General features: G+C 40.5%; 1 long non-coding RNA gene across 1 annotated transcript; it reads right to left on the bottom strand.

Moving 5' to 3' along the window:
* Nucleotides 1-18,522: 18,522 nt before the first annotated feature.
* LOC135984121 (uncharacterized) lies at nt 18,523-40,086 on the bottom strand. Its single transcript, XR_010602030.1, has 3 exons — nt 39,459-40,086; nt 21,153-21,203; nt 18,523-19,249 (listed from the first exon to the last, which is right to left on the bottom strand). It is a non-coding gene; the product is annotated as an uncharacterized LOC135984121 (long non-coding RNA).
* Nucleotides 40,087-72,089: the final 32,003 nt, after the last annotated feature.

The raw sequence follows: 72,089 nt of genomic DNA, 5'->3' as shown, positions 1-72,089 counted from the left end.
TTTGCTTATCTTTAGGACTGTCTTTGTTAACTGTAAAAATAACAAGGAGTCTGCTGGCACCTTAAAGACTAACAGTTTTATTTAGGCATAAGCTTATGCACAAATAAATCTGTTAGTCTTTAAGGTGCCAGCAGACTCCTTGTTATTTTTGTAGATACAGACTAACATGGCTACCCCCTGATATTTGTTAACTGTGGGTTTTTTCTTAACATGAGCCCAGAAACATCAAGTAATTATCCTGTCAATGGGCAAACACAGTGGAAAACAAAGAGCTGGATTTGATTTGTGGCAATTGTTGGCAACAATTGCACAGATTTATTTCTGTATTGCACCTGAATATCACAAAGATGGATGCAATACAACTAAAATGAGAGACAGAAAAGAACTTTTTTTGCCCCAGGGCTAGAAACTCATGCAATAAAATTAGAAGTAGGGAATCAAGAGACGAGCCTTCAAGGGTGTGTGTACACACAACATATGTGCACAAATGGCTCAAAGCTTACGTGGGTTGGTACATCAGAGTATTTTTGCCCTTAGGTTGTGCACACACCTATTTGAAGAGTTTCAGACACAATGTTTTAACTGCACGTACTTATGGTACTGGGAGCCTGACAACCTATGTTTCTTTTGTGGAGCAAAAAATATCATATTCTCCTGTCCAATAGCATTATCTAGCAAGTGAATATTATTTCCAAACATTGTTTCAGATTTTTTATCTGATGCTTCAATTTAAGCCATACAGATATGCTTTGTTCAAAATACCAAAGGCATTAATTGCATTAGCTATAATTGGATTACTTACCAAAGACTGAGGAAGATTCACTGCAATGATAGCCAGATTATTAAATGTTTGTTTTGTGATAAGTAAACAGGAGGGATTATTGTAACTCTCTCTCTTTTCTTTGCTAAACTCTTAGGTTCCCTAATGGATAATGAAGATGTAATGGAAAATATTTAGGAAATTACCTTAGAAGATATGAGTTTTCTATATTTATTTACAGATTCTTATTTTCCCCCAGATATTTTCCCCTACAGAAATTATATTATTTGTTTCCTAAAAGCTGAGAAGTAGAAGAACTGGAAATGTGCCAAGTTTATATGCAATCTGAGCTACAATGATCATTTGTACTGACTTTTCAGTAACCTGAATCAATCAGAAAGCAGCAAGTGGGCTCCATTTTTCTTATCTTAACTTCTAATTATGTTAGAATTGTATTTTCATTGAGTTGATATCACACATATTTTATTCTCAAGGACTTTTTCACCAGGATTCTATTTAATAGGCACAGATTAGAATAAAGATGAAAAGCAATATGGATTCAAGGAGAGAATCCCTAATCTTGTCCAGTTAAAATTTTGTCCCCACTTGTAAAATAGGTGATGGAGAGAGGTGACTCTTTGGGGATACTTACACTTTGAGCGGGGGGGGGGGGGGGGGGGGAGAGGGTGATTCCCATCCTGAGGAGATACACCCACATTAGTTCTCATTGAGCTAGCACATTCAAAATGGAATGTAGCCAAAACAGCATGAGCTGTGGGAAGAGCTAACGACCTTGCGTACATGCTCATCTAAGACCCTAGGCATATATTGTGGGTGACTAGTCTCTCCTGCGGCTTGTGCTGCTGTAGCTACATTCTGTTTTTAGTGCACTGGCTCGTGTGAGTATGGCCCCTTGATCTGGGAAACACATTTCCAGCTCGAAGTGTAGAAATACCCTTTGTGGGACAATTCCAATTTGGACTAATCCTGTGGGGCAGTTTCCAACCGTTCCTTACTCTAGGGGCTGGTCCTAATAGCTCATTCCGTAATCCTATATATGAGTATTGTAAAAAAGATGGCAGAACTCTTCCGGTTACCTTTTCCTGTGAGCAGATGATAGAAGAGTCTATAACGCTGGTAAAATTCTGCTGCGTCACTGAGGTAGGTGTTGCTCATTAACTCCACCCAGGCTGCAGTGGAAGTGGAAGTGACTTTTAAGAAAAGGGCTTGAAGGGAAACTTTAGCATTAGCCCAGCTAAGGAGATACCTTAGGCTGAGGTTTATGTTGTATTGGTTTCAGTTATGCATATAGCATCCGAAGAACTGGGCTGTAGTCCACGAAAGCTTATGCTCTAATAAATTTGTTAGTCTCTAAGGTGCCACAAGTCCTCCGGTTCCATTCTATATGCATCCGAAGAAGTGGGCTGTAGTCCACGAAAGCTTATGCTCTAATAAATTTGTTAGTCTCTAAGGTGCCACAAGTCCTCCTGCTACTCTGAAACCTGCAAATATACAGTTTCATTAAGAAAAATGAAGTGTGGAATTTATGTATATACATACATTCACACACAAACTTCATCTCTCCTTCTCTACTCATAACTGAAACCAATACAACATAAACCTCAGCCTAAGGTATCTCCTTAGCTGGGCTAATGCTAAAGTGATGCTATATGCATCCGAAGAAGTGGGCTGTAGTCCACGAAAGCTTATGCTCTAATAAATTTGTTAGTCTCTAAGGTGCCACAAGTCCTCCTGTTCTTCTTTTTGTATATTTGCAATTTCTCTATTGGCTTTCCACATAAGAACATCTTACTAAAATTTCAATTAATTATATCGGCTAAAATAGTTTCATCCACCAAAACCTGTAACCACATCAAATTTTTCTATCCTGTACAGCAAAAATGATGTTTCTAGATTTCTTAGTGAAAAAGTAAGATTGAAAAATGGCCTAAGGCACTCTTATGCCTGATAGGCCCCCCCAGGTGTTCTGTAAACAAGGAGGCAGAACAATCTTGGCTTACAAACAGGTTCCTGCTTGGAGCTATCAGCAATAATAAAGTCAGACAGTTGAAGTAAAAAGATATACTGAATTCACATCACTCCATGTAGCACCTCTTTGTAATCCATGGGACAAATGTAGATTTCAAATAGAGCTGTTGAAGGCTAGCATGATGCATTTCAAAAAAGAAAAACTAAACCTTAGCATTTGCTATGTGTCTTATTAATGTCAGGTATATGTTATTAAGTTCCTCCTTGCACCCTTTCCTTTTTCAGTTTTTTTTAAAATACATATTACTATTCATTTTGCGGAACTTGCATTTCTTTTTATGTTTCACTTCTAGTGAAGGAAAACAGCTTGTTTTGTCTGTAATGTTTCTGATCGATTTACATGCACTTTACTGTTTTTATTAGTAACATATATGCACTGATATGTGTTGAGATGAAAGAATGATTAAAGGAATACTATAGATTCTGTTTTGAAGCTTGGCAAGACTGCCTTTTTTGTCACAGACAGCTATCATAGTATTCTGCAGTAATGAGCCAAAGCATCAAAACTTGCATCAATGACACTGAAGTGGGTTTTTGCTATTACTATAGAATGCCATCCGTTTTTTTTCTTTCAGTGAGGGCTGCTGTTAAAACTCAAGTGATTTTTGAGCTTACTTTATGAATTATTTTACTATTTATTTCTTTTTCTGAACATTCCTTACTGGTGGGGAAATTCTCTGTAAAATATACCTTAAGCCAGCTTCAGTATACTGTGTGGGAAGTGTACTTGCTCTAATTATCAAGTGTAAACATTCACTCTTGTAAAAACAGTAATAAAGCTTATGCTGACCTCAAATAGACCAGTATAAATCCAGACTAACTTTACTGAGTAGAATTACTCTGGATTTACACTAGCCTTCTATATTTTATCCTATTTTCTCATTCAGGTTGGCTATATGAGAATTGAATTACTATGACCTGAGTGAAATCATTTTATTTGGTATTTGGGAAATGTTTTTTCAGTGTTTGGTTGAAATCTAATGTAAACAGTTCCTCTCTTCTGATTTTCGTTTTACAAATTTTGTGATAACACAGTTGTTCATCATGTATGGGCTGGAAAGGAAAAGGTAAAAATACAGGGAAAATTTCAAAAGCACCTAAGGCATAATCCTACAAATGTGACTAAGGTGCTGTGATGTTCAGCCTCACAACTCCTAACCTTTAGGTGTCTAGAAAAATCCCGAGTAAGAACGCTGCAGTCCACAAAGCCTGAGTTAGGCTCCTGTACAATAAGTGGGGATACATAGGTAGGTACCTTAGGATGCTGGGTGATGAGATGAGGTGTACCTGCTGGAGACCCTGACCCAAAGAAAGTGCTCTTTTGAAGGAAAAGAGCAGCAAGTTTAAAACTCCCAAAAGACCTAGAGAAGTCACCTAGGGTCAGCTGCTGGCAGAACTAATGAGAATTGGTCCTCCAGTAGCTAAGGGCTGAGAATGGGCAGAAGACAATCAGGGCCCAGAAAACAATATCTGAGTGCTTCCTCTGGGGGGGAGCCAGGAAGGAAAGTGAGCTGTTGTGGGCAAAGATGTAGCAGGAGGAAGGACTTCCCTATCTTAACACAAAATACAGGCCTAGCTCTGACTGCATCTTATGATTGAGCCAGCAAAAGATTGTTTTGTTTTATGGTGCAGAATGTAAAGCCTAGGTGTCCATCACATGTTGGACATCGATTGACTGCAGTAAAATTTAAGGGAGATTGCTTTGAAAGATGCTCCACTGGTTCAGGCCAACTCATGACAGGCTTGGTTCAGTGCTGTCAATGACTCAGAAACATTGTTCATGCAAACAGGGCAAAAATATAAATAATTGGCTGGATTCTAACTCAGTAATCCAAATGTAAATCTGCAGTAATTCCATTTATATCTATGTAACGGAGATTCAAATCTCACCAACATTCTTTGCTTACTCAGTACACTGCAAAAAGCCTTCAAACTTCCTCAGTACACTTTATGGGTTGCTTGTTTATTATACGTGCAAATGCATTACCACTTAATTTTTTAATATAGAAATGATCATCGTTTCAGCAGTAATAAATCAAAGTGTTGCCATTTAAGTTGCCTTTAACAGTTACTACACAAAGATATAAAAAGTCTGTGCTGGAAAAATCATGGAACTTGGAGAAGTCAAATTAACAGGTAAAATGTTTTTTTTTCTAAAAAAATGGATTCTGTTGGAGCCTTACAACTGGCCCTGAATTACATCTCTGGTACCAGCTGTTGAGTTAGCTGTTGTTTTGGTACTATTTATAAGTAATGTGGGAAAAATAATAGTGCAAAGAGTCTATTTTTTTTCTTTTTCAATTTGATTTTCTTTTTTCTTTTACTGCTAATTTAGGATACAATTAGTCCTGCTTTGTCTTTCTTACCAATTTTAGCTCCACTGTCCTGAATAGATTTTTTCTTGACTTATACCAGTATAAGTGTAAAATTAAGTCTATTGATCTTCAGCAGAGTCAGTGATGAAATCTTGCCCTTTGCTGCTGTAAAGAAGTTCTTCTTTTTCCTCCAGTGACATCTCTGTACAGTACATTAAGAGAAATCCTGTTGCTCATCCTCATCTTTCCTTCAGTGAGAAGGATCTTACAGCAGAATCAGTGGTGTTAATGTAAATGGTGCATGGTAGGACTTTGGAAGTGTGCTCAAGGAACTGTGTGCCCTGCAGTAAACAGCTCAATGTTGGCTCGCTGAATGCTCCTGGGCTGTGGATTCTGTGGAGGGATAAATTTGGGCTGGATGGATCACCATTACCACAGAGAACAGATTCACTGTGAAGACGGGGCACAAAAGCATCAGAGCTTTGGTAGGTGTTCTGCTGCTGCTCTCCATCTTGTAGTGAAGGGAAAAGTTCTTCTTCCTAATCCCATAGATCTCCCCAATGCATAGTCTAGAAACCCAAGCTCTAGGCTGGGCTGTTAAGGGGATGGGTGGCCCCTCTTTGTTGGCACCCCTCACTACTACATTTGACCTTCCTAAACATTCTTTTGCTTTGAAGGACACTGCTATTTTATTCCTCGTCCCTGCTGGATTGAAAAACAGATAATGGTTGGGTTCTATATCTTACCCACCTGAAATAGACATTGATGTCTCCTTGCTTTAAGATTATGTGTAAAAATGTCATTAGCAAAATGGTTCCCAATTTAAAGAAATTACAGCCTATGAGTTAAGCCTAAGCAAAAGTCTGCAGTGCATTTCTCTTGAGCCAGGGTAGTGAGACAGAAGCTTCTCCCAGCTCTTGCTTCACACCACTTTGCTCCAAAGGCTTTGCTTAGCTAGCAGACCTTATTGCTATAGGTATATATCCAATTCCTTCTCACAGGAAGTAGGTAGGATACTTCTGGAATTCCACTTCTTCATAGAACAAGCATAAGAGTAAGTTGCCAAAGCCACAATTTTTTTCATATAGGTAAAGCTTCCAATTGTTATCCTTTGGGACAGGAGAAACAACGTTACAGCACATTCACACAAAAATTTCAAAGGCTGCAGCTTTCCTTCTGTACAGCACCTTTTTGTGAAAAAATCAGTACAAAAAAAGTCACTTTGGAAGGTTATATATCATCCTCAGTGTGTTAAACCTAATTACCACTTCCTTTCCCCCACCCCCCCAAAATGGTAGTGTTGATAAGCATTTGATGAATTCTCATTTGTGAAGCCACGAGCAAATTACACTCAACTTCCAATCATTTTCTTTCTTGATTTCAGAAGGATAACATACAGTTTTGATACAATTCCAGTACCACAACATTGAACTTAAAATTCAAGAGCCATCTGGAATTTTAATCACTGTGCTGCTATAACAAGAGAGGAGCCTGAGCCATAAAGTTCCAACTTCCCCAGTGTTTCGGTGGATGTCAATGTCATGGGGTACTCACTCACTGTAGGTGGCACCATCTTGTGGATGCTTTGGGGATCAGCTCTTGCCTGGTCTGGAGCCATTTTCCATCAATTACTCAGGAGGTGATCCCTCTCTCTCGCTGTTCACAAGTTGGGGTGCTCTGTCTTTGTGACTTGGCCTTCCAGCAAGGTCACTACATAGTCCTGCCCTTCCTGGGTTACAAAGTATTTCTGGACCCAGCTGTACAGTTGGCATCTCCAACACTCCTGTGCCACTTGACGGTGACTAGTAGGTGCACCCAGGCCTGCCCCTACTCTAGGTTCCAGTCCAGGAGGCCAATGTCCAGCAACTGTGGCCTGCTTTCCCTCAGCCTCTGTTGCTCTTTCCCTGGACTCCTACCTACAGCTTCTGGCTCTCCCCACTCCATCTGAGTGTACCAGCTCAAGATCCCTCCTCCCAGGTAGTAAGTGCAGATTACTTAATTCTTCAGCTTCAAACACACCTCTCTACTCCCAGGAAGTGACTACAGACTATTTCTTCTGCAGCCCCTTTTTGTTGTCAACTTTCTGGCTTTATATCAGCCTGGTCTATTCCTCCTCAGATAGGCTCCATCTTCAATCAGCCTTTCAATCTCCCTCAGTTGCAGCCTATCAGATTAATTAACTTAACTTAACCTCCTCTGTCTTGTATAGGGTGGACACCCCATCACAGTCAAGCTATAGGGAATCAAAAACTTCCTTGAGTATTTATTAAAGAAAACAGCTCCAATTATAGACACAAACAAATGCTTCTAGATTGAGTTCCAGCTTTGTCTCCCTTGTTTACCAGGGACCAAACGCTGTTGAAAATGCTGTATGCCCCCACATTCAGTAGCTGAAAAATATGATGCAAGACAATACAGGATATTGAGATCCAGAGTCCTTTTCAAAACCCATCTACTATAACATGATGATGGAGCACCAAATTAACATGGCTACGACTTATAATTACTAAGTAAATATGATCCAGTATTAGTGATATATATTTAAAAAAAATTCTCATTGTCTTGTAAGTGTGCCTAAAGACTCAAGAGATTATCATGCAATTCTGCCTGTCAATATCGCATGTATTTCACATGTTTAGTTTCCTCACCAGATATTTCTGCTGGAGATTTTCATTGGCCTTATCTTAGAATTCATCCTCTATTCATATTAGTGGATCACAGATCTCCTGTGTGATTCCATTGTTAATTTTCTTAATTAATTCACTGGCCCCAGTTTGGACCCAATACACTTAGGGGAAAAAATTCTTAAATGACTTCTAATTTTGAGTAACTTGTTTTCTGAGTATGCAGAAGGAGTTTATTAATGGTGATTTAGGCATGGGTCAATGGGTACTAAACAATATTACAATAAAACTTAAATTAAAACCAAAAGTATAAAATACTTATAAATACAGAATTAAAAAGACATACACCATTAATCCATATATGATTACTGTGCCATTTGCCTTTTCCTTATTTTAGTAGCTGACCTTGCAAATAGGGCCACTGCTTGATAGATACATTCTATTTTCTGAAAGATCATAGAAAAAGGCATCTGGGACAAAAAAATGGAAAGCCAGTTTGACCTCAAATGGCAATACAAATTACAATGTAATAAATAATGGGGTAGATCTTCCACCAGATCTAAACTGCACGGACAGAGGCAATTACATTTCTCAGTCCTAGTATATCATTTTTCTAAGTAAGCTGTCTGCATAGATTTGAAATAGAGCACTGTAAAGGCCCATGTTAGAATGTTATTACATAGACTATGTAAATATTTGGCATATCTATGGGTCATTTTAACAAGGGAAAAACCAAGGTGACATATTTGGAATAGAAATAACTGCCATAACCAGTTGCTTATTAATACTCTGTAGTATTGACTTGATTAGGGATTTCACATTTTTAAACTTAAATCTAATCATTTCCGATTCAGAGACATCTAGTGAATACAAATAATTTTGAATATGCTCTAATGGAGGAAATTTATATATGAGACAGTCCTGCTGAGCTGTTCCACTAGCAGAACCTTGGCAAATGCTGTGGGTGCATATTATGAATATGCAGCCAAAATTTAATACTATGATGTTGCACTTTGGACGGAATTGAATTCATACCTGTTGCAGCATTAAGAAGAGGTATTATTTGGGAGGCCAACAATCTTCCTAAGAAATTTGTTTCAAATCACCTTTGGTCCCATGGGATCATCCCCATATTTCTGCACTGTACAAAATTTGAGTGCATACCTTAGCCTCAAGCTCTCTAAAGACTGATTCAATTAAGATTCTGAGTCCAGATAAAATGTAACATAGCTTGTGTTGAATTTAAGGCCTTCTCTTTTGTTACTTGAATATGCTCATCCCACAATCCATTCTGTGACAACTAGATACTCAGGTAAGGGAAAGAGATAACTTGTTCAATATTTTGCCCATGCAGCTTCTATCTCTGACAAAGACAATTACTTTCAGTTTTTGAATAATTTATTGAGAGATCCTCCCATAAACAGTATAAACCAAATACACTTAGTAAATGCTTCAGTCCCAAAGGTGTTTGTGACAGTAAAACCATATTGTCTGTATATAATGAGACAGACACCGGGTTATTCATCATTTTAAGGGGAAAATACTGAACCTCTTTTAATGGTAAAACATCACTGATATAAAAATTAAAAAGAAAAGGAGTCCTGTCCAACTCTCTTTGTAATTGGGATGGAATCAGTTAATTCCCCACCCAGGCGTATTCTAACCTTGGCCACTGTTCATCTGTGAAGAGTCGTTAGAAGAATAAGTAACAGGGGATCTGTTCCAGAAATCTCCAGTTTGCTCCACAGACAGTCTCTATCAGTGGAATCAAAGGCTGATTTTTAGATCAACAAAAGATGTATACAATTTTCCCCCATGAGGAGCCATGTATTTGTGGATCAAATAAGAATGAATAAAACAATTAGTTGTAGTGGAGCAAGCATTTCAGAAACCAGCTCCTTGCTCAGTAAATAAATTACTTTTCCCTGTCAGTCCTGCCCTGCCCTGTCCTGCCCAAAATATATCTAGCATACATTTTTAAAGCAACATCCAATAAAGTAATTGGGCAGTAATTCCCGAAGTCTTTCCTCTCCTCTTTTTTGTAAAGTGGAATGATAATACTGGTAGCCCAACCTGAGGTGAGAATCCCCGTATTATTTATATTAGAAAAAAAGTATAGCCAAAACAGGTGCCACCAGTCACTGTTCTCCTTAAATACTTCTGCAGGGATATGCAGCTTTAGACACTTTTGGCCTAATTTTCAGAAAGGTGTCACGCACCTGCAGGTCTCATTGACTGCAGTTTGCATTGTGAGTGGTCATCTCTGAAAATCAGGCCCAAGGTGTCTAAGATTGGAAACCCAGACGTTAAGGCACCCAACGTTAGAGCTTACTTCTGGAAATTTCATCCTAACCCTTTTATAGCAACAAATATTTTACATGATGTATGTATTATCAACATGCTCTAATGGAGCTAAATCCAGCAACAACCAAAGGGAAGGAAAAAATGGTAATTATATAAGATTACTACAATATCTATTAATAATTTTGATTTCTCTAATTCAGAGCTGCATATTCTACTGCTCATGATCAAATTGTAACACAGTAGCCAAAGAGTAGTCTTTCCTTCTGCCTTTTATCATTTTTTCCAAATATCCTTAGGCCAGATACTATAATGTTGTTTCTCTTATTGAAACTCAGGAGTCCAACAACATAAAACAATACCCCCAAACAATTCATGTTACAAGCTGTGTTTACAGAAATCTGATTCTCATGGTGAGACTGGTGCCTCTATTACATAGTGCTGGGCCTGAATGCTGTCACTCAGTCTCTTTCCACCACAGAACATCTGCTAATCTTATCAGCTATATGAAGGAGCCAGGGCCGGCTCCAGGCACCAGCCCAGCAAGCAGGTGCTTGGGTCGGCCAACGGAGAGGGGCGGCATGTCCGACTGTTCTGCGGCAATTGGGCGGCAGGTCCCTCACTCCCTCTGGGAGCGAAGGACCTGCCGCCGGATTGCCACCGAAGACTGAAGCGGCGGCGGTAGAGCAGATCGCGATCGCGGCTTTCCCCCCCACACACTTTTTTTCTTTTTGCTGCTTGGGGCGGCAAAAATCCTGGAGCCGGCCCTGGAAGGAGCACAGCAGATCTCCTGTTGCTTCTCCCTGTGTCTTCCACAGAGCAACGGGGGAGCTTTTTCAAAATGTGTCTACTCACAGGGCTGGAAGAGTGAGCAACTTTCTTCTCCCCAACTGCTCTGATTCAAGGGAGGTGGCTACATCACCCACCTATGACTATTCTCATTGGGCAAAAGCACCACTCACTCTGCTTCAAGTGTCAAGATTGAAATAAAAGGGATGACCCTATCTTCCTCCTTCCAGTTGTGTCTAGTCTCAGAGAGAAAAATTTCCCCCTGCATAATATGAAAAGCCTGTCTACTGTAGTTTTGCTCCATCGTGTTATTACCCAGGTAATTCCTGCTTCTATTAAGAGCCTCCAGGCACAAGTGGGTATAGACCCTCCAATTATTAGCTACACTACTCCATAATACTCCTCCTCCTCTAGACTTTCATTTCTTTAAAAAGCTATTACACTCATCAGTAAACTGCTGGAATAATTTATGTTCCATATTCCCTATATTTTGCATGCTATCTGTTTCTGGAGTCCATTTATCAAGCTCATTCACATATGATTTCAGAAACAGCAGATGGCCAAAGTTCAAACTCTCTGGGAACTTACATTTGGTGCCAAGAGAACTCTTCTTACAAGCACTGTAAAATGTACTTTTTTTTAAAAAAAGCATTTAAAACTGATTTTCATTACTTCCTGAGCTCATTTCTCCAGTGGAAGCTTGTCAAGTGGAAATTTGTCAAACACTTTATAAAAAGTCCAAATGCATAGGTCATTTGTCTTTCAATATTGACCTTCACTGCAACTTCTTGAAAAGAAAAGCTGGGGTGGTTGGCTTGGTAGGAGGGAAGGTTGTCTTGAAGAACAGCAGCCAGTACCCAAGGAGTCTCAGCTATATAAAACAGCTTAGGAAATGTATGCTGCTAAGGTGGAGGTTGGAAAAGCTGTGTGTGCTTTGGAGTGGTTTTTGTTTTGGGGGAGGGTAGGGGATAGAGTACATTAAATCATTAGAAAACAGAAGGTCAGAATTTAGGAACCAGAAGTTTTCAGAAAATAAGAACAATTTTCAGTTTGCTCATTACAAATTGCCCCATTTTCATAGGTGTCAAAAGCTTTTCACAAAACAAATGTGCAACAAATTTCTTGGAAAAGTTGCCATGTGTTTTATCCCTGTTGGCAATTCGTTAGCAACAATTCCCCAACTGAAAATACTTTGCACGAGTGGCCATTTATTTTTGCACCACAGTGGTGTATAATATACTGTCTTGTGGGAAGTATCTCCAGGCAAACACACAAGCAGAAGCAACAATGTGTTACTGAACGAATGCCAACAACCTGCTTCATACCCAACAGCTAACACTCCATTGATGGATCCCACTAGTATCTTGGCATTCCCTGCTTAATTTGATTTTTGGGATTTTTGCACTTGTAGCTACACCAGTGCAAACTCCTAGAGAGAAATCCTGACCTCCCTGAAATCAATGGATGTTATGACACTGATTTCAACAGAGCCAGGATTTCACTTATAGTGTAGATGCACTTGTGCAGACTACCTGGGATTAAAACAGTGGAATAAACTTGTGTACAAGCTACACAAGTGCAAAACTTGTGTACAAGCTACACAAGTGCAAAACAACCCAATGTAGACAAATCCTCTGCTTACAACTGTATGATGGCTTTTCATTCCAACTTAATTGGGGTCCAAAACGATGTAGCACTCTGATAATTTATCTGAAAAACACACTGAAAGTAAATACAAATTCTTTATAAAAAGTAAAGATTTAGCTGCAAACCCATGGAGAAAATCTTTATGCAATAAAGGCCCTAAGCCAATGTCCACTGAATTCATCTTTCCAATAGGTTTGGGATCAGGACCTATGAATCTTCATTTGTTTGCTCAGCTATTCTGTAAAGACAAGTGCAATTACATCTGGCACATTACATGAGGGGGCTGATTCTCCTCACAGAATGGTTTAAGCCCCCTTAATTTAGTGGAGTTGCCCCTATCATATACCAGTGCAAATGAGAAGAGAATTAGGTCCTCTGCCCTTCAGCAAAAACTTAGTTCATAAAATAGACACATGCTGATATGCAAAGTGAACTTCCACACAGCTCTTTAGTGCTTCTAGCGAGTAACATCTGTTAGAATTAAACAGATTCTTCCCAGTTAGGAAGCACAAATAGCTAGCCAATTGTTGCATTATACTCAAACTTTTCAAGTTTCAACATTAACTTTTTTATTTAAAGAATATTTTCTTGTAAAAATAAGAAAAGAGAGACAAGGTCAGAAAATGTGGGTAGAAGAACAGATGGAGTGTACTGGTATGTTTGTGATGTGGCTGGCAGCTGACGTCTGTGCCACCATTTTTACATAGAATTACTCAGGGCACTGAACAACAGAATTGCCTCCAATTCTGTGAATGAGATCTTGTATATATATAAAAAGAACAGGAGTACTTGTGGCACACTAGAGACTAACACATTTATTAGAGCATAAGCTTTCGTGGACTACAGCCCACTTCTTCAGATGCATATAGAGGGGAATAAATATTGAGGAGATATATATACACACACTCTAATAAATGTGTTAGTCTCTAAGGTGCCACAAGTACTCCTGTTCTTTCTGCAGATACAGACTAACATGGCTGCTACTCTGAAACCTGTATATATATTCAACAATAATATTAATAACGCCAGAATGAACATGATCTACCTACTTCACACTGTCCAAATCAAAATGAACATTTCGAAAAGCCCACTGCATAAGAGACTGGCTGATTTAAAGACTACAGAAACATAATGCTTTGCTACTAATACATATGTACCTAGGCCGTGATCCTGAACACAGTAATGCCTGAGAGTAATGTTACTTCTGTTGGACTACTCATCTGAGTAAAGCGATTCATTTGTAAGTTTAATTTTATTACAGTTGGTGCTGGCAGCAACCCCTAAAATCGAGGTTGCAAAACAGTTTATATTATAGTTCACTATTTTCATATGCTCCTAATAGTTTCCACCTTTGGGGATGAAACTTTATATGCTTGGTCTTTTTCATAAGGTGGTGATTTTGGGATGGGCAATCAGGAAGGATGAAGAGGATTTTGAGGGGAAATCGGAGTTAAAAATAGAAAAAAAAAAATCCGACAGCAAAAAATGATAACCCCTACCTTGAACAGGGGTACAGCATGGAAATATTATAATTTGTAGCTTATGGGCAAAGTTTTTAAGTAGCGCTCTGCACTGCACTTGCCATTCATGATGTTTAACTCACAAAATGTGAGCAGGTAAGTGGAATCATAGAAAAGTAAGGCTGGATGACTTCTCAAGGTCCCTTCAAGACAGGCCTCCTTTGCTGTGTCTGGAACAAGTACACTTAGACCATCCCTGACAGGTGTTTGTCCAACCTGTTTTTAAAAACTTCCAATGATAGGGGATTCCACAACCTACCTTGGATGCCTATTACAGGTAATTAGGTAAATACTTTTTCCTAATATCTAACCTAAATCTCCACTGCTGCTGATAAAGCCTGTTACTTCTTGTCCTATCTCAGTGGACATGGAAAACAATTGATTGTTGTTCTCTTTATAACAGTTCAGTATTTGAAGATTGTTATCAGGTGCCCCATCAGACTTCTTTTCTCAAGACTAAATATGTCCAGTTTTTTAAACCTTTCCTCATAGGTCAGATTTTCTAAACCTTTTATCATTTTTTGATCTCCACTGAAATCTTTCTAATTTGTTGACATCTGTCCTAAAGTATGACTCCAGCTGAGGCCTCACCAGTGCTGAGTAGAGTGGGACAATTACCTCCCATGTCTTATATATGACACTCCTGTTAATACACCTCAAAATATTACCTTTTTTCCCCCCAGCTGCATCACATTGTGGACTTGTATTCAATTTGTGATACATTAGAATCCCGAGACCCTTTTCAGCAGGTCTACCACCTAGCCAGTTATTCCATATTTTGTAGTTGTACATTTGATTTTCCTTCCTAAGTGAAGTACTTTGCACTTGTCTTTATTAATTTTATCTTGTTGAATTTAGACCAATTCTCCAATTTGGCAAAGTCATTTTGAATTCTAATCCTGTCCTCCCAAGTGCTACCAACCCCTTCCAGCTTGGTGTCATCTGCCAATTTTATAAAAACATCCTCTCCACTCCATTCTCCAAGTCATTAATGAAAATATTGAACAATACTGTTCCCAGAACTGAACTCTGCAGGACCCCATGAGATTTGCCCTCCCATTCTGACAGCAAACCATTGATATCTATTCTTTGAATATGGTCTTTCAACCAGTGCTGCACCCACCTTCTAGCAATTTCATCTACACCATGCTTGCTTATGAGAATGTCACATGTCAAAAGACTTACTAAAATCAAGATATCACATCTACTGCTTTTCCCCATCCACTAGGCCAGTAACCTTCTCAAAGAGGGAAATTAGGTTGATTAGGCATGATTTATTCTTGACAAATCCATACTGGCTATTCCTTGCAACCCTATTATCCCCCAGGTGCTTACACATTGATTGTTTAATAATTTGTTCCAATATCTTTCCAGGTACCTAAGTTAGGATGACTGGTCTATAATTCCCTGAATCTTTTTTTGTTCCCCCTTTTAAAGATATTTAGGTACTACCCTTCTCCAGTCCTGTGGGTCTTCACCCATCCTCTTAGGAATTCTCAAAGATAATTGTGAATGGTTCCAAGATTGCTTCAGCTAGTTCCCTAAATTACCCTAGAATGAATTTCATCTGGACTTGTCAACCTGAATCCATCTAACTTATCTAAATATTGTTTAGTCTGTTCTTTCTCTATTTGGGTTTGCTTTCTTTCTCTTTTGTTATAAACTTCTCAAGAGATGTTTCTACCCAATAGAACTTTATCCAAGAGAAGGACTTTGTCACATTCACTACCATGGTATTGTCTGCTAATGTGACTATTCCTTATTCCAGGAAGCAGACTTTTATAATATTCATTTTGATGCGTGTATTATTACTCCATTCTAACTTGCTACTGCTATTGGCAATTGCCTTCCTTTTTTCATATGTCCTAAATTAATTCAACCTGCATTTGTCTCCCTATCATATTCGGCAGTAAAAAGCACCAGTGGGCCAGGTACTCCCATTTTTTTTGTAATAGCACATTACTCACATGCAAATGTGTCTAGGAATGGAGGGATAAAGTCAAATTTTGTATTTAATTCAGAAGTACTCCTAAAGTGTGTCCAAAAGGAAGAAGACCTGCATCCTCTCTTATGTGTTTCTTTAGATATCCAGTGCGCCACCCTCCCATTCTAGGTAGGCTGGACCCAATAACCTCTTTGTTAGGGTCTGCTTTGCACCTGAAAGCACTGTGGAGGTTGAGATGCACAAGAAATACACTAAAGGACTGTTTGAGTTATTGTAGTCTGAGTTTTATTACTGTGTGCACCTCAAGTTAAAGTGCTCTATTATAAGACAATATTTTAGGTTAAGTCAATCATCAGACAAAGTTATGTTACCAGGTAAACAGTAAAGCTAAAAAAATCAGACCCTGAGTAATTTTCATACTTCTGGAGAAAGCAGAGACATTTGTTAGTGACAACAAAAGAGAGGCTGACAAACTGGGAAAATTCTATATAGGCAAAACAATTACCATATTGTACATAAATACAGTACTGTCATGCAGTATCAGAAGGATAAAATAATTTGAATTTCTTGTATTATTTTTCCATTTAAAGGAAGAATTCACATTTAACCAAACTGATCCTTCAACTCAGTCTTTTATAAACCTTTATCTAGACACCAGATTCTGAGACTTTTGCTCGACTGGTAAAACAGTCCTTGCTCAAGCCAACTCCCATTGAAGTCAATTGGAATTCTGACTTGAGTAACAGCTGAATTAAAGGGAAAAATAATGTGAGTATGTACCTGGGGACCTGTCCATAGATTTGAAGCTAATCTTGACTCATTACTCCATTGATGCAGGCAGTATCCAATCCCTTTCCCCATGGGTTAAGTACTGCAAGTCTTGTTTGCCGTGAACTCAGTTTCCTTTAGCTTGGGATTTTTGATGCCATTCTTAAACCTGTGCTCTCCTTCACAGCAGCTCAATGAATTGTCATTATGCCAGTAGGAGAGTTAATTTCTTAATTCTTTTATGGTACTGAGAAAAAGCCCCTGCTGGGTCTAAGGGACTTTCACATGCCTTGCAGTCAAAAAATGACAAATTAATGACAGCACACACAGGAGAATTTTATCACTAACACTTCACAGCAGGCAAGCTGATTTGCCTGTCAAATATAAGAAAAAAGAAGAAGTCTAGCTAATCCCTTAACCACATAAGTAGTAGCTCCTCACATTTTTTACAGCTGTAATGCTCTAAAAATAAGGGAATTGGTATAAACAGAACTTAAAAAAATGTTTCTCTCTTCTCGATTCCCTTTGTTAATTTGGAAATGTCCTACATCACAGTTAATAACAAATTAATGTATGTAGTGCCTAAGATAAGTCCAATATAACAATTGGAGGGAAATCTACACTTATAATTGCTTTGTGAAGGAAACATATTATACAGACAGACTAAAAATGGACCATAGCATATTGAACCACATGTGCAACACACATTGTCATCACAGGGAGTTCGGTGCGCGCAGCAAGGATACTATGTGACCCTAGGTGACCTTGAATTGGCATTGCAATAGCTCTCATGTGTCCATGGTTAACAGGTACAGATTCTCTTTGTCCTTCCTGTTCTCCTGTTACAGTGCTATCCTATCATTTTAGACCACGGGCCTGCTCCTGCTCCCATGGAAGCCAGTGGGAGTTTAAGAAAATTAGTCAGTTTCTCAATTTTTTTACTGTATTCTTTATAATTAAAACTACTTATTGAATAGTAACAGATTGACAGTGACGTAGGATGTGACTTTGTATTTCTGAAAAGTTTTGTGCAAAGACAGAGTGATGGAAGAAGGAGGTCGGCCAGATATGTTGTTCCATCAGAACGCGTCAAATAGCCTCTTAAGATTGTGGGTAAATACTGAATCTGAAGTTTGAAACCCCCCCTAGCATTCACTAGAGAAGAGTCTGATTCTTCTGTGACTTATACGGTAGACCCTTGCTATAGCGCCCTTCACAGTAGCAAACCTTGGGCTATAGTGAACATGGTCCCTAGATCCCACCTCCAGCTCCACACACGGTGATAGGGAACTGAGAGCTCTTTCAGCCCTGGGCTGTAGTGGGAGGCAGAGTGCCCTTCCGGCCCCAGGACATTGGCTGGGACAGAGTGCTCCTCATACATACATTCTAATCTTTTAAATGTAGGTAATAAAGGAGGAAAACAGGCATGTTCCCATCAACTCTTGCCTCCAAATTCTTCTGCAGGAGAACCACACTAGTTTTATTGCTAACTGTTCCTCTCCATCAGTGGCAGAAGGGATTGTATTGGCCCCTTACTTAGAAAAAAGCATTAATGGGAGAAAGGAGAACACAAATAACTTAAGATGAAATTCACTCTTATGCAGGGACCTCGCAACTCTCAAAATGGGGGTTAGGTGGTGTACAAGGTTTTTGCATAGAGGGAGTTTCAGCCTTTATATCTACACATAAACACATCATGTTCCTGGGCAGTTTTTTAATGTGCTAATTGTTGAAAGCATTATATACAAGGCGAGAGAACAGAATCTTTGACAAAATATAGAAACATTGATTACTGTTTGCAGCTCCACTGAGCAGGCATACCACTGCTGTTAGATATATTAAGGTTAAGTTGCTAGAAACCTGTTTAGTTAAAGGTTAAGCACAAAACCTGAAAACAAAGCAAAAAATCAAAAGTATTTGTTTTTATCTGTTTATTTGTTTTATGGTGGTTCAGGAATATTTAAATTTTGTTTAAATTCATTAGAAAATGTTTGAATCTGATTCTGGATGTTTTCTCCCTATTTCCCATTTGGTCAGGTACAACAACAAAAAGAACAAAAGTCAAACCCAAACCAAACTATAAACCATCATGCACTTTTCTCTTGTCCATGCTCCAGAGGTGAAATTCTGGCCCTCTGGAATTCAATGGCAAAATTCACGTAGCCTTCATTGGAGTCAAGATTTTGCTCGAGGAGTATATGTAATATGTTGCTTTCTTTGTCATCTTTATACAACCAGTGTTCCTTTGCTGTGCTTTCATTCTTATATCTTCCTTGGTACAGGCAATGGTGATTTAATACTGCATGTTCAAAGAATTCGTGATCAGGTCATTTCTGATAGTTATAGTCCAGCTTAGACTCAAGTTTGATGCAGGAAGGTCTGTAACTTTAACTAGCATGGAAACACACTGAGTTATTATTTAACTGATATCACACAGAGAGACTTCCATTCTTTGTGGATACCCTGGGAATTACAGCTAGGCAGAAATCTGATTTTGCAAGAAAATCTGCAATTTTGATTTTTTTTTCATTCTGAAATAGAGCAAAAAAAAACAATAAAATTGTTAGTTCCCAGGAAGGTAAATATTAAATAGAAAATTATATCGGGTCGATCAAAAGGTTTTTTTCCTGTTTTGACTTTTATTTTAAGTAGCTTCTGTTCAGCTGCAGTTACGCTTCTGACATAAAATCAGGCAGAACTGGAAAAATCATTTGTAGTCTGTGTGAAGTTTTCTATGGTGAAACCAGTTAGAGTTTACATATAAAGTAGAATGAAGAACTGAATTATTTTGGTACATACTTGTTGTTGGAGGGGTGGTGGGGGGTTAAAGGTGATGTAGGATTAGGATATACTCACAAATTGTGTGGAAAGCATCTCCCCTCTTTTTTAGCATAGGAAAGGGCTTGTCTTGTGGCCAACAGTTGGGATTGTGGAATTTATATTTATGGATAATAGCAGAAATATCTCTTGTCGCTTTCCTCTACAGGTCAGAAAATGAAGCCCTAGGGTCATATTTTGTGCTTACTTAAAAAACTGAAGGTAATGATTCTTCTCTGTCACATTGGTGCCCCTGCCCTGAAGAGTGTCTGATTGAGATCGCTTGTGAAACCCCAATGGGCTAAATTCTTTTCTCAGCAACATGGATGCAGCTTCAGTGAAATCAGTGGAGTTGGTCAATGAGATTAGACAGGGTGTAACTCATTAAAGAAGTTGGTCTCTGAAGTTCCCATATCACATATTTGAGCTGACCGTTGAACAACTCACCTTCTCCCCACATCTGTTTGTTATGTGAAACAGATCAAAATAAAGCCCAAACCAGCGAGATATATACTTGATGCATTAAAATGGCCAATTTCACAATGCTGAAAACAATTATGGGCCAACTCAGCTGAAGAAAAGAATTTATACAGAAAAGTTTGAATCATAATTGTTAACTGTTTAAGGACACTTTATTACATGCCTCTAAAGCCACAATCCTGGTTATCAATAAAGAAGATTACACTGATTAAATCTATGGTCAGCAGACAACAATAATCAGTTGACATATACATATATTTTAAAGTTTACAAAGTATATAAAGCAAACAACCAAAGGAATCCTAACAATGGTTACTAGATGAAAATGGTAAAATTGTCCATAATAATGCACAAATGGCAGAAGTGTTCCATCAATATTTCTGTTCTATATTTGGGGGAAAAGTCAGATGGTATATTCATCTCGGATAATGATGGTGATGAAATACTTTCTATTCCAACAGTAACTCTGGGGGATGTTAAACAGCAGCAGCTAAAGTTTTTTTTAATGAAATTGGGGCCCCTACATCCTAGCTGAGTGCCTTAAGCAGTCGACTATTGGGTATTCTGGAACACATGTGCACATGAGATCTGGTTGGCCCTGGCTGAGTTTTGTGTAGGTGAGGTGTGCTCTGAGCATGTCTACCAGATCTGGCCCCATAGGCTAGATAGACAGGGGAATGCCTATTGGGAGAATCCTGCCAGGGCTTAGGTGTAAGTGAGGGTGCCAAGCAGCTTGGCGGTATCAGATTTAGGTGGTTTTGTGCATGCTCATTGTGGAAACTTAGGTGCCTACAAGGTTACGGGTCACCTGAGTAGGGGTTTTGAGGCTCTCAGTGGCATCTAAATGTGGTATTAAGGCACCTAACTGCCACTTTAAGTGTCCAGTCCTTTTGTGGATCTAGCCCATAGTAATTACGCCTTGTGGCCCCAACTCTGCAATCAGATTGGCTAGTGGAAGTGCTTGTCGGAGCATTGTTCCATGCAGGCACAAGTGTCCACTTGGATGGATCCAATTGCAGGATCGGAGCTTTACTGAGCAATAGAATAAACAGTTAAGTAAACAATCATGTGATGAAACTATTTCAGACAAGCTTTTTCTGATAAGTAAAGTAAACAGTAAGTATACTGCTATCCTTACCTAAGCCATATTCCCTCATTGGCACTTAGGGTGGATCCATGTGGCTCTGCTCTGCGTAAAGTGTATGAAATCAGATTCTGTTAGTGGCTGTAATCTTTAACTAATGGAATATACACAAGACTCATAGCACTGCTCTACAGCCAAAATGCTTCTGAAATAAATGTAGTCAAACTTTACTAATTCTGGGTCACTGAGAACGAAAATGATGCTTAAAATTGTTGATTGGCTCTAGTTTTCAAGATATGCTATTGGGTCAGTATATATGACCCTTGACTTGGGAATGGCGGAGGATAAGTGAGTTATAAAGGGAAGGGATCTCAATTTAAACCAGAAATGACTAAAATACATCTTTGACTGGATCTATGACTGGGTTTGGACAGTACTTGCTTTTTAGGCAAAACAATGAATGATGCAATCTGAAGCTGGTATTGCATCATACATGATAAGAATTGCATCATGTTATTCCTAGAAGTCATGGATGATGCAATCATAATAAAGCTTACATCACTCTGCTGAACAAATTGCCCTCTATCAGCTCTAGAAATCATACAGAGTTGTGCTCTCTTATTTGTCAGTGTTTGATTTTGCAAAGGGACACATTTCTGTTTAGCCAAAGTGAGCAGAGATGCCTCGTACTTGTGTGAACAGTGCAGATAACTTCTGCTATGTTTGTGGTGAAGTGACTTTTGCATCACAAAAGCGCAGTATAACCACTATGGTTAAGAAAGCCTATCACCTTTATTTTGGCTGCAAAATTGGAGATCAGGACAAGAGGTGGGCCCCACACATATGCTGCAACACTTGTGCAACAAATCTTCGCCAGTGGTTGAACGGGAAAAGGAAATCTATGCCTTTTGCAGTGCCAATGATTTGGAGAGAGCCAACAGATCATACCAGCAATTGTTACTTCTGCATGGTGCCTCCAGTTGGGAAAGGTGTGTCAAAGAAGAAAAAGTGGACTGTGCATTATCCAAACATTCCATCAGCTATACGCCCAGTACCCCACGGAGAAGGACTGCCGGTTCCTGATGCACCAGAATCATTCTCACTTGAGTTAGACGAGGAAGAGGAAGAGGATGAAACTTCTAGTCCTGAACCATCAATGTCACAGGACCCACATTTTCTCCCATCCTCCTCCTCTGAACCACACCTCATAACACAAGGTGAACTGAATGACCTTGTCAGGGATTTGGAACTACCCAAGAGTAAGGCAGAGCTGTTGGGCTCCAGATTACAGCAGTGGAATCTCCTGGCAGGTGATGTTAGGGTTTCCATGTTCCGTGACCGTCAAAAGGATCTTGTCCCATTCTTCTTCATGGAAAGTGATCTTGTAGCCTGCAACAACATCGATGGTGTGATGGCAGCTCTCAACGTCGTTCACGATCCAGATAAGTGGAGACTGTTCATTGATTCATCGAAGACGAGTCTTAAAGCTGTTTTACTGCATAATGGCAATGTTTTGCCATCAATTCCAGTTGGTCATGCAGCCCATATGAAGGAAACCTATGACACCATGAAACAACTTTTGAGGTGCATAAACTATGACCAACATCAGTGGCAGCTTTGTGGCGATTTGAAGGTTGTTGCTTTCTTGCTTGGGCTGCAGACTGTATACACAAAGTACTGCTGTTTTCTCTGCGACTGGGATAGTCGTGCAAGAGATTCCCACTACATCAAGAAAGATTGGCCACTCCGACAGTCATTGGAGCCTGGGAGGAAAAGTGTTCAGCATCCACCACTTGTTGAATCAAGGAAGATTTTGTTACCACCCTTACACATCAAGCTGGGTCTGATGAAGAACTTTGTCAAGGCCATTGACAAAACACAAGCAGCTTTCAAGTACCTCCATGGAAAATTTCCAAGGTTAAGTGAAGCTAAGATAAAGGAAGGTGTCTTTGTTGGTCCTCAGATTCGTGAACTTCTTCGATCTGATGCATTTGGCCATGCACTGCGTGGCAAGGAAAAGACAGCATGGAAAGCCTTCCAGTTAGTGGCAATAAATTTTCTCGGAAACAACAAGGAAGACAACTACAGGTTGTTGGTGGAAAACCTCCTCAAGGCAAACAAAAATGTCAATAAAGATACATTTTTTGTACTCTCATCTAGATTTTTTCCCACCGAACTGCAGAGCAGTGAGTGACGAGCACGGCGAGCGATTTCACCAGGACATTGCAACAATGGAGAAACGCTATCAGGGCAAATGGAGCCCATCAATGCTTGCAGCCTATTGCTGGACAGTGACAAGAGATGCTCCATTTAATGAATACAAGAGACAAGCCCAAGAAGCGCCGAGTAGACACTGAATAGGACTAAACTATGTACAGAATAGTTTTTTGCCTTTTGTTTCATAATACATTTTATTTATATAACCCTTCTGCTGATTTTTAAAGTGTTACATAATCAGGACAGATGAAATATTATCATGTAAAGCAACCATAAACACATGAAAAGACCTAGGTTTACAATTTATGATTAAAACTCTACTATCTACACAATATACATACACATAAAATGTAAAAACTTAAATATCTTAGAAACAGTAGCCAATCAGTTGTTTTAATTGTCATATTTGAATTCAGCACATCAAAATACATAATAAATAGCACATTTTATCTCTGAAGCAGACGACTTCTCAAAAATTGTAGACCAGTGTAGTCAATGTCCCTTGGAATGTCCTTTTGCTAGTGACTAAACCCCTTTGGGGTTGTAACTGGTAACTGAACAGCATTCAGTGGAAAAAGGGAAGGTTTGGGTTAACAGAGATTGTGGCTGGCCTGTATGTATATATGGGACTTCAAGGGGTGGGGAACCAGAAACCTCCCCCTTGCACAGCACACATAAAAGCAAATCACAACTGCAGCCAGACCCAGAGTATGGGGGATTTCAAAGACACTGCTGTGTATCCCCTGGAGAAAAGGGAAAAAGGTGGGGTGATAGCTCCACCTCTTCCCTCCACAGCCCATAGGGATGTGCAAGTGCACATGGGAGTGCAAACTTCACTATCTAACCTCTGGACCTGTAGAGCTTTGGGAGTGATTGTGCCTTCCTTAGGCACATCTCTTCTGATGCTCCCCTGGTGCTCCCTCTACTCAAGCCAGTGCTTATTGGGCACAGTTAGCCCTACATTCAGAATAAATATGGTATAGGAGCAGGTAGAGAAAAAAATGAGCTTGGACAGGACATTTGACTGTGAGTAATGTAAGTAAACTGAGATAAATCACCATACAAATATATAGTCAAGTGGCATGGATCACTGTTTCATAAAATGTCAGTGTATTTGTAGAACAGCAGAGAAAGTGGCACAGAGAACTGAGACATGCATTTTCTTATCTCTGTTTTGGGATAAAGACATTCATGTGTTTTTAAGAAAATCTCTTTGCTTTGAACCATATTAGTTGTTAGTGATTTTTAAAAATTCATTCCAATCTGAGGAAAATTTGTGGCTGTTATAAACGTTTTAAACTTTGCAGAATCACATTCAGTGCATGATTATGAAAGAGACTGATTGTAATTTGATAGAGACTTTTTTTTATACTATTAATGAAGTCAAAAACTGAGCGGGCAGAATCGAACAACTGGGAAAGAAAGAAGCAAATAAGGAATTGAGGCAGAACTACTTAAAGCACAGATAATGAACATATGAAAAAGGTTAGCAGAGAAGACAATTACAGTGGACAGTTTAAGTGAATTCAAAAGACAAGTAGAATATTTTCTGGAGAAGTGGGGTTTCTGAAGAATCTGGTTCAAGAACGAGGGTTGGATTAAAGATAAACTGAAAAAAGAACAGGCATTTTCAATCAGATGGCTTTTTGTTAAAATAACTTGCAATGTGTTCTTTTTTCTTCCTCTTAGGAATTCTGTAAGTACATCAGTACTAAATACTTTCTGGGACAGGAGGAAAGAGAAAATTCTTTGTAATTTTTTCTAATTTGGGTTGGAGTTATAATATATGTGCCTGTGAAACTTTAACTGTAGAACCACCTGTCTGCTGTAGGCTCTATTCTGGTGCAGCTTTAGTTCTCTACTGAAGTCAGCTTACCTTCCTTCAGCTATATGAGGCATATATTGGGGGTGCATTTTATCACCTGCCCTGGAATTTATTTATTTACAAACAAACCCAGATTTTATTTATGTTGCTGGCTTAAGGAAGGATGGTGCCTGAATGTCAAACCACGGAGTTTCCTGCTTCAGTTTTGACATCACATGGCTGTTTCTACACAGGAATTGAAAGACAGGAGAATGAGAGGAAGTCTGATATTTCTCAAAATGTTTAGAACTTTCAGAAAATATTTAATGCCATGTAGTGCTTAAGACAGTCACAAAGTAGCTGCACTCCTATCGAAGGATATGGTCTAGATATAGACCTGCAGCATCAGGGTCTGATCATCCATGGACCTCCAAGGTTCTAACCAACCTCAGCCTCCCCTTAGCTCAAATGGCAGTTCAGAGTGCTCTGCACCTCATTAGATTTGTCTCTTAACAGCTGAAATCTTCCACCTCCCAACCATCCAGCCCTCTGATAAAACATTTACTTTTACTTACCTGTCTATAGCTCTGTGATCCATTGCTATAGCTACTAAAGTGATCACAACCTCAGAAAATAACAAGGGGAGAGTACCCTTATTCAGAATACAGTAGAGATTGGAACTCAAACCTTTAAAAACATGTTTGTCTAGAGCTTTAGATGTATAATATTCAAGTCGGTTCTAAATTTTCTAAAATATGTCCCTGTCATTCTATGTAATATGAAGTCAGGCTACTATGAGGAATGCAGAGTATTGCTGGGAGGGTATTTACTTAGAAAAAGTTGCAAATTTACTTTGAAGTAAGTGTGCTTCTGTATATATTTCTTACCAAAGCTATTTTCTATGCTTTCAAAGTGAATATAATGAGTATATGGCCTTATTGTCTTTTTCCAGACTTGCTTTCAATTGTTGTGTGTTGATAAGAACTGTGCTAATGCATGTGATTGGCTATGTGAAATCAGTTTGCAGGTACAGATATCAAAAGCCAACTGGTATGGGTGCAGAAAAAAATATTACAGAAAACAGAACATTCAGTGACCTACAAAAGTTACTAATATGATTTCTGTAGATCCATGTGTTCAAACAGATTCTGTTATTTTATTCCCCAAAGTCCATTTGGGTGAATAAACATGTCTGTGGCTAATGCTAAATCAAAGGAATTGGAATGAGCTCCATCTGTGTGTTGTGTGTCTTTTAAAAAGGAAATAAACAGTATCTCTGTAGTTTTGTTTACCAGGCATTGCAGGAGGAGTTATAGTTTGTATGCATTTTTTATGTTAATAGCAAAGAAAAGCAGGTGTGTAAACACTGTGCATCTTGGTAGTGTCACTTTTGTAGCCATAGGACTGAAATAATATACACATTCTCTTTTATTATGTTATTAAAATGTTTTTGTTATAGCATTTTTATAGTGTAATGTTTGCAACTGGGTAAAAAGTGTATATAGATGGCTCAAAACCTTGTAAGTTATAATGCTAAACAATGGATAGCACTAAGTGTGCTAAGCAATGTATATAAAGAAAAATGACCATATTGTATTGTCAGAAGCTCAAATGAGCTCTACAGCAACAAAACCCCCTGAATTAGTGATAGAATCAAAAGACCAGGTTTGGGCACCTCTAGTCACAATGAATATCACCTGTTCTACTTATTCTGAGAAAGGTGGCAAAATCTATTCCATAGGAATTAAGAGATGTCTAAGACCCATTAGAGCTAATCTGTATCCCCCATAAATGCAGGATTTTTTCCAGTAGTACATTTTTTGTTTGTATTCAGTCCATCTGTCCCAAATCGTGGAGATTTCATCACTTCCTTTGGGATAATATTCCATGGTTTACTACAGATCACTTTTATAACTTTTATTTCTGCTATTCAGAAAAATTAAGAATAATGAGATGAAGTAATAAAAGGGAAAATAATTATACCTCCTTGCCTTGGTCTAAATTATTCCTTTCTCTCCTTGGGTTTTATACCTTTCAAATATTTATCGTTTTATCATGCCTCTCACTCCCTGTTTGTAATTAAGCCAAGTAAACATAGTAAACTCTCTTAATCTTTCCACACAAATCATTCCCAACACCATATTGATCATTTTAGTCACTCTTCTCTGAACTCCTTCCAATTTGTCAATATTTTTCTGATAAAAACATGTCCAGAAATAAACACAATATTCCGGGCACTGTTGCACCTGAACCATGGGTTATTACTTCCCTACTCTGTGATGTAATGCCTTTGCATCTTTACCTAAAATTGCATTTGCCTTTTGTACTGACACACTGGAGTGCAAACTCATGTTTAATTGCCTGTTCACCATCTCCAGGTGTCTTTCAGCATTACTGCTTTTGCGTGTATGTTCCTCCCTCTGAATATGTTTTGGATTATTTTTCTGCAGATATATTAACCTGAAGTTTTCAAAGTTTTATTATTTATTATTGCTAATGTTTCATTTCTTGAAGTATCTTTCCTTTTTTTCTGTCCTCACTTGGTTTTCTATATCTCCCAGTTTGATTTAATCTACATATTCTGTTAAATACTGTTTACACCCTAATTGTAATTATGAAAGAAGATAGTGAATGACATTATCCCTAATATTGATTCCTGTAAAGCAAAAGTTTAAAGGAAGTTTTCCCTTTCTCCCCTTCCTAAATAGTTTAAACTCCTGGTGATATAGCCATTAGCAGGTATAATCTGAGTGTTTAAATGAAACCCATTTGATACAAAGTCAATCCTTGTCTCTTGTCTTTATTTTACTATAGAATTAGAGTAGTTAGAGATGGGTGGGGGGTGGAATGTCCACTGGAATTTCCACGAGTGCAGGCTAATCCCCCATGGTTTATTCCTAAGTATTTTGTCCCATGTAGCTGAAAATGTCCCAAATAGTGGGGCTTCCACTATTAGCTGTTGGAGAAAAAATGTTGGACTATGGCTAACAGTTAATGTTTTGACAAATTAAAACATGTTGAAACCCTGAGTAGAAGGCCATGAGGGAAGGAGGGCTTAGGTTTTCCTCTGCTATAAACAAATGATTGATAATTAACTTTATTTCCTTACCCACATATCAGACTAATTTCTCTCCAGGTCCACCACCCAAACCTGTCTATAAATTTGCCAGTCTTAGATTCCTATACTCATCTGTATGGTAGCTGAGTGTTTCATAATGCCTCTGTGAAGTGGGGAAATATTTCCCCCATTTTGTAGGTGAAGAACTGTGGCACAGAGAAGGACTTGCCCAAGGTCACATGATGTTTGTGGAAAAGTGGGAATCAAACCTAGGTCTTCAAGCTTCCAGATCACAAGGCCATCCTTCCTTCTTTAGAAAGTAGTTTAAGGCCATCATCAGTTGTGTGGCACTCTATCAAGTTAACTTCTGTGATGCATCTGAACTTACGTCTTTCAAATCCATGTCTCCAGCAAAGCAATATACTGTGCAGTAGGTATCCCAACATACAATATAACAGTCACAGAAACTTTGCTTTATCTTTCCCTTCCTCCAACAGTGCCAGACATTCTCAGATTTTCCACCGAGAATAATTTTTCCCTTTCCAGATAGAAAATGATGACACTAAATAAGAGGCCAACTCTCCTTTTCGCTTACTGTACATTAATACCCTTTTATTGCAGAAAATATAGCTTTGTTTTTAAAACAGACAAAAGTTTTGGCTGAACTGTGCTCCTCCCTGGATAGAGGAAAGTAATTTTTGGTAGAATCAATGTGATTATAGCTAGAAAAGGTTTGTTAGGATGTCCCATCTACAGAGGGAATCCTCCTGTGTCAAGAGACACAGTTTAGTTCAATTTCTAGATGAACCTTTGCCTTCCCCACAAAGCTGTAATTTTCCTAAGCACATGCATAGTGTGAAATCAGTAGGAATCTTGCCATTGAATTCAGTGAGACCAGAATTAAACCCCAACCCTTAAAATGCCAAATGTGTTAAAGACGTACATAATGTACCACTAGGTGGAAATTGAATCTGTCGCATTTGGTTGAACTGGTCAAGCTTACCTATACCCATGAAGTAGATATTTTATATATGTGAACCAGTTGTTACTTTTTAAAAAATGTTAATGTGTGTGAATGCTATTTTGTTGGGGTTGATAAATTTGAAATAACCCTTGTTTGCTTCTACATAATTTACCTTTGGATAGCTTAGTTCTTCTCTAAATTGTTTTTGCCTTTTAAAATATTTATAACCATCTTCATTTTTGCTCTGTGCAGTGATTTTCTCACAATACTGGTGTTCCTGCTTTTGCATGTCTAACAGCTGGCAACCAAAAATGGTGACTTGTTGCCTATCAGGCAGGCTGACCTTTCTAGCAAAGCAGATGGAGTTTTTAGAATAGATTTTTCATGTATGCTTTTGAACAATTGTACTGTACCTCATGATAATGTGCGATATATACAGTGCATTGCTAAAGGATACAGTTATGTCTCAGTCTATACTGGTAACTTCGGTAATCACATTATCCTTTCTAAATCTGAATTTTGTTGACATTTGTAACTTTACTCATTTCCCTATGGTGTTTTACATTGGTTTATAAATGGCATATGTACAAAAGCAACCCCATGGACTTAGACAAATAAAGCAATTCCAATATTAAAGGCATCTGTTCAGCAACCTGTATCTGAAAGTCAGGCAACCATGCTTCTATCTGTTATATTTTCTGTGTGACGGCTGTGGCCCTCATTGTAGGTTATTGCAGGTCTCAGAGGGCTAAGCTCACTTTGCCTTTGAGCCATTCCCCAGCAAAATAAAAAATGTCTTGCATTTCCTTCTGTCACTGCACAAGCTGTATTGTAAAGATTGCTTCAATTACTAGATCACTTATGTTATTTTTAAGCAGAATTGATTTTGTTTTCAAGTTTTATAGATGAAAGTTGGCTCTGTTAAAGGCTTTTAAAATGTTATGTTGTTGTACTTTCATGTACCTGAATGCCTCTCATCATTTTGATTTTGCATAATGATAATGCCATTATTTACTATTTATTTCAGATATTTAGACAGAAAAGTCTTCTGAGACACCATCTGTGCACTACAAAAGGAGTGCATTCGTTAAACATTACAAAATTAAAACAATACATAGTCATTCTTTCAATCCCACTTCTAATGCACCTTCTAATCTTCCATTATCTCTGCCAAAGCAACACATTTTTTCCATGTAGAAAAAAGAATCAGTCCTTTTAGTCTGTGCTCCAAACGGCCTGAATGGTGTGAAAAGTGCACTATCCTGCCAGGATTTCCTTTTCAAATAATTATTTTCATTCTTTACAAAGTTACCTACAAAGACCTGAGTTCAAAGTTTCTTATGCAACAACTGGTGATAGTGCTAGCTGAATTTTTCACAAAGTTTTAGGTGTAAGTAAAAGTGACAGCAATGTTGATTAAATTTTTCGTGCTTAATAAGGGCTTAACTTTCTTTCTTTTGAGGAGATGGCCCATTCTCACAAATATACATGCAATCATTGAAAGAACGGACCCTACGAATCTAACCATATTTCACTGAAACTAGTCTGTTTGCAAGCAAAGAGCAAATAACAAAGTTGAAAAGGAGTGTATAGACATTTTAACTTTTCTTCTAAATTCCTTCCAGGCAAATATGTTCTATTAAAATTGGGAGGTGGGGAAGTCTATTAGGCTCAGCACCACTTTTTTCTGTGGGGTTGTGACAAGTAAGTATTGCAGAGTTACACACCTTTGAAAACTTTTTATCATAATAGTTCTGAGGAATATTTTGAATTGATGGGAACTGTTACCAGGCCATTCCGTCTGGGTAGGATCCAAATTTTTCGAAGTATGCGTGTCGTCTTAATAAAATAAATGTCTCTCGTACCAGTTCCTCTGCCATTCATTGTGAAATAGCACCCCTGTGTGTCAGTTTTGCTGAAACTTTTCAATTTTCTGTCAAACTGAAATGACATATTTTGTTTCAAGTTGGGTCATCGCAAATTGAAACATTGTGTTATGTTGAACTAAATCAGAACATTTAGTTTATGGTTCTCATAGACTTTAAGGTCAGAAGGGACCATTATGATCATCTGGTCTGACCCCCTGCATGCTGCAGGCCACAAAACCGTCCCTACCCCTTCCCTTGACTCTGCTGTTGAAGTCCCCAAATCCTGTGTTTTAGTGACTTCAATTGGCAGAGAACCCTCCTGCTAGCGATCCCTGCCCCATGCTGCGGAGGAAGGCGAAAAACCTCCAGGGCCTCAGCCAATCTACCCTGGAGGAAAATTCCTTCCCGACCCCAAATATGGCGATCAGTAAGACCCCGAGCATGTAGGCAAGAGTCTCCAGCCTGACTCCTGTTAGCCATTATACTATTTACTTGCCATTGCTTGGTATTCCTTTGCTAATATGTTTTACTATTAAACCATTCCCTCCATAAACTTATCTAACTTAATCTTAAAACCAGACAGGTCCCTCGCCCCCACCGTTTCCCTCGGAAGGCCGTTCCAATATTTCACCCCTCTGACGGTCAGAAACCTTCGTCTAATTTCAAGCCTGAACTTCCCCACGGCCAGTTTATATCCATTCGTTCTCGTGTCCACATTAGTACTAAGCTGGAATAATTCCTCTCCCTCCCTTGTATTTATCCCTCTGATATATTTAAAGAGAGCAATCATATCCCCCCTCAGTCTTCGTTTTGTCAGACTAAACAACCCGAGCTCCTCTAGTCTCCTTTCATACGACAGGTTGTCCATTCCTCTGATCATCCTAGTGGTTCATTCAATGCTAACTTGTGTCCACCTGAGTTCAAGTGCCTCATGCCCCCCATTATCTCCTAGGGACTTAATTTCATCTTAGATGATGCACTGAAGTCTCCCCTCCAGTGGGGCATCACAGGAAATGTAGAGTCTGACCCATAGAGGAGAATGGGAACATGAGGTATCTGAGCTCCAACTCCCATAAAGCATTATGGCAGCACAGTGCCAATGTTGAACTAAGCCGAAATGAAATGCTTTGACAAAGCAAAATTAAACATTTTGCTTTGGAAATGGGTGAAGTGCTTTATTTTGACAGAAAATTTCTAGTTGAAATCTTTCAGAATGTTCAGTTCCTAGAAAATTTTCATATTTCAGTATTTTGTGCTAATTTGGAAGAAAAATAAATGTCAGAATTTGGAATTTTCATCAGATGGTAATTCCAGGTTTTGACCAGCTCTAAATTTAACCAGCAATACTAGCTGCATTTCAAGAATCAGGAAGTGTTAGGAGCTGGTCCAAATCACTTGAACAAATTTAGGAGAAAAAATTGGCTCATGAGCCCTTATATTTGAAATATTCCTCTCCTTTTCATATTTTGTCCCTAAGTTTTCCTAAGTGGTGGCGCACAAACTCACTTTGTCAAATTTCTGAAATGAAATGCAGTAGTTCAATCCGATACACTAAGGCTGTCTCTGCTCTGCTCACAGTTTGGACTACAGAGTGTGAATATCAATGAGCACCACAGTTCTGAGCTGTAACTCCCCATGTGTGAAAGGACTATTTTAATGCAAAGTAGGAACCTTTATGTTTACACCTGCAGCATCCACATAAGGGAGTTACAGCCCAACACTTTGGTGTGTGCTGCCATTCACACCTCCATAGTCTGCACTGCAGGGCAGTATAGACAAGCCCTTAGTATGACCAGACATTTTTCTGGATTTCTTTTCAGTATGAAGATAGAAAATTTAGAACTATTTATTAGTATTTTACCTACAATGCTATATAAATTTGGAACTTTGACCAGCTGCAAGAGCAGACAGGATTCAAAAGTGTCCACAACATGCTGGCAATGGCAATTCAGGAGAGAACTGCTGAGTACAATAGCTCATTACTTATTGGTTTTGTGTTCTGTAGAAAGACTTTTTCCTGTGTGTAATCAGGATGTCCTGAGAGCCTGAACAGAGGAAGGACCAAAGGAGACACTACCTTTCTGAAATTCATCATTACCAACACTTAATTGACATTTATATTTGACCAACACAGGGAAAAGTGGATTAAAGTGTGTGGTTAAATAAGGATCCACACACAATTTCTAACATTCTCTGCAGCCTCAATGGAAAAATATTTAAAATAATAGAAAATGGAGATGGAAAATAACTCTTAACTCATCAAGTCCATCCCCTGCTAGTGGAAGATAATGCAGAAACCTGGAATGAGAAGACAAGAGATTTGAGATTGCTCTCAACCCGCTCATTGTTCTCACTGGGAACCCCCATCAAGCTCCTGACGCTCTACGAGGGGCCTTGACATGAAGTGGTTTCAGTATAAATACACAGGACACCCAAAGTGGGTTTAGTATGACCAGAGAAGGAAGAAGAGCTCACACTTGGTGCAAAAGGAGCAGAAGCTGTTTCTGCAATATTTTTACATTGACCAAATGTAGCATTATGTCATAACAGGAAGATGTAGGTAAAGGGGGGAATCCAAGCTGAATGGAAAACCTTTGGAAAGATTAATACTACAGTAAAGATTAAGCTCTCATCTTCTTAAAAAGGGTTTTTGACATTTCTCTTCTACAAGCCAATAGAGCCATGACAAAAAGCAGAAGTAAAGACTCTCATTTAAAAAAAAATGCAGCAAAGAGGACAGATGTCCATTTTTTAACCATTTTCTCTGTTATGGATATATATGCTTGGTTCTTGTGCTGCTGTTTAATATTTAAGTGCAACAGAATTGGTGACAAATGTGCCTAGCTGCCTATGTGACAGAAAACTCTACCCTGCCAAGCTTAACAATATCAAACAACTTTTCCAGATAAACATAATGGATTTTTAATATTTTCCCCTCATTTCTTTTCTCCATTCATCCAGCCAGTGGGAGCTATTAGAAGACTGATCCTTTATCTTTATACACACTTCCAGTAAAATTTAAAATGAAAATATATTTTTAAATTGCTATGTTGAAATTTTAAGATTTCTTTTCAGCTGTCACCATTTCTCTATTGTAGTCTATCTAGTATTTATAAACCAACTGAAATGACTGCTAGTAGAGCCTGTAATCCAAATCATTCACGTTAGTAGTAAAATAAAACAATTAGGTAGATATTTTGATACCGCATTTATAGATATCAAAAATTTGTGAAAAGATTTTTCCACGACTGGCTTCTAACCTATTTCAATAATACAAATCACTTACTGTGATGGGGTGAAACTCCATCATGGGCTGGAATAGCCAATAAATTACAGCACAGGTGCAATAGATGTACCTAATTAATTGCTTTACAGCCAAAGCTGTGGAACTGGGCGGTATCAGGTGATAATTTAAAGGATATGGATCATATAAAAGGGAGACTGTTCAGCCTTAAAGGAGGAAAACTTGGGAGTTGAGTACTCATCTGAAGGGGTCTGAGCCAGAGGCTGCAGGACAACAGACACCTCAGAGAGATGTAGTCTGAGGGACCAGTCCTCAAGGCTAGAGTGGGGAGATTTCTGAGTAGCTAAGAAGAAGACAGAGCCCAGAAAAATGGCAGAGTGGTTGAGAGGTTTTTAGCCATTAGTTTGAGCCTTTGTAGTCTGAAAAAGATTGGACTCCAGCACTTCTCAGCTGGAGTACTGAGTTGTGCATAAAGGTAAATGATGAGCAAGAAATACAGAAGATAATAGAATTGTAGAACTAGAAAAGATTTTGAAAGATCTTCTACTCCAGTCCCCTACACTCAAGGTAGGCTTAAGTATTATCTAGATCATCTCTGACAGGTGTTTGTCTAACCTGCTCTTAAAAAATCTCCAGTGATGGAGATTCCACAACCTCCCTAGACAGTTTATTTCAGTGCTTAACCACCCTGACAGCTATGAAGTTCTTCCTAATGTCCAACCTAAACCACCCTTCCTCCAATTTAAGCCCATTGCTCCTTGTCCTATCCTCAGAGGTTAAGAACAATATTTTTTTTTCTCCCTCCTCCTTGTAACAACCTTTTATGTACTTAAACTGTTATCATGTCCCCTCTCAGTCTTCTCTTCTCCAGATTAAACAAGCCCAATTTTTTTCAATCTTCCCTCAGGTCATGTTTTCTAGACCTTTAATATTTGATTAATTACTTCTTGTGTCTTGTTTATATCCTGCTAACATCCCAAAATAATGTTTACTTTTTTTTGCAACAATGTTACTGTTGACTTATATTTAGCTTGTGATCTACTATGATCCCCAGATTTATTTTTTTTTGCAGTACTCCTTCCTAGGCACTCATTTCCCATTTTGTATGTGTGCAACTGATTTTTCCTTCCTAATTGGAGTACTTTTCATTTGTCCTTAATGAATTGCATCCTATTTCCTTCAGACTATTTCTCCAGTTTGTCCAGATTGTTTTGAATTTTAATCCTATCCTCCCAAGCACTGGCAACCCCTCCCAGCTTAGTATCCACAAACTTTATAAGTGTACTCTCTATTTCATTATTTAAATCATTGATGAAGATATTGAACAGAATCTAGAACTAATCCCTGCAGGACCCCACTCAAAATGACCTTCAGCTTGACTGTGAACCTCTGATAACTACTCTCTGGGAATGGTTTTCCAACCAATTATGCACCAACCTTATAGTAGCTCCATCTAAGATTTATTTCCCTAGTTTGTTTATGAGAAGGTCATGTGAGACAGTATCAAAAACTTTCTAAAGTCAAGATATACCACCTATTACTTCCTGTCTATCAACAAGGTTTGTTACTCTGTCAAAGAAAGCTATCAGGTTGGCTTGACATGATTTGTTCTTGACAAATCCATGCTGACTGTAACTTATCACCTATTATCTTCTAGATGTCTGCAAATTGATTGCTGAATTATTTGTTCCATTATCTTTCCAGGTATTGAAGCTAAGCTGACTGGTCAGTAATTCCCCAGGCTGTCCTTATTCCCTTGTTTATAGATTGGCACTATATTGGCCTTTTTCCAGTCCTCTGGCATCTCAACCGCCTTACACGACTTTTTGAAAATAATCACTAATGGCTCAGATATCGCCTCAGTTAGTTCCTTGAGTCATTCTTGGATGTATTTCATCAGGCCCTGGAAACTTGAAGATATCTAACTTGTCTAAGTAATGTTTTGTTCTTTCCCTATTTTAGCTTCTCATCCTACCTAATTTTCTCTGGCATTCATTAGGGTACATTACTAAGGCTAATATTTTGTCATGGATATTTTTTGTAAAAGTCAAGGACAGGTCGTGGGCAATAAAGAAAGTGATTTGTCCCTGAATTTTACTAAAAAGATCCCTGACAAAATGGGGAGCTCACCTGTGGGGTTAGGCAGCTGTGGGGGATGCTCTGAGCTCTGGAGGCTCCTACCACCAGTGGGGGCTCAGAGCTCCAGGGTACACCCACCACCTGTGGTGGCCAGAAGCTTTGAAGTACCCCCAGCCCTGTGGAGGCTTGGAACTCTGGGGGCCCTGCCATTCTTGGTGGCTCAGAGTTCCGGGGTACCCTCACCACCTGCGATGGCTTGGAGCTCCTGGGTCCCTCACCCCTTCCGTGACCTCCATGGAAAAAATCATAGCCTTATACATGACCAATTACTACTAAATTTTTTTGTAAAAACTGAAACAAAAAAGTAATGTAGAACTTCTGCCATTTCCACATTTTATTTTGTTTTACCCCCTCATTGAGTAACAGGCCTTCCCTGTCCTTGGCCTTCCTTTGATGAAGATCCCTGAAACATCATATCCTGATGCCAGGGTCTAATATTGAGTACACGTGAGAACACTTACTCTAAAGCCCAGCTTTTTAAACATCTGCAACAACATTATGCTTGCAAAATAGTGATAGGCAAATAAATTGCAAGTGTAGCATCATAAACAATAGTGTAAACCTGGAGTATATCCAATGCAGACAGTTGACATGGGCCACACATGAACATATCTGAATAACTGGCCCTACAGACTTCCTCTACAGTAAAGATGTACTTTATTTACATCATGTCTTTTTTCCCCCACACTTTCTCACTGTGTTTAAATTGGAAATAATGATAATACTCTGAGTAAAAAGAGAAGAAGCAATAAGCATGGGGCTAAAAGAACAAACTTGTGGGGATGGGGAATCCCAGATCTTTGATAATTTTTTGGGGGAAAAACTGTTTTAAAATATTTTAGGAAGGAGTGATCCATTTTAAGAAATCAGAAGTTGTTCATTTGAGCAGAGGCCTGGGAGAACAGTGGTTAAACATTTTAAAATCTCCTATGGTCGCCAGTATTTTTCCTTATTGCTGTGCTGCTCAGCTCCTATTCTGCCAAATGCCTTCACTGCTCACCTTCTCTTCTTTCAACCTGACAGGAGCAGGAGAGCATGTCCACAGTATATTTTGAAATGTATTCTTTACAGGGCTCCCTATGGATTTATTGCATGCATTTGTTCTTGGATTTGGTGTCTTGGGCAGCTGCCTCATAGCATGCACATGGTTTTGATGGTATCTCCATTTTAGAATTTTAAAAAACGTTTTGAAGACATGACCTTCAAGCATATCCAAATGCTGAAAGCCCTGTTTAATATTACTGTGTAACATGTGGGGCATATTATGACCAGAGGGAACATTTCAAAAGCAATTATTTCAAAGCAGATTTAAAGAATCTGGACTGAAAGGTGTGTCTTAAGGTACTTTCAGACTTTTTGTACAGAATGAATACTTATTTTTTCTCTCTGCCTTTATAAAAATGTATTTAAATGAGCTTACTGGAAATGGCATTGCTGCCAAACCAAGGAGCTCCAATAAACATATCTCACTTAGCCCTTACAATGGGGCCCCAAGTATATTTTTGGCAACTGATAAATAATAATCTCCCAGTTTCTTTATCCCAATCCTGCCTCTTAATTCTCCTTTACAACAGGTTACCTGATATATCTATAAAACCAACTAACATTTTTAACTGTTTCCCCCATTGGCCCAATTAACTGAGCCCTAGGTGTATTTATGTGGCTCACTGACCCACTGTCAAATATATTATCATTGCCCTTATGTACTGAGTGACTAGGTTTTATAAACAATGTCTTTTTCCTTTGTTCCTCTGTAAAGAAATTATTCTATGTAAAGGGCAAAGTAAGTTCTCATGTCAGATACCATTTCCAAGCATACAGGAACAAGATGAAGTTGTACAGTACTTTATATATCAAGAAACATCACATTATTTTTCTACTTTTGGGTAACCACATAGCCTTTTAACATGAAGAATAGATTAGACAAACACCTGTCAGGAATGGTCTAGTTATTACTTAGTCCTGCCTTGGGCTGGACTAGATGCAGTCAGTTGGACTAGATGACCTAATGAGTTCCCTTCCAGTCCTATACTTCTGTGATTGTAATAATTCAGATGAGTTCTAAGAGCCCTTTATACCAGGGCTTGAAAAGCCCACTTCCCTATTCATAGCCAACTGCTCCTTCTATGTAAGAACCCCAAGACCACTTCTTTTTTTCAAGACAGAACAGGAAAAAAAATGGAGACAGAGTTGGCCAGGCACTGCTCTTGCTTTCTTATGAGGAAAGGCAAGAACTGAAGAGTATAGCAGTAGGGTCAGTTCTAGGATCCCATTATTGGCCGGGGGCAAGTGAAGACTTTGAGGCCCCTGGATGTTGCTACTTAAAAAACAAACAACCTTCCAGGAGTCTACTTGTGGCTACTGTGTCAATATTTTGTCATTGTCACTTCCATTGCTTCACAGTGGATAACTCTGCATCCAAAGAAGTGGGCTATAGTCCACGAAAGCTTATGCTCTAATAAATTTGTTAGTCTCTAAGGTGCCACAAGTGCTCCTGTTCTCTTAGTGGATAACTCTGTACATTTGGTGCCCTCTGAAGATTTCTTGGCCAAAAAATATTCCTTTTGTCCCCCTCTCCCTGGTAGCACTGGCAGCCATGTTCTTCGCCCTGCAGAGAAGCTGAGGGGTCACTGATTTTTTGACATGTCAGGAGCTGGAAGAATGCCTGTGAGTGAGTGGGTGCATGTGAGTGAGAATACATGAAGGTCAAGACCATCCTCATGTATAGTCAGAAAGATAAATTCCTGTATATGAAGAGGATTTCCTTGCAAACGTAGATCTAAGCAAAGTCTTCCTCAGCATCCAAACTACTGGGGTGGGGGGAACCTGAAATTCTCCTGGAAAAACGAGTGCTACAAAAGAAAAGAAGTAGGATCTAAAACCTATTTTCCCAAACTTTCAGAACTAGTGACCCACTTTCCCGACTAAGAAGTGTTTTGATAATATCCTCATTTTCAAGATCTTAACCATAAGTGGGTGAAATTGTCAACACTACAATTAAAAAACAAACTACTATAACACTTTGAAAAGCAAATTTTATGATAAAAGAAGAGACAATATACTTACAGTTGGATGTGACCGATGAGCCTGTATTGATGACACATGGTAGTCACACACAACATAAAACTGGAGAAATGCACAGTCTCAAGTAATTTTCAATCCACAATTGACTGTTATACCCCCTGACTCAGAGACAGGAGAATGAACCTGGGATGAAAACTTTCAAAGCTTCTGCAATGAAAGTTGGATGCTCCTTTTTTCAGAGACAGCCAAAATCTGATCAGTTATTGATTAGAGACCATCAACAGCAGGGTCTTGTCACAATTTGTTTTGCAGTGCTGCTAAGTAAACAGTTTCTTGTCTCAACACATTTGTGATCTACCTCTTTCCCCTTTGTGGGTCATCAGGGAAGTATTCCCACAACTGGGAATTATGTTCCTTCAGAGGTGTTTTTAATGAGTTCCTGATTGCTCCTGAGCAGCTCAACAATTCAAAAGTCAAAAACAAGAGAAATTACTCAAATTTCTCTGCTCTAAAGACCAATTTCTAAGTTTTCTGAATAATATTTCTACCCCATCTTGCATATTCTATCCCTGGAGAAGAGTTTGGATCATTTAGCTTTAGAAGTCAGCAATATAAGCTAAATAGGCCACTGTAGCAGGGTGGACACTTGCTCCTGCTGGAAGGGCCTGAGATAGCCTAGGAAGCAGGCAGCATGAAGGCTGAGCTGATTAGGGAGAGTGGCTGCAGCTGGGGCCATGTCCCAAACAGCTTCAGCAGGCCCTATAAAGGCAGGGAGCCCGGTGCTCAGGCCAGAGTGTCTTTTTGCCTTGAGAAAGAGAAGGGCCTGGCTGTAGGGAGATAGACACAGGGTACCTGTAGTAGAGCAGGCCTGGGGAAAGGCTGAGGCGCTGGGGAGCTCCAGCCTGGAAAGCCCCAAGCTGTGGCCTAGGAGAAGGCTAAAGGGTACTGGGGGTTGCAGAGGACAGCCCAGGGCTAGGCCAAGGCAGCAGGTCCAAACCCAACCTTGCCGATGATGAGTGGCCTATACTGCAGTCTACCCCAGAGAGTGGGGGCTAGTTGGTGACTGGCAGTGGCCTTATCCTGAGGTGAGGTGGAGTTAGTGGGTGGGGAGACCTAGCATGTGTGCGTATTGCCAGGGGACAGCACCCAGGGCCAGGGGCACTGGAGTCCTGGGAGGGACACGGAGACCAGAGAAGAGGTCAAGGCAGATCACCGGCCTGCAGAGGGCGCTCCAGAGGCTGGTGAGCTAATTCCCTGGATGACCAGAAGGGGGGGCCACAGGGGTGAGTCTAGACCTCTTACAGCCACAAAGGTGAATTATTGAAGATGCCTGTAAGTAGAGAAGCTGGATCAGCAGTAAATCTCCCATGTCTGCTCATACAAACAATGCAAAACATTGAGACTTCCCTGAACAACCTTCTGTTAAATTTACCCAGCAGCAAATTGATGGAGGACCTGGCACCATTTTTTTTAGACCTGTTTTTAGCAGCAAGACTGTGATGGTGTGTAGCACAGCAAAGCCATGAAGTAAGTGGTATAGTGTTTTGGATATGTGAGACACCACACTATTATTGTTACCTGTCATTGCTTTGGCACCATCTGTGCAGACAACAATATATCACACCCACTGACTGTGAAAATCTTTGACTGCTTCCTGAAATGTCTTAAATAAGCATTCTCCTGCTGTGTGTCCTGGCACAGTTTTACACAAAAATAATCTTTCTTTAATAAAACCTAGAAGCTGTGCAGCATTAGCCCTATCAGTTGACTCATCACGTTGAATTGTTCGAACATAAGAATGGCCCTAGTGGGTCAGACCAAAGGTCCATCTAGCCCAATATCCTGTCTTCTGACAGTGGCCAGTGCCAGGTGCCCCAGAGGGAATGAACAGAACAGGTAATCAGCCAGTGATCTATCCCCTGTCTCTCATTCCCAGCTTCTGGCAAACAGAGGCTAGGGACACCATTCCTGCCCATCCTGGCTAATAGCCATTGATGGATCTATCTTCCATGAATTTATCTAGTTCTTTTTTGAACTGTTATGCAGTGGTTCTCAAACTTTTATATTGGTGACCCCTTTCACACAGCAAGCCTCTGTGTGCGACCCTCTTTATAAATTAAAAACACTGTTTTTATATTTACTACTACTATAAATGCTGAAGGCAAAGCAGGCTTTGGGGTGGAGGCTGATAGCTTGCGACCCCCCCCCCCATAATAACCTTGCAACCCCCTGAGGGGTCATGACCCCCAGTTTGAGAACCCCTGCTGTTATGGTCTTGGCCTTCACAACATCCTCTGGCAAGGAGTTTCACAGGTTGACTGTGCTTGTGTGAAGAAATACTTCTTTTTATTTGTTTTAAACCTGCTGCCTGTTAATTTCATTTGGTGACCCCTAGTTATTGTGTTATGAGAAGTAGTAAACACTTCCTTAGCTACTTTCTCTACATCAGTCATGATTTTATAGACCTCAATCATGTCTCCCCTTAGCCGTCTCTTTTCCAAGCTGAAAAGTCCCATTCTTATTAATCTCTCCTCATACGGAAGCTGTTCCATACCCCTGATCATTTTTGTTGCCCTTTTCTGAACCTTTTCCAATTCCAATATATCTTTTTTGAGATGGGGCAACCACATCTGCACACAGTATTCAAGATATGGGCCTACCATGGATTTATAGAGAGGCAACATGATATTTTCTGTCCTATTATCTATTCCTTTCTTAATTATTCCCAGCATTGTGTTTGTTTTTTTGACTGCCGCTGTACATTGAATGGATGTTTTCAGAGAACTATACACAATGACTCCAAGATCTTTCTTGAGTGGTAACAGCTAATTTAGACCCCATCATTTTATATGTATAGTTGGGATTATGCTTTCCAATGTGCATTACTTTGCATTTATCAACATTAAATTTCATCTGCCATTTTGTTGCCCAGTCACCCAGTTTTGAGAAATCCTTTTGTAGCTCTTCGTAGTCTGCCTGTATCTTAAATAGATAGTCATTGTTCCTGAGATTTGAAACTTTTATCTCAATCATCCTCAGCTGCATCACTAGAGCTGTGTGTGAATTTGATTTTCCATTTAATGTGAAATTCCTTAATTTTGAATATATTTTCTGTTCCAAGACACAATGAAAACAAAATTTCAAAACACCCCACAAAACAAAATTCTGAAAAAAAAATTGTTTGGGATACATTTAAATATTTTTTTGATAACTGAAATATTTTGTTCACATTTCAACCTTTAACTTTTTTTAAAAAGTGTATAAAAATCCATTTAATTTAGAAGTCATTTCAAATTGAAAAATCAAAATATTCCATTCTGAAAGTGCCTTGTTTTGTTTTTTCAAAACTAAATTGTGTGGAAAATCAACATTTTTCTAAATGTTTTGATTTTGATGGGACTGGCATCTTTAGCCAAAAAATCATTTTGACAAATGTTCTGAATAGCTCTGCACATCAGTAATGTTGCATAAGAAAGTGTTTGACAAAAGTAACTGTTTTCAAATTTTGGAGCTGCTTCAAGCCCTGTAACTTTTGACACAATGTCTGTTTTCTGAAAAACTTTGTACTTTACACTGTTGTGCGATATGTAGCGATACCAAATAAGGAGATGTCTGAAGGGAGTGTGTGTTGATATTGCCAGTTTGAGTAATCAACTCTTGTTGATTTTTTTCAAGGCTTTGTTTTCTCAGAAAAAAATATCCTTAGTTTCTTTCATTGACTAATGTTTGGTTACTAAATGTTGCAACAGCGCTGAAGACTTCACATTTTTGGTAGCAGGCACTTCAGGGGACTCTGCAGACTATGGTGTTGAGCAGGGCCGGCTCTAGGCACCAGCCCTCCAAGCATGTGCTTGGGGTGGCACTTTCTAAGAGGCGGCACTCCAACCCCCCTTTTTTATTTTTATTTTTTATTTTTTTTGCTTGGGGCGGCATTGCTAGGAGCCGGCCCTGGCCCAGCCACTTGCCCTGTCAGCGCGAGCTGGGATCCGCGCCCCCTGCCCAGCCCGGCGGCGCCCTGTACAGCCCACTCGGGAAACGCCGTGCTGCCCTGGGGAGACTTGGCACAGCAGCGGCAGCAGCACCCCATCTCCCTCCCTGCATCCCGGGCCCCGTTCCCCCCCACCCGGCTCCTCACACGCTCCGGGAGCCCCTCTCGTGGCCGCTGCAGCCCGGGCTGTGGCGGCGGCGAGAGGGGCTCCCGGAGCGTGTGAGGAGCGCGGAGGGAGAGAAGCGGAGTCCCCTGGAGCCGAGCCTGGGCTGCGGCGGCGGCAAGAGGGGCTCCCAGAGTCAGGGCCGCCCGGGTGGGGGGTGGCAAGTGGGGCAATTTGCCCCGGGCCCCACAGGGGCCCCATGAGTATGTCCAAGGCTCCCCCTGCCTCCGTCTTTCCCCATCCCCCGGCATTTCAGCTGGTAAGGGGGCGGGACTGCAAGCTGTGGCCGAGCAGCGGGAACTCAGGCCCCGCTGGAGACACCAGGCGGCTGCAGTGATGTTTGGGAGAGGGGGTAAGGGGCACCTCCGACCCCATCCCCCTCACAGTCCTGACCCCCACCTCCGAGCCCAGCCCCTCTGAGCCGGACACCCCCCGACCCCATCTCTCCACAGCCCTGAGCCCAGCCCCTGTGAGCTGGGCACTCCCCAACCCAGAGCACAGCTCCCCACCCAGGCCTGGACAACAGCAGCACCACCCCCAGGCAGCGACCATCACCCCGCAACAGCCCATTATGTAACTGCAAATGTATACATACCATTAAAGCATTTAATGTTTTTAAATAATGTATTGTATTTTCAAATTATTACAAATTAATTTTTGAATGTATTTCACTGGTTATTTTTTACATTTCCAAATACACATTATTATAGTATTGCAACTTTTTTTTTATGGAAGGGGCCTCCAAAATTGCTTTGCCCCAGGCCCCCTGAATTCTCTGGGCAGCCCTGCCCAAAGTGTGTGAGGAGCCAGGGAGGGAAGTGGGGTCCCCTGGAGCCGAGCCCGGGCTGTCATGGTGGTGAGAGGGGCTCCCAGAGTGCGTGAAGAGGTGAAGCGGCCAGCTGGGCTCGTCAGTGCTGAACAGGTAGCCCCGCAGCCGGAGATCCTCGCCTTCCCGCCCGCCGGGGCTAGGCCAGGGCGCGGTGAGGCTGAACAGCAGCAGGTCCAGTGGGCTCTCCAGTTCCTCAGCTGCCAGCATGTCAGGGGTGAGGGCGGTGAGCACAAACTGATCCACCTTGGCTACCAGCAGCGCCGTGAAGCCCAGGGAGGGGGCCGTGTTCTCTGCGCCGCTCCGCAGCCGCGCCGCCACCTGGAAGTACTCCCGCTCTGTGCTGCCCAGCAGCTCCACCAGCATGGGGACAGAGTCACGGCTGGGCCAGGGCTTGTCCGCCGTGTGCTGGTAGCGGATCCCATGTTTGGGGGGGAGCCCAGTGCTGGGATGGCAGGGGGGCGGGGAAGGCAGCCAAAAATTTTTTGCTTGGGATGGCAAAAAAACCTAGAGCCGGCCCTGGTGTTGAGTCAATCAATATGAAATCATGTCAGTATACTTCTCAATCCCATTTCCCCCCCCCCTTTCTAAGGTGTCCTTGGGGCAACTTGCCTCAGTCCCATTCACAAAGTGATTTCTCCCCGCCCCCCGAATATCCCTGGCTAGTCTGAGCTGCTTCCTCAGCTCCAGTGATGCCAGCTCCCTCTGGCTCCCTGCTTATGGCCCTGTAATCCTCAACACTATCAAATCTTACTTGAGCCCTGGGTTAGTTGCTTCTCCCCTTAGGCGGGGGGAAGGGCCTTTAGATGTGGGCAGGCTTGCTGGGAACTCAATAGATGCAGTGATGCCTGGGAGCAGAAAAAAAAACAATGAGTTACTTGAAAGGCTTCTCTGCCTTCCCTGCTCCAGCAGTGTTGGAGCAAGCAACCAGCTACCAGTCAGGCCCAAGTCCATTGGAGAACTTGCATCTCAACAAGGCATTTCCCTTCTCCCCTGCTATTATCTTCAGTCTTAAAGCCAAGAATTTCCCCCAGAGCAGCAGCGAGCCCTATTCTCTGGATTCTTCTGGTAAATGGTGGACAAAGCACAAAGAAAAGTTCAAGGGGAAGACAAAGAAATTAGGCAGTCGCTGAGTAGAACATTAGGTAGTCCCTGAGTGTTAAGAGACTGGGGGAGTCAAAAGAAATTCACTCCATATAATCACTCACAATAAAGAATTCAATTTGTCAGGACAGGAGGTAAAGATATCAAGAATGTAGATAGGGAAACTGAGGCAGGGCCACTCCAGACCAATCTGAGGCTATGAGGGAGCCCTCAAGAGGTGGCGCTGCCTTAGTTTTCCCTACTTTACTGGGCTCTGTCAGGTTACCAGACAAACTCTTCTTTAGTTCAGCTATATCCCTTTTTGGGGCTAGAGTTATTAAAATAAAATCATTCCCAAAATACAATTCTCAATATCCCTATCAAATCTATACTCCCAGGCTCTCTCCCTGAAGACTAAGGGTTCTCTAGTAGCACCTACTCACTCCCAGAAGCCTGCCTACCTGCTACAGCTTCCTGCTGCTCTTTATAGAGGAATCAGCTCATCTGTGCCCAACTGGTTCTACTAATTAACCCCTTAACTGTGATGGGCAGGGCTAATTGAATGGAGCTCCTTGGTTCCAGCTCTCTAGTCCTAAAAGGGGCAGGCCACCCAGTTACAATGTATAAGGAAAGAATAGGGAGTTCATGTTGCTGAATAATTTCTTTTCAGGGACTGAAGATTGCCTGTTCTGATGCTGTTTGAGAGTCAGGAGATATCTGAGGGGATAACTTCTCCTTTAGGAGAAATCTATAAAACATGATGTTGTTTGGACTATCCTTTGTAGCAGTGCCAGCAGACAACTTATATGCACCATCAAAGACTTCCCTGTATGTTTTCCTTTGGGTGTCACAAGATAGTTGTAGTAAATAGCAATTTGGTAGCACAAAGGTGACCTTTTGTTAATCTTTACGTCAAGCATTCTATCATGTGTATCTGTGTGCAGGTCTGTGTCTGCTGCACATCCTGACTGCGTACATTTTATGCCTTTAACTATTTAGATGTTTTTATATTAGATTAAGGTACAACATGGATTCATTGTTATATGTGAAAATGTTGCATCTTTACAATATCCTTTGTAGCATGAGTTTTGACTAATTGGGAATTTAAGGAGCTTTGAAATGAGGATTTATCAGCTGGAATTGAATTAGCCTATGCTGCATACCTTTTCTGACTTACTGGGCTTTTTCTTGTATAGTAAAGAACTTTACAAACAAATACCACTATATAGAAATATTTGGATTTTAGACACTTTTGCTGTCTCTAAGATTTAATTACTAAGATTTTGGCCCTCAAAACGTCTCATAATTTGCTGTGAACTTCTTTCTTTGAAGATGTAGGTACTTTTGGTATTTAAAAATATTTGCAGGTAAAAGGTGTCTGGGGAATACTTTAAGTATTGACAGTGTTGAGTTAGGGGTGCATCCCATTTTTAGTGGAAGCTTTAGTGACAGATTGTGCAGTTCACACATGACCCATGTTGGGGTGGTGCATTGCCTTATGGAGCTCTAAGCAATGTCCTTCACAAAGCACAATTTCTTGTGACTCTCTGATGGTCAACTCCACAGGATGTGCTCTCCACAGGAGAGCAAGGCCCTGGCCCTCTTCAGCCCTGGCCCTCTTCAGCCCCTCTGAGCTCCAAAGAGTGCCTGGAGGGAGCAGTCCCAAGCATAGAGACTACTGTTGTGTCTGGCCCTTGTGTTGGGTGGACACAAAGGAAATGTCTCCTTATTCTCATACTTACTCTCACTCTCTCTCTCTCCTAACTCCCTGAGCACCAACACTAGGGATAAACAACGTATGGCCCTTAGTAGGAGGATGTTATAGGGGGCTATATTGTGGCTTTAGGAAGCACTGCTGCACTGGGAACATGGTGATGGAGATATTGCATCAGTGGGCCTGGCTGGAAAGATTCTGCCCGCAAAGGACGTGTGCCCCCAGAGGCCACTATGGGAACCACACAGAGGATCATCATCTGTGATTCATTTTCACTGGGCAAAGTATGCAATTCTCCCTGTGCTGGCCCTCGTCCAAGAGCTGATGTACAAGGAGGGATGTGTGGCCTGGCTCTGATATTACATTCAGAGTGCAAGGTGCAGTGTTCTGGCAGATGCATGTGTGCAGGTCAGGGAGCTCATGCTAGAGATTTCAAGGAAGCTCTAAAATCTGTTTGTAGATTCTGAAAATCCTGTAGAATAAGTTTGATTCCTGTACCAGTAGGGAACATAGTAAAGTTAAGTAAACTTTTGAAAGGTTAGTCAAGTGGATTCCAATGTGTGTTGACTGGAATGAGATTCACGTGCTTCAGCCGAAGGTTCTGGGAGACTTCAATTCATGCGTTTGTCACAGGGTGAGCTGGGCCTTCATAGGAGCAAAGCCTAGCCCATCAGTGCCTAATATTCCTCCCAGATCAGGGCACTATGGGATACAGCAAGGCCTGCTAGGATGGGGGTACCAGGATAAAAGATAGGTCCTCTCAATGAGAGCATGCAGGGGTAGTGACTTGCTATAAGCCTCTCAAGTGATCGTGTTCGGGACAAGGACTACTGTGGCGAGTTGAGGAAGGAACCCATTACAGGCTTGGTAGAAGTTGCCTCGGGATCTAGAAGAAGCCATAGGGAAGAGCAGCACTATGTTAGCAGGGCTCTCAGGGGAGTCAGAGTCTGAACCGATGCCTGTGGCAATTCCTCAGAGAGAGAGAGCTGAAATAGGATCTGCAAGATGTTTGGCCAAAGATGCTAGTGGAAAGGCTAGAAGGAAGAAATTGGAGGAAGCCCACCAAGAAAGTGGCCCTTGGTAATCATGAAACCAAGCAGTGTGGAGTTTGTGGACAGACACCCCTATATAGAGCCTGAAATAACGGGAGAGCCTGGTATTCTCTTTCATGCCACCTAGAGGTAGAAGGAAAACGCTTAAAATGGCAATTTTTTCATAATTAAAATGAAGAAATGTCATCACTGCTTTCCTGATTCTTTTGTAAATGATCCATTGCCTGCTGGATGTACAGTGACTATATTCTGAAGCTGCAATTTAGCATGTATTTGTTTCCTTGGGTGTTCTGTTGTACCATTCAGAATTAAGAACTATGGCTCTGAACCTAGTCTAGAAATCTGTGGAATCCAAAGAATTAAGAAATGACTCTTTTGACCACTGCATATTTGGGTCCAATTCAAATCCCACTGCAGTCAATGCTTTCATTGACCTCCGTGAGCTTTGGATTGTGGCCATTAAGAGTTCATAGTATTGGGTATTTTACTCTTCAGTACTAGTACTTACAATGTCACTTCTGCACTAGTATCAATAAGTTATTTACCTCTTTTTTTGTAATCCCAAATGCCCCTCTCTGCTCCTTGTGCCTGCTTGCACCACCCTGTGATAGTTTTATGTCCTCTATACTTGGAACATTATCAGTGTTCTGGGTGCTAAACATTGTTATTCTCCGAGACTTAGAGATTTTGAAAGGCTTGAAAGAAAAAAAGATATCACTTTTTCAATTCACCCTAATGTCTTAGGTAGCTTTCAATTAAAATGGGTATGTCTACACTGCATCTGGGAGCATACCTCCCAGAGTGAATAGACTGACTCACATTATCTCTACTCAAATTAGTGTGCTAAAAATAGCGGCAGGGATGTTGTGGCTTGGGTGGTGATATGGACTTGCTACCTGAGCTTGGACCTGGAGTTTGGGTGGGCTTGGTCTTGTGAGGATAGACCAAGCTACTGTCCATGCCACAATGTCCACCCTGCTATTTTTAGTGTGCTAGCTCTGGCAGAGCTAGCGTGAGTCTGTCTACCTGAGTTGGGAGGCATGCTCTCAGCTGCAGTGTAGACACATCCTTAGGGTATATCTACAGAGCATTTTGGAGCGGGTGGGCCAACCCAGGTTGACAGACTTGAGTTAGTGATGCATAGACGCATGTTGAAGTTGCAGCTTGGACTCTGAAGTCCATCTGCCTCCTCTAATTTTAGAGTGCTAATATGAGCTGCACCTGCCCTAATCCGTCTACCCTGTGCTGGGAGGCTCACTCCAAAATGCCACGTAGACATAGCCATAGGGGTTGCTTTACAAAACACCTGCCCATTGCCTCTGACAATAGTTGTTTCCTTTTATTGAGAAGATACTGTATTGTTGAAATTCAGATTCACTTTGATGGTCTTGTCACCTGATTTATCCTGCTAGCCTCGGTATGATATTTTAAGAAATGGCACATACCCACGATATGTGATTTGCTCATTACCTTATTTACATATTCTTATGGAATCCATAGAGTACTTTGGGTAGAATTACCCTTCAATATTGTATGTTACATGCAACAAGTAGGTGAAAGTACCACATTTACTGGAAATGACTGGATACTCAAGATTTCCATACTAGCAATAAGAGAGTTAAAAAGCTTTTTCCTCAGCTGGGGATAATCACAGTTACAGAAGGTGTATATGTATATTACTATCTTTTTTTTACAATAAAATGGTAACATCTAGGAGAAAATGACCAAAGAAAAATGCCATCTGAGAGACTGGAATGCTAAATTCTGTAGTCATGAATTCTCTCAGTCCCGTTATTGATGTTACAAAACTCACTAACAATTTTATTAACAATAGTACTACTATAAGCTGTGCTCTTTATTCTTTTATTACTAGATTCTTCACCTGAGCACCTTTTATTGCCTTTGCTACATGTGGCAGAGATTGCTCCCTGATGGAGCTGCATTGTTAGAAATAAGAAATTTGCTTTCACTGTTAATACCATAATCTGGGAAGCACAAGAGATTCTGTCATCATGATAATGGTGACTTTGTGTTCTATTGCCTGGTGTTTGCCACTTTGCTTTCACTGTACTTGGCTTAAATTAGGGATGAGGAGATCAATTCTTAAAAAATCAAAACAACTGTTTTGATCATCAACCTTTCTTCTGAAGCAAACTTAAACCTTTTTGAAAAGGCTTAGATTAAAAATGCATCTGAGATGCAAAATTCAGCTCTGGTTTCAGGTCTATATTTAAATGCCCTGTCCCAGCAACGTTTGTGGCATTTGGATTCCATGTACAAATTCAGGCTTATCTTTTATTAAGATCACCTTAGGGAAGTAACCTTTTCCTTTCCCATTAAAAATGTTTTGATTTTATAGAATTACCATTTTCTGATTTGGGAAAAAACATTCTGTTGGAAAACTTTTGACCAGCTCTACTAGCCACCATTAATGCTAATCCTAAAAAGAAACATATATACAAATATATTTTGAAGTCAGTTTTTCAGTTTATGCCTATTCCTAAAAGAGGCTTTGACTTGCACCAGTAACCGTTTGGGTTAAATAGCTAGGATGATAACACTTTATTTAATCTAATATATGGTAAATTACTATGACATATTTAAACTGCTGCCTCCTGAAGTTTGAGTGGACTCTGAAGTGCATGCAATCATGGTTTTGAAGATTGTATTCATGTGTGCATTTTTAGATACCAATGACAGCACACAGCTATTGCTGTTAATCAGTACATACTCTCTGGGGATAATAAAAAACATGTTTGCCTCCTCATCTCGCCAGCAGTTTTAGGCATTAAAGGCTACTTTTGGCTTTTAACTGTAACCTTGTAAAGGTAAGAAAAAGAACCCTATGTTGCTTATCATAACTTTCTTATTTTTTCCATTTACTTGTTTTTTTTTTTCTTCTTAACCAGTGCTTAATTTGTGCCAGGGTTCAGCCCTGCCATCTCTAGGCTTGCCATGCCAATTATGAAAGTAAAAAAATAATTGCTTGAGCCCTGCATCTAATTTCTTGAGCCCAGGCAGCTTTTTCATTACAAATGAAGTACTGTCCTTAACTTTCTTGGCATTCAGAGGCATGAATTGACTTTATAGGTTTTTTTAAAATCAGATTGTGGAAGCTGGCCCTTCATGTAGCTCCGTATGAAAGTCATTAATTTCAGTAAATCATGCTTTCTGCTTGGCTACAAATTCTTTTCTTCGTCCTGTTCTAAAATCCTGCTGGATCTGTGGTGATTGTGTTCTGCCTGATAGTGTGATGTGATATATCCTGCTGTTTGGGGGGGAGCTTTATCTAGAATGCTTAAAGATGAGTGCAGGTCAGAGGAGTGTAATTTCAATTTGTCTTTGTGCTTTTCTATAGTACCCATCGCTGTGAAATCTAAACCAGAGGTTCTCAATTTTTTTTCAGTTATGCACCACAACTTAATAGAGAGAAACTATCTCATAGAACACCAAACTGGATCCTGGCAACACTCCACATGTAAAAATGACATGCAAGCACCTCTGACCCCCTCCTGGGTTCTTCACCAAGGATTCACCTTCAGAGGATTGAGGCCATTAAGCATGTGTATTGTTTAATTTAAAAAATTGTATACATCACTTGAAGGGAAAAATTAGAAACCAAATATTATAAACTGCAATTTAAGCATGAACATTCATTTGTGACTTTGGGCTGGTCTACACCACAAAGGTAGGTTGGCTTAACTACATTGCTCAAGGGTGTGAAAAATGTCATGCCCTGTGCACTGTCATTAAGCCAATCTAAACCTTTGTGTGCACACCACTAGCTACTACCTCTCGAAGAGGTGGATTTACTACAGCAACAAAAGAACCCCTTCCATCACTATAGTGTCTACACTACAGCTCTTAAAGCAGTGAAGCTGCAGCGTTTCTAGTGTAGCTATATCCTAAAGCTCCTATTTTGTGTAATGCTATTAATTTGTCAGTGTAATAAGAAATCAAGCAAGATAAGTATTAGCATTTGTAATTTTGTTTCAACTCTTACTTTTAAAGGCTCATTAATTTTCATTCAAACATTTACTTAGAATGATTAACATACTTTTAAAATTTGAGCCTGTCCTTCCTAGGTGTGTGAGTGAGAAGGAATTTCTGTATCACACCCTAACACGTCACAAACTACTCTGCAAGATGGTCCTCACTGGCTGCATAAATATACTGAAACACAGTGAAACCTATGTCCAAGCGATCAACACAGTTGATTGCTTTACACACTCTTTGTTTCCTTATAAAAGTGGAGCCAATATGTGCTCAGTAAACTTGAGGAATCTTTGGGCAGTCTCCTAAAACTGGAGTTACCTAAGAATGGTGGTTTTATTGTAAACTGTATAATGTATTTACAGTTCACTAATGACATATGGTTTGTAATAGTGAGTGTGGCCCCGAACCATTGAAAGCTCACTAAGCATCCAGGCTATGTAAATCTTTGGATTCTCAATCAAGGATGACATTTACAAAATGTTGATGTGCCCTAGACTCTTAAATTAAGTCTAATGATTTACAGTAAATATACCCGATCATTTGTTAATAAATGCCTTTTCTGTGCCTTGAAAACATAAAGTACATGTTAAAGGAACACCATCAGGTAATTTAGGGCCAGAAATTTGCCTCCACAGTTTGGGCATTTATGGAGATGTGCCACCTGTCTAGCCTTTGTGGTTGCAGACAGAGCCAGTGCTACCATTTAGGCAAACTAGGCAGTTGCCTAAGGTGCCAAGATTTGGGGGTGCCAGAAAGCTGTGCCCCCATTTTTTTTAAAACAGTGTTCCTACGCCCCGTCCCCGAGCGCACGGTTGCCGCTCCACTTCTCCCGCCTCCCAGGCTTGCAGCGCCAATCAGCTGTTTGGCGTCACAAGCCTGGGAGGAAAGGAGAATTAGAGCGGGGGGTGGCGTGCTCGGGGAGGAGGTGGAGCAGAGGTGAGCTGGGGTGGGGAGCTGCCGCACGGCTCCCCGTGGGGGAGGGAAGCTGCCCCGGGGGTTGGTGGCGCCTCAGGGTGCGGGGAGCTGCCGCAGGGCTGGGGGAAAGGGGGCGCAAGGTGGAAGTTTCGCCTAGGGCTCAAAACTTCTTTGCACCGGCCCTGGTTGTAAAGTACATGAATATGTAGTCCTTTAGGAAGCCTGGCTTACAGGACAGAAAGGGGGCAACAGGCTCCTGAACTACAGCCCCCATAAGGCAACAAATTTCCCAGTTTGGGTCAAATTGACCCAAAATGGATTTTGGGGACTGGGAGAGGAGGAGGAGGACAGAGTATTCTAAAAAATTTCCCATGAAAAATTTTCAATTTTGTGAAAACCGCATTTATCAGAAAATCATTGTAATGAAAAATTCACAACCATCTCTAATGATAAAAAATAATTCCATTTTAAACACTGAGACATTCTGCTTCAATGTATCCAACACATTTTATGTCAAATGGCAAAAACAAACCATTTAGACCCAGAACAGGGAATGCCCGAATGGCCTTTTTATTCATATTTTCACATTTTATTCACATCTTTCACTGGAGATTAAGCTCTGCCTCTGAAAAAATAAAATTCAACCCAAGAATGGGGGGATGTAAAGGGGAGGAGGGTGAGATGGCAGTGCAAGGGGGAGGGAAAGGAGAAGGAGAAGGAATCCCTAAGATACTAGGGGCACTTTATAATCAAGGGAGCACTTCAGTGTGGCCTCAGGGCAGCTATATGTGGGTACCCATCACCATTGTGCCAGCAACTCTCCAGTCAGAGACTTCCACCTGAGACAGCATCACACAGAGGTGCTGGGAAGATTCTAGGACCTCTCCCTTCTTACCAGCTCTGTGCCACCTATCCCCATCCAACCCATCATCGAGCCTGCTCCCCAGCACCCATTCCTTGTGTGCACAGGCCCAGCCCACACCATCTTGCATAACTCCTAATCTGGAGGAGTGAGACCAGGGATAGTTGCATCTGTGAGCAACAAGGTATGAGAGACTGATCTGCTCTCTGCAGCAGCTCAGGGAAAGCATCAAATGCAGGCTGAGTTCAGAGTGATGTGGTGGTAGAAGTGGGCAGGAGCGGCCAGGGAGCATCTCCATGCCCATTTGGAGGAGCAGAGGCAGAAGTTCTTCTGGTGATGGGCTGAGGTCGCAGCCCTGATTCTGGACCAAGCGGCAGCCTCCAGCTCCAGGGACAGTCTGGAGGAGGAAATAAAGGAATCTTCTAATTTGTAGAGTGTTAGTTTGTAGTTGTTACTTGTTAGTTCTGTGTCTCTTTTGTTACTTGGGGACCGGGCCTATAATAGCCTTGTTCTATGCTGGCTCCCAATCACATATAGTATGCATTTGCATGTGTCACATTAGGCATCAATCATAACACAACTGTGTTTTGCTTAGCATCTCTACTCCTTCTGCCTTTTTTGACAGGGAGGAAAGAGATGGGGGCTCCGCATCATCACTCCTTTGATATTCTAAACAAGTTATCCTGGAGTCAAGTCTTTAAGAACTATTTGTACAAAACACTTTTGTTATGTCCCTGGAAAATATGAAGAACCAGCAGATAAAGAAATAACACCAGCTGGACTGCTATAAAATTGTATAAGAATTGGAGGTAATGGCACACCTTGGATCATGGCAGCTCGCCCAGGATTGTCTCTTTGGAACTGAATTGTGGGTGAAAGGTCCAAACAGAGACAAAAGACTAATGACATCACAAAGTGGATTATAAATGGAGGCTTCACGCATTTGCAATTTGGAGTCTTTCAACAACCAGAGCCTTGTTTGGATATAGATGTGGTCTTCCTGCCGGCTCTCCGCATCTTGTGATTTGATCTGATTGAACCTTGACTGGCCATCGACACTTCATTCTGATCTGTGGACTCTGGTGTAGTACGTTTGGGGTACGAATGTGGAGTGAATGAGGTTTATTTTATGAGCAATAAAAAGTACTTAGAGTATTATATACCAACCTGTTCTTCCATCCTGTAGAGAGATCCCTGTTGCGGGTCTAACACTGGTAGCGTCATGATCAAACCCAGTGATAGTTTGCTTTTCTCTGGTTCCTGAGGTAACCTGTTGTGGCATATTCTCTGATTGTCCTCAATGTGTTTTAACATTCCTGATGTCCCCTATCCTCAGGCAAAGTGGATTCTGCTAGTTTCCTTACCCTCTATTTGCAGAGCTAACAATTGACAGTGGTACTGTTCCCAGTATCAATTTGGAAATATTTCCATACCCATGATGCGGCTGGCTGCCTGTTCACATACTGCATGAACGGGTTGGTGGATTGTAGCTGGTGGTGACTGTTGGTGCTGAATGAAATGCAGTGTGAGAGCACTGCCTTCCCCCTAGACTTCTCAAAATCATGTCCAGCAAAGATGTAGGCAATGACCGTTCTCCCCACCCACTTGGGAGCCATGACTACCTGTGCCAGCCACATTCTTTCTGGAAATAGTGGAACAAATTTTTAGAGGAAGTTGATGGTTTCAGGCCAGTGGCTTGCGGCTGAAGAGGCTTAGCCACAAGACTCATGTGGTGCTGGACTAAAAGGAGATGCACTGCTAGCCTTCTCATCACCTCTTCCTGCACCCTGAGAGGTCTACTGTGCCTGAAGGAAACATTTCTCTTCAAAGGAGCTGTCTGCCTCAGGCAACTTGGATTTGGCTAGTTCCCTGATCTTCACTTAGATTCCAAAGCCAGAAGGGACCACTGTCATCATCTTGCCTGACTTCCCGCATAACACAGGCCATACAACTTTCCCAAAATAATTTATGTTGGAACTAGAGCATGTATTTTAGAAAAACTTCAAACTGTCCAGGCTGCAGAGTTTCTCCACTTAGATCACTTCTGGAAGCTTTCTGTTGCCATAAACTGACTTTTAGCAAGTTACAATCTTTGCCTAAGCAGTTTCTCACTATATCAAGTTCTCAGTGTCTTCAGCCCACATGGTTGAAGGCTCCACTTTTCAGATTGCAAGAGTGCTGGCCTCTTTTGTCCCTTCAGTGATGATAATTAACATTTTTTTTTGTTCCTCTTGAGTACTTGCTAAACTGTCATCCTTGTCACTTGTTAGCTTGACCACTTTGTTTACCACACACACACAGTTTTCATTGTCCTTTGCCTTAATCAAGCTGGTCAGAAAGGTAAATTTGTCTAGGGCAGGGTTAGTGTATGTACTTCCTCACAAATATAGTTTAAGAACATATTTCCAGTGCACATCTATACCTCATACAATGACTTTTGGAACTAGCATGCCAGCAATTTACATACCACACCTTAGAAGATACCTTTTAGATACATGCTGTGACAAGCGTGTTAGGGATGGTGAGGGAGTCAGGCCTGATGAGAGTTACTGTGTAGTGGGCTCTGTGCCAGTGGGCTTTGATGGGCTCTTATGGTCACAGCTTATAGCCATCTTTACACTATCCAAAAAACATGTTCTATAACTGTAACCAAAGCCACAAGAAAACAATAGGTCTCAAAAGCTTAAAATATTCCAACTGTAAAGGGAAAAATAAGTGATTAATTAAGCAGTGTTTGTCATCTACATTGTTCAAAATTGTTGTGACCTCTTGTATGCTAGAAATTTGGAGTGCATTAAATGTAATTGTCTAGCCAATTAACCCCAAGGTAGACTTTGGATAGTAAGTGGAAAATAATAAATTAAGCAGTTAGCCACAAATTGTAATATGAAATAAACAAAGGGTGGGGCTACAAAAACCTGAAGATTTTAGGTCCAGTGCAAATGGATAGCCTGATGACCTCAGAAGTTGATAAGTAATGGCCTCTTTGTAATGTGCTGTCATTTTCTCTGGTCAGGGCAACCTGATTTAACATACTTGGTTGAGCTTACTATTTGATGTCACCGTAATCAATACTTTAACAGAACTTATTATTTACAGGGAGGAGAGGCATGTGGCTAAATTGAACCAATCAGAAATAATGTGCACTGTCACTTGTTGCCCTGTGTTGTTGTTTGGCTGTCTCCAGCAAAAGTCTGAATGAAATGCTGAAGTCAGAACAAAAAAATTAAAAATGGTAAAGCCAAGGAAAATGTAAAAAAAAAAAATCAAATCATTCCGAAAAAAAACTTTTAAAAAATTTCATCAAAATTAATGATTTTGTTAAATATTTTGATCACATAATGGCATTTTTCTGCAAAAAATGGTTCAATGAAATTTTTTTGACAAGCTCTAGTCCATAGTTAAACATCCTGAGATAAGCTTGGTAAAGTTACCATAGTGGTTAAGTTGCTTCTCTAATTATTAGTAGTTTGTATGTGTATCAGACCTACAGAATAATGTGAAACACTGGAAGCCTAAGAATGTCTGTGTTTAAAATGGAATTATTTTGGCCTGATTTGGGACAAAACAAAATTGTGAAATCATCTATTTTTCACAAAATGGAAACTCCATTTTTGACCAATTCTACTGTGGAAGCTGATATTGATATTTCTCATTACTGAACATTAGGAAACTAAAAAATACTCTAGTTAGCAAAGTATCAGGGGGTAGCCGTGTTAGCCTGTATCTACAAAAACAACAAGGAGTCTGGTGGCACCTTAAAGACTAACAGATTTATCTGGGCATAAGCTTTCGTGGGTAAAAACCTCACTTCTTCAGATGCACCCGAAGAAGTGAGGTTTTTACCCACGAAAGCTTATGCCCAAATAAATCTGTTAGTCTTTAAGGTGCCACCAGACTCCTTGTTTTTCTAGTTAGCAAAGAGATTCAGCCTTGGGTACTTGAGAGCGGTGCCAAACAATAAAGTTTTCAAGTTCAGAACTAACGCATGAGTATATCTTTGAAAATACACCATCACAATACATTCTCTTCCCCTTTTGTCACTGACATATTTTTAGTATTATAGTAAAAAGAAAAAAACCTTTAAACACTTCATGTATCAAGTGAATAAGTAGGCTGATTTTAAAAAAAACACTGTATCTGAGGGGTGGAGGTAATGGGCAGATTTTGAATCCAGAAAATGTGATAGTTAAAGTGAGAGCAGCTCAGCAATAATGGAATACTTACTCACTTAGGCCCCAATACTGCAGTCATACCTGCATTTATTGGACTCTGGGTAGACATAAGGACCACCTGTGAGGATCCAGCTGAAGGAACATCACATTAATGATCTGGTCCGTGGCTGACAGTTACCTACAGCCTGGGATTTTCCAAAGGGTTAAATGTTGGCCTAATTCTGCTCCCATTAAAGTCAAATAAGAGTTTTACCACTGATTTCAATGGGAGCAAAGTTAGGCCATAGATGTTTTTGAAAACCCCACCTGTAACTTCCCATTAGTGTGAACTGAACATTTGTGAGCCCCTTTCCATCCCGTAGCAGCCCTATTAAAAAGCAGGGGAAAAAAACCCAGAACCTGTAAAAATTGCTCTTGAAAACATAGTACAAACTTTAAAACATTAAAAAAAAATAAAACACCCAAAACCTCACTATATAAAGAAGAAAGAAGTAGTGCACAGGTGCCTTGAAATAGAAGTTGAACATTAAAGTGAAACAATGTCATATTGACTTCCTCTATATAATACTTTGACACATGTCACTACAACCATTGGTTAGGTCTTGGCAGCAACATAACAACTTTGATCTGAGCTAAAAGAAATACTTTCTTTCCACTAACTGAACAGTTTCCTCCTGTGGGCACAACAACAGTCAGTAGACTTCACAGTCTTATCACTGGGGTAGCCTGGCTTATTGAAAGAAAACAAATGAACAAAAGCTTGCACTGAATTACCAGCCAGAGCTGATTCAGCTCTGATTCACCCTACTGCAGAAGTTAGAAGTTACTTTACTATGCAGGACCCAAAAGTTATATTACAACAAAAGTGTTTTAAAAAAAAATGCAGTAACAAAACTGACTGACTGCATTTAGTGCTAAAACCAGATTGCTCCATCAATCACATTGAGGGAGTAGTTCAGTCCTTTAATGGCATTATAATGAGGAAAAGATTACTGTTAAATTGACTTCAGCAAGTGATAATGCCTGCAGATAATTTTAATGCATTACAAAATGCTACATGCTAAAAATACATATGGGTAGAAATCAACTGATATTTTCTATGTATCCCTGCTATTTATCTATGTATTTTTGATAGAACTACTAAAAGCCAGACAACAATACCTTCAACAAATACTTAAAGCCCATTTAAAAAACAAATGTCCATTAGTCTGCTGCCATTCAATCCACTGGAAAGGAGTTGAACAAACTTGGTCTCATATTGGCTGCTTCAGGACAATATAGCAATGTATGCTTAAAGGTAAATGGATGCAATTTCTCCCAGCTCTAATTACATAATTTTCTGAAAAGACAGCTCCACATTCATACAGAGATTGGTCATTTAGCGAGATTTCCTACTGGGAAAAATATTACTGTCCTCTGTTAGTGCTACTGATATGGATTTTTGCACAAATTCAGCTCTTTTTTTGTGCTAAGCACAAATGTCTACTGTATGCCCATAAATACTAGTTAGGTCAAACTGGTTAGGTTGCTCAGTATGTTTTCCTAAATCTTACAAAGACTTGGATTTGGGCACACATTTCATTCTGGAGCCAGAGGAAACACCAACAATTCTCCTCACATAGTCATAGTGCAAGTCAGAATGCATGTTTCTTTCCATTTTATGTTCCATTCCATTCACATAAAATAATGTGGTGTGACTCAAACCTCTTAAAACAAAATGAAGAGTCTGATTATTTGATAACTCTTTGCCTACCTTTGAAACAAATTTCCAATTCCCCAACTCAAACCCCCGTTTTTCACCTCTCCCCCTGCAACCTCCGATGTCTATTTACTGTTCCCTTCTTCATATTGGTCCCGGGGAATTCCCCATAAATATTTGAAGCTAAACCTGATGTTATGTTTGTTGTGCATAGTTGTCATTCAATCTAGTAATAAGGGGTTAATGTGTCACATTGGGCACTCACATGGGCTAAACTCAATTTTATGTCAGTTGTCTGCCTATTGGTTAGAAGTGCCTGGGTAATTCTATCCAACACAGTGCTTGTGTTTAATTAGTTTGGAGATAGAGATGTACAGGAGAGCCGCTAGTGAGTAATAACTAATTACATTGCTGTTTTGAACTCAGAGCTCCTTGGATTATTCTTCTGTGTTAAAAGTAAAGCAGGTTTCATGCAGTAAATGAAATGGATCATTTGTGATTCTTAGTCAGAGGTGCCTTTACACAGAGGTTGGATAGCAGTTTAGAGTGCCTTATTTTACGTGGCTGTGTTGGCTTCTAATTGCAATGAAACTCCTTCCACAGCCATCTGGCAAGAAGACCCTCATGCAGAGCCTGGTACCTGGACTGAGATGATGTCATTTATGCTGTCTCAAGTCTCTGGGGCTATCAGAGGGAAGGACATGACAACAAGAGATATATGGAAAGAAAAGGGATGATGGAGTCCCTTTATTGATTTTGTGGGGAGAGAGCAGCACAGATCTGTCTTCTATATGTATTAATAATTCTCTTAGCTCCCTGTAAACGTCAAGATTTGCTGTGGGCCAGATACCTGGGACACTAATATTATGGTGTTAATGGAGTTATTCACATTTACACCAGGTGAGCATGTGGCCCTATTAATCTGAAAGCAGAAATGACTCTTATGGTACTGCAACTGCAAATTGCCAACATGTAATTATCTTTTAGAATGTTCTGGACAGAGTGAATACAGACTAACACAATCGCTTTCATGCCTTTCTCAACTCTAGCTCTCCACAGGTCAAAGAGTTCATAAATTACTTGGTATATCTTTGGAGTCATCCATTAAATTCTCCATAGGGAATCAAAATATTTCATGCACTGGGAGTGATCACTTCATATCTTGAATATACTTTTAATATATAGGCTTTTAAACTGATTGTATCATACACTTTCTATGGGTCTAAGCCTGGCTGACACACGTCCATTGTGCAGTACACGTTTTTAATATTTTATTAAATATATAAAATGATCTTTAAATTTTCACACTTACTGTTTTGATTTGCTTCTCCCATTAACTAAAATACATTTTTTAAAAAATATTTAAGAAGAAATGCCAAACTAAACCTTGCTCTAAATCTTGGCAACTATTCGTTACATTCATCTACTTAACTATTTTGAGCTCTGTTTCACAAAGCTGTTACTGAACTGAAATGATATGTTTCTCTAAGGGGGAAAATGGTTGTCCTGAATGGTCTGTGAAACATGATACATAGACCTGTATAGTTATCAGCCACTATTAAGAAAGTGGCAGGAGGCCACCAAAGCACTCAGCAGAGAGGTCTGTCCAATTATGTTCTGTAAACTATAGCATTTGTGGCCTTGATTCTCCTGTTCCTTACATCATTGTAAATCAGGGGTAACTCCATGAAAGTCAATGGAATGAGATGGCCCCTGCATACTACAACTACAATCATGATTTAGAACTGGGTAACGGCAAATGTTGTTTGAGATTTTCAGAGCTGACTGAGGGTATGTCTACACTACGAAATTAGGTCAAATTTATAGAAGTCAATTTTTAAGTGCATTAAGTCGGCAGAGTACGTCACAATACTGTGGCTAGCATCGACTTTCGGAGTGTTGTACTGTGGTAGCTATCCCACAGTTCCTGTAGTCTCTGCTGCTTATTGGAATTCTGGGTTAAGCTCCCAATGCCTGATGGGGGGGAAAAACATTGTCGCGGGTGGTTTTGGGTAAATGTTGTCAGTCGCCCCTCCCTTCATGAAAGCAACAGCTGACAATTGTTTCGTGCCTTTTTTCCGTGCGGACACCATACTGCTTTCAGCAGACAGTGCAGTAGGACTGCTAACTGTAGTCATCGAATGACCGCTTCTGCTGCATTTCTGCTCTCCTGGTGCCATAAATCCACCTCGCAGGTCCTCTATGTGACCCTCGTCATCCACCGCTTCCACTGCAACTCTGCTCTCCTGCTCTTGTCTCGCCATACCTCGGCAAGCATGCAGCCCGCTCAGCTCAGCTAACGGACACCGCCGCTGTTGTGTCCTGGTGTTGCTGGCAGCAGATGGTGCAATAGGTCTGCAAAACTGGTCTTCCAACCACCGGTTCCACTGCCACTCTGCTCTCCTGCTATTGTCTTGATCGATAGCAAATTTCTCCATGTTGGCTGTCATGGGCTCCCATTTCTGCTGCAACTCTGCTCTTCTGCTCTCATGAATCCACCTTGCAGGTCCTCTCATCATTCTCTATAAATATCTATTTTCGTGGCATCTGTCATCAGCCACCGCTTCCGCTGCAAGTCTGCTCTCCTGCAGACGCCATACCATGGCAAGCATGGAGTCCGCTCAGATCACCCTGGCAGTTATGAGCATTGTAAGCACCTCACGGATTATCCTGCAGTATGTTCAGAACCAGAACCTGCAAAAGCAGGTGAGGAGGCGACGGCAGCACGGAGACGAGAGTGATGAGGACATTTACAGACTTCTCTCAAAATATGGGCCCCGGCAACGTGGACATCCTGGTGGCAATGGGGCTGGCTCCTGCTGTGGAACGCCGATTTTGGGCCTGGGAAACAAACACAGACTGAGACTGCATAGTGTTGCAGGTCTGGGATGATTCCCAGTGGCTGTGAAACTTTTGCATGCATAAGGGCACTTTCATGGAACTTTGTGACTTGCTTTCCCCCACCCTGAAGTGCCAGAATACCAGGATGAGAGCAGCCCTCACAGTTCACAAGTGAGTGGCGATAGCCCTCTGGAAGCTAGCAACGCCAGACAGCTACCGGTCAGTCGAGAATCAATTTGGAGTGGGCAAATCTACTGTGGGGGCTGCTGTGATCCAAGTAGCCAGTGCAATCACTGAGCTGCTGCTATCAAGGATAGTGACTCTGGGAAATGTGCAGGTCATAGTGGGTGGCTTTGCTGCCATGGGATTCCCTAACTGTGGTGGGGCGATAGGGATATGCGTTCTGTCTATCTTGGGACTTGACGACCTTGGCAGCCGGTACATAAACTGAAGGGGGTACTTTTCAATGGTGCTGCAAGCATTGGTGGATCACAAGGGACGTTTCACCAACATCAACCTGGGATGATGCTGACATCTTCAGGAACTCTGGTCTGTCTGAACAGCTGCAGCAAGAGACTTACTTTCCAGACCAGAAAATAACCATTGGGTGTGTTGAAATGCCTATAGTTATCCTTGGGGACCCAGCCTACCCCTTAATGCCATGGCTCATGAAGCCATACACAGGCACCCTGGACAGCAGTCAGGAGCTGTTCAACTATAGGCTGAGCAAGTGCAGAATGGTGGTAGAATGCGCATTTGGATGGTTAAAAGCACGCTGGTGCAGTTTACTGACTTGGTTAGACCTCAGCAAAACCAATATTCCCATTGTTATTACTGCTTGCTGGGTGCTTCATAGTATCTGTGAGAGTAAGGGGGAGACGTTTATGGCAGGGTGAGGGGTTGAGGCAAATCACCTGGCCACTGATTATGCGCAGCCAGACATCAGGGTAATTAGAAGAGCACAGTAGGGTGTGCTGCGCATCAGAGAAGCTTTGAAAACCAGTTTCATGACTGGCCAGGCTACGGTGTGAAAGTTCTGTTTCTCCTTGATGAAAAGCTGCCCCCTTGGTTCACTCTACTTCCCTGTAACCCAACCAACCTCTCCCCTTTGATCACCACTTGCAGAGGCAATAAACAATAAAGGCATTGTTTCAAATTCATGCATTCTTTATTAATTCATCACACAAATAGGGTGATAACTGCCAAGGTAGTCCAGGAGGGGTGATGGAGGAGGGAAGCACCGGTTGGGGTGAGGGAGGAGGGAAGGACAAGGCCACACTGCACTTCAAAACTTATTGAATGCCAGCCTTCTGTTGCTTGGGCAGTCCTCTGTGGTGGAGTGGCTGGGTGCCTGGAGGGCGCCCCCTCCCCGTGTTCTTGGGTGTCTGGGTGAGGAGACTATGGAACGTCAGTTACACAGGGGCTGCAGCAGTGGTCTGTGCTCCTGCTGCCTTTCCTGCAGCTCAACCATATGCCGGAGCATATCAGTTTGATCCTCCAGTAGCCTCAGCATTGCATCCTGCCACCTCTCCTCTTGCTCCCGCCACCTGTCCTCTCGTGCGTCCCTCCTGTTCTCGCATTCATTTTGTGCTTTCCTGGACTCTGACATTGTCTGCCTCCATGCATTTTGCTGAGCTCTTTCAGTGTGGGAAGACTGCATTAGCTCAGAGAACATTTCATCACAAGTGCATTTTTTCGCTTTCTTATATGCGCTAGCTTCTGGGACGGAGATGATGGGGGAGTTTTGAACCAAGCTATTAACATTACATAGCACATGTGCTTTCGGTACAAGGTTGCATTTTGCTTCTTATATGGAGGACCTGCCGGTATGGTGTGAGAGATCACACACGCAGGGCCAGGCAATAGAACTCGGCTTGCAGGCAGCCATGGTAAGCCACAGTCTTTTGGCTTCTTTAACCTTCATAACATGTGGGAATGAATGTCCCCTTAATAAAATTCCCCTATTTCAACCAGGTGACCATGAATGATATCACTCTCCTGAAGATAACACAGAAAGATAAAGAACGGATGTTGATTGAATGCATTCCAGTACTGGCCGCAAATGCATCCCAAGTCTTCAGGGAAAATTAATCATTAAACACGCTTGCTTTTAAACCATGTATTATATTTACAAAGGTACACTCACCAGAGGTGCCTTCTCCGCCTTCAAGGTCCGGGAGCCCACCTTGGGAGTGTTGGGAAGGTATTGTCTCCAGGGTGATAAACAGTTCCTGGCTGTCGGGGAGAACGGTTTCTCCACTTGCCTGCTGTGCGCCATCCTTCTCCTCCTCCTCATCTTCCTCATCCCCAAAATCCTCATCCCTGTTGCATGAGAGTCCCCCCTTGCAGGAGTCCACGAACAGGGGTGGGGTAGTGGTGCTGGCACCCCCTAGAATTTCATGTAGCTCATCATAGAAGTGGCATGTCTGGGGGCCTGACCTGGAGTGGCCGTTTGCCTCTTTGGTTTTTTGTTAGGCTTGCCTGAGCTGCTTAAGTGTAACGCGGCACTGCTGCGAGTCCCTGTTATAGCCTCTGTCCTTCATGCTCTTGGAGATTTTTTTTCAAATATTTGGGCATTTTGTCTTTTGGACAGAGTTCTGATAGCACGAATTCGTCTCCCCATACAGCGATCAGATCCAGTACCTTCTGTTCGGTCCATGCTGGAGCTCTTTTGCGATTCTGGGACTCCATGGTCATCTCTGCTGATGAGCTCTGCACGGTCACCTGTGCTGATCAGCTTGCCACGCTGGCCAAACAGGAAATGAAATTCAAAAGTTCACAGGGCTTTTCCTGTCTACCTGGCCAGTGCATCTGAGTTGAGAGTGCTATCCAGAGTGGTCACAATGGAGCACTCTGGGATAATTCCCGGAGGCCAATACCGTCGAATTGCGTCCATAATACCCCAAATTCGACCCGGCGATGTCGATTTCAGCTTGTCGGAGGAGTACAGAAATTGATTTGAAGAGCCCTTTAAATTGACAAAAATGGCTTCGTCGTGTGGACGGGTGCAGGGTTAAATCGCTCTAACGCTGCTAAATTCATAGTGTAGACCAGGGCTAAGCAACATAGCCACACAGTGCTCATTAATTTTAGCAGGAGTTAGGTAGCTAAATCTGCATCACCTTTGCAAATATCAAACAATAACTTTAAGTGGTTATAATTAACTTGGTTCAGTTTCTGTCCACACTACCATACCATTGCTTTTCTACCATCACAACCATGTTTGCAACCCTCATTTGCTACTTAGCTTAACTGCATGTGTATTTTGGGATAATCTAGGCAGCTGTCCCATACTTCCTCAGCCTGGAGGACCACAAACTCAAAACAAAACCAGCAGTACATGCTGCAGTGCACTATGGGATGCTCTACCACACAGATAGCAGAGAGGGTATGTCTACAGGGAAACACTCTGGATACTTAAGGCAAATCAAATAAAGGTGTGAATTCAATATGCATAAGTTAAAGCACGTTAAACCCCCATGTGACTGTTCTCATTCAGGAGTGAAGTGGTTTTAGTTAAGTTTCCTGAGTATCCCCCGTGGACATGGTCATAGAAGGATGAGGACCAGCCAAACTGGTTACAGAGGCATGATATGGGGGGGAGGGGAGGAACTATTCAAGAGGAACCCAAAAAAAGGAAATAAGTAAAACAAAATGATTAAACGTTTATATTAATGCAACATTAAGTTTGAGAGTTTAAATACACAAAAGTTGGGACATTTAAAGTTAATATAGTTGACAACTAGCATGACAGATTTCTCAGGATTGTGTGATCATGTAATTGAAAACCCTAAGACTATGTTCTCATGAGCTAAAATTTACTCATGGTGCAGAGGGACAATATAAGACCTACCAGACCATTTAAACTTCACAAAGAGACTGTGGAGAGGGACTATGCTGTAGGAGTGAGTATACGCAGTTGCTTGTAAGCTCCATATGTGCAAGAGAAAGAACTGCCACTCTGACCCTATATAGTCTGTATAGAAACCTTTTTTCATTTATACATAATACACACACACACACACTTTCAAATGCAGAAATTGTTAAATTAATGTCAAGGACCTAATTTTCCTGTAGCCAAATTTCAAATTAAAAGATTTATAAGCTTTTAAAGTGAAAACTCATTTGTTTTGCATATTTCATTGTTGGCTCTGTTTAGCTTTTAAAAGGTGTGAAACTGTCTGATGGTAAACTATTGTTCACCACTTTCTTAAACAAATTTTGAACCATTCTTCGGAAAGTATATAGTATTTACTCTGGAAGCTTGTGTACCTGATCTGGTTGAATAATTCTTTCCCAAAATATTTGTTACAGATATTTGCATTTTTTATTGAATAATTATTTACAGCTAAATGCCTCCTTTATTTAGCCCTATGACGCTTGAGTTATGGAGCCCCCTCAAAATTGGATGGAAACGGCAAAATATCCTGCATAACTGATCCTTAAAGGCAAGTAATCATTTTGTGTAATACTGTAATTTAAGGGGGGGGGGGGAATTCCTTACAGAAGATTATAATGGGAGATGGTTGTGTTAGGGCATACAACTCATTACAGAATACTATCTTGTGATAGTGGTAATCAGTACATTTGAGTCTCTTGCCAATTCTATATTTACTTCTAGTAAAAACATGCTTGTGTATGAAGGACCAAAATTAGTGTTGCTCCTTCTCGCAGAACAGCCCACCTGAAAATCAGGCCCATAATATGCAGTGCAATATTATTTTTGACTCCTTATTAATAATTATAATTATATACACATGAATGTTGTTTATTTTTAAAAGAGAGAAAAACGGCATCCCTGTAGTAAATGCAGTATGTCATTTATAGGTTTTTTAATGGCATAATGTTCACTGGCTTGTAACTGAGGAATGCTGAGTTGCAGGCAATCCCAGTTGTCTTGTCTACACTTGCCATATGTTAGTACCTCTCACTAAAGTGTATCTATCAGAAATGCTGACAAGCAGCACTAATCAAATTATATCAAAAAGGATTTTGTTATGGTTCTGATATGAAGGTTATAGTAAATGTGTTGTGGGGAAAAATGGGGATGACTGCACTAGTGGTTAAGAGTGAAGGCAATGAGATTTGCATTAGCTATGTGCATGGGTGCAGAGATCTGGCTGTAAACTACCTATTAATACAGTGATACTCAGATCTCAGTGGTTCAGGAGCCAAGTTAGGGATCAGCATTACCCAAAAAAACCACAGTAGCATGAATTCATTATTTTCATTTACTATTTTGATAGATATACCAATATTCACTCTCACAGCAAAACTGACTGATCAAGTATTATCAACTACAATAGGTTAATAACAGCGCAAAGGCATCCTGATTGGTTAATAACTTAGACTAGTTAATGATTAAATCACACTGTTTTAATATCATATGCTGGAGAGAGTCACAGCAGATACATTAAAGAGCTACTGGCTGTTCGCGAGCCTCAGTCTGAGTATCATTGTGTTAGTGGAAAAGATTAGTTTAGTTTACCCTTTCAGTGTTGCATTTGGTTACAGCTTCTAGATTGCAGAATAATATATTGCATTCTTGTAACGTGATGTGATGTGATGTTGGCATGTCACATGAAGTAGCTATAGGAAGCATCTGATCATTATATCGTGTATAAAAAAGAACTAGCACACAAGGTGGCACTCAAACAGTTCAGTGGCTTGTGTAGTTGCCATGTTACTATGAACCTTTCATATTATAAACCTTATGGATCCCATTTATAGTTCCATTGTTCAAAATGGGATCTGAAACAGCCATTTGATAAAGAAAGGAAGAAATAACAGTATTTGAAATGTATTTTTGTGCATCCAGTGCCAAAAGATTGATAGCTCCTTTAAAGAAAAAAATAACTAACAATTTTTATTTACGTATTTGTACCTCTATAGGCTTAGGATTTAACTCCTGGTAGCACATAAATATCCTTTGTAAATTAAAAGCAGATTTCCATACAAGACATGTACAACAGGCTTAAAGTATCAAATACTTAAAACTATGCACACAGCTTTGTTACAAGGTTACAGGTTCTAACAGGTTTTCATGTATGCAATATGGACATATAACTATCCATTAAAGAGTACAATTACCCATTTTACGTATATGTCTCATTCACTGTTACTTGTCCATACATATTTGGTTTATAAATTTCAGGTGCAATTTTGGAAAATGTTGATTTAAAAAAAAAACTTTCTTCTAAAAATTAAGTATTTCAAACTGTTTGTTTTGTAAACAAGATAACTTTAGATGTACTTCCTCACTGAGCGTGATTGTCTTTGTTGTGACAAGTAATGCACAGCTGCATTTGTCATGTCATGTCTTTTACCAGTGTCTCTTTACTTGATGTGCTGCTCCAAGGAGACAGCACAGTGGGAGATCTGGAAAATAACAAATGTGTACTCCATAAATTATTTTTTAAAACTCTTTTTATATTTATTTATTTAGGCAGGAGTTTTGACTTTTAAAACCCAGGCCCAGATCAAACGTCCATAAAGAAATAGAAAGTCCTCATTGAGTTTCCTTTGTAATGTTATTTTAGGAAGAGAAGGAAGGGGATTGCTCCATCATGGAATGGATAGTAGGTTTGCCTTTGTTAAGTATCTTACAAGATCCATATGCCACAGCTGCCCAAATGAAGGCTTTGTAGCTCCATGCCACATCAGGAGCCCTAGTCTTCTGTTGTAATAATTGGGCCTACAAATTTACACTAACTGTGAGATCAGTTGTGGGAAAGTGGATAAAAGTTTATGAAAAGTTCCAATCACATAACAAATATCAATGGGGAAAGGTACAAAAGGGAGACAGAAGCCTGAATTAACTAAACAAAAAAGCCTACTGCTCTAACTTAAGGCCAGTGTTCGGTGAAAAAGAGAAGTGTGGGGCTGAAAATCAGTGAACCAAAATTGGTGTGTCAGAAATTAGGCCTAGTTGGTAGACAAAATAAAGAGAGGGTGGGCTATGCTGCCCATCACTCTCTTTTGGGGTCCTTAAAAGAAAAGACTTTGGAGCAGAACACGAGTGCAGCAATTGCTGACTGAAAGACAAGAAGGCGTGAACTTCACCATTGTGACTGCCACCACCACCCTCTGTCCTATCGTAATATCATTGGGCCTTTATCATTCTGATTCTGAGAGATGTCCTGAGTAGTTCTGGCCAACAGAAGGACCCAGATGAGATTTTATCACCCCTCCCCGCGTACGTCTTTTTTCCTTCCTCACCTATTTATTTTTTCTGCACTTCTCCTTTTCCCTTCTGTTTAATAAAAGCATGTCTTAGCCAGCCAAGAATGTATATTTTGCAACACTGCTGACAGACTGTGACCAGAAAGTCAACTAAAAGCAATGACCTAACCTGCTTGACACTGGTACAAGTTTGCCCGGTCTCAGAGTGGCTGATAAGACCGTGTGCTGTGCCTGGGTTTTTCCAGCAGTAAGGTCGCAAGTGCAAGTCACCACCAGAGACAGAAGCTGCATTTTCTGTCTTTGCTGCTGTTTTCCTTTCCCTTTAGGTGTCTTGTCTGTTAGGAAACAGGATCAGACTTTAACAACGGTGCCAGCCCATCTCAGCTAACTTTTTCTCTGTTCCCTAAAAAGGACAGTTTAATGCCATCTAAGAGACTGTCAAATAAGGGGTTTTATTTCCACCTAAGGCTCTCTATGGCTAAAGGGAACAGGGGATATTGTTAAAATAAGTCTTACTTAATTCTTTACTTTTCAAATACTTTAACTGTTTCTCCATACCTTTCTGTATATTTAACAGAAAGGTTACAAAAATGTGTAATGATGTATTTGCTATGGTACTAAGTAGGCTGTGTACCAAAGCATACCATAAATCTGTATACCAAACCTTGTTTAACACTGTTTAATGTTTGACCATGAATAACACATTTTGCTCTTTGAGCCCATACAGTCTATCAATATAAATACAATCCTCCCCTCACCATTATGGTAATGTATATCAAACTTGAGCTGTGGTGTCAGAACTCATGGGCTCTCCTGCTGCTGCTTACCGCTAGAACTGCCTTTCTTCTTAGGGCAGGGTCCATGACATGGAAGAATGCACACGAGTTAATGCTCACACATTCTGAATTACCTTTAGTGTGGATTCCCCTGGGCTGTGCACATCCCTCTGATCCAACAGGTCATGGAGGACCTCCTATGGAGCACAGGGTTGGAAAGGGCAATGACGGAGGGTGGTATGTCCTCTTCTTGCACAGTCTGGCTGAAAAATCAAAGCGTTTTTGTCCCCTCTAATTATGGAAGTGGAGGCAATAATTTGACTCTCAAATTCTTGCTATTTATTATATAAAACAGTTTTTTTAATGAACACCTGGGCCCTTTGGCTTTATAAAAATACAGTGAAAGGCCACTGATTGCATTTGATCTGTACACAGAAGTCCCCATTAGTATCAATGAGAATTTTGTCAAGATTTGTGGATGCTCTGTGGCTCTTTGTCCTGAGCACAGAGGGGCAGGAATTATTGCCAAATATGTTTGGAAAATCTGGAGTAATTTGTCATTGATGTTATTACAGGATTGATGATGGGTGTTTACAGAAAGCTGAAAGGGAGTTTCAAATTCAATATGTCTCTAGCTGTGAAGTATACATTAAAGAGAACATCAGTTGGCATTTCATATTTTATATATAATACTATTCCAGGGCCCATTTGCAAGCAAGAAAGAAAAGTGAATAGCCTCAATTGAAAATATGCTGCCAGTGAAGCTCTTAGCTTTGAATTCACAGCTCACTTTCTCTTAAGTTGAGTTGGCAGCAGTAATTACTAAAAGAGTAAAAACACTATTATTTGCTGTTTTACTTCACATTTTAATTTCTTTTACAAAAAAGATTCAATGGCACAAACATTGCTGTAATTACAAGCAGGAGTCTTATGTTAGCCTTGAAATACAGAGGAAGTCATTGTTACATTTCTTTTCATATTTGCAGTTAGCAGAAGGCAAAGTATTAAATGTTGTCCACCAAGCAACCTTAATTCTGAGTTAATATAGTTTTTTGCCTTTGAATTTCCTAGTTCTATTAAACAGGAAAATATAGTTTTGGTCAGAATTAGTAGTCATTTAGGTAGTTGTATATATCATGTCTTGGCCCAGATCAACCTCCAATTAGCAATCCCCTTGCCATAGTGGACTCCTTGCTCTCCTGCAAACTTCTGCAACTTCATGATCCAGGAATTGCCCAGAATCCACACATTATAATGCTGGCAGTCCACATACTTCTTTTCCTTCAGAGTTCAAGGTACCTGCATTGTCAATTACAAAGCTCCACACTATGGACTTTGGAAACACCACAGTAATCTGTTCCAAGACCAGGCCATTAGCCAATTATTCCTTCCCCTCCAGGG

The sequence above is a fragment of the Chrysemys picta genome, chromosome 5 (assembly GCF_011386835.1).
Source record: "Chrysemys picta bellii isolate R12L10 chromosome 5, ASM1138683v2, whole genome shotgun sequence".
Lineage (NCBI taxonomy): Eukaryota > Metazoa > Chordata > Testudines > Emydidae > Chrysemys > Chrysemys picta.
This window is presented reverse-complemented; position numbering and strand designations above follow the sequence as displayed.